The following is a 72,089-nucleotide window of genomic DNA, read 5'->3' as shown; positions in this document are numbered from 1 at the left end:
GTTTTCGTGTTACCTTTGGACGTCCAATGCGGATGCTGTCTGGACCATGGACCCCTGGGCGGGTTATGCAGAGCAATGACAAAGCCAGATCTTGGACGGTGGTTAGGAGTCTTAAACAAATAAATATCAACAATTTTATTGTTATTGCTATAGTTTATAGCGTTATAAAAGCGCGGTTGGGCTGTTTATTGATGAAGATGCTTGATTTGGGCCGGGATCGCTCGGTTCGGTCCCAAGCATCGACACGCTTTAGCTGCTGCAACTTCTCGTTGCTTTCGCTTCCGAAAGGAACGAGTTTTTTTTTGTCTCTTTGCTTGGTGGTCCGAAAGGGAAACACCCGCCTTAGTACCTTTGGTAGCACAACAGTTTGGTCTGGTTTGAGGTCGACCAAGTGGTGACATTTTGGACCAAAACATTTAGCTCAAGAAGTTTTGCTGCAGTTCCTCAATATCATTCGATTCGGTTGTGATCGGTTTCGGTGATGTAAAGTAAAAACTGAATATTACGCTATATTACCACAAATCCTCTTACAAACGTATAACGCAATATCGTATAAGAAGACATCATAGGTATTACTGTTTGAATTCCCCAAGTAAACCACACCATGGACCTCAGGAGTAGTCAGGACAAAAAAAAACTAAGCAAAACAAAACAAAAAAAAAACACACACACACACTCTGCTGGATGTAAATAGAAGACCTCCGCAGGGCGATGATCATCGTCGTTGACCATCTTATGTGGTTGAGAAAATAAACACCGTGCAGTGCCGATCGACTACGAAAGCGCCCTCAAAAACAACAACAACAACAACACTTCGAATGCTGCAGGGCACACATGTATTCTGATCCATCTCCTGCTCCATGTTTTCCCCAGGCCGTTCCTGTTGCTAGAAGGGCACTCCCGTTTGTTGCCCATCTCGAGAACACCCTGAACGGTAGGTGCCGGTAGGTGTAACCCACAATCATTAGCGGCAGCAGCAGCAGCAGCATAACCGATCGGAATGGAATGATCAAAGTTGTGCAGAGAGCAAACTGCAACGACGATAGACGCGTCTAGTCGCGCGGGGCACACGGGGAAAGAAAATATTTACTGAAAAAACCTTGGCGTAAACCGGGCGTCGAATAATTCGAAAGGTGTTAATTAGACGAAAAATGTGTATATTCACACCTTTGCCGAACAGTTTGTTGTTGTGACTGGTGCCTTCCACATCCGCGCGCGTCCGCTGCTGTCCCGCCGTGGTCGGTTGCCGGTTGTTTTGGGGCACCACAGTTCCCACATGGGCGGTGGGCCTGGGAGTTCTGTTCAGAAGATGCGCACCATCAACAGCACCACCCAGCGTAACGGGTGGGCGCGTGAGAAATGCAAAGAAGTGAGAGTTTGTTGACATGCGGACAGCATATTCCCTGCGATGGGCGGCTACTCGCTAGCGTCCGTCGGAGGGTTTTTTTTTTTGGGGGGAGGAAGGAGAAAAAAAACGCAAAGGCATGCACTTTGCATCGCATAAACGCGTCTGCAGGTTCCTGTAAAGATAACATTGGAGGACTTGATGACGGGGGATATAAAGAGAGCGATCGTTACGAAACACAGAATTTATTCCGTTGGTGAGTTAATGCTGGGTGCAGCTTTTTGTCCGACAACTGAGTTGTTTTTCAGCTCTCAAGTTAAACCGTTTAGCTGTATGAGCGACCTGCACGACATCTAAGAGATGTGTTTCTGACATAAGAAATGTTGATCAGTTAGTAATGGTTAACATATTACATTTCCATTGTTTTACATTTATGCCTTTAAAGTTGACTCAAAGTTTGAAGCCAGAAAGACACTTCGGAAAAAAAGTCTTCAAAGTGCTTGAAAGTTTATCAAATATCTCTATGTCTTTACGAATTTGAATACTTTCAGGAAGATTTGTTTAATATCTTACACTCTGTGAAGTGTTTCACATTTTTCTAGAAACTTCGTACGTGAAGTGTTTGATTCGTCTTGAGTAACATTAACATCTATGGATAGTCTTAAGGATATGGATGTTCCTCTGAGTGCCGTCCTGCACTTGCAACATTCAAGTCCACTGATACAAATTAGTTAATCTTCATGGACATGAAGCTTGACCCTTCATATCGTTCCATATTCTAAGGCTGGTTACTATATTATCAATATCTTTCTAAATATCTGCAAGTACATGACTGACTATGAATATAAAATATTCAATTCCATTATTAGATTCTAAAGCTGATTCAATGAAGTCTGAGAATTCCATGAAGTAATAGTTCCTTCTTGTGTGTTTATTAAATTATTCTTAACTTGTAGAAACTATCAATAGATTGGAACGGTATAGTATGTAATTCTACATTCTTAAAACAACAAAAAAAAAACATAAGAGTGGTGACACAACTCACCTTCTGACGACATTTGATCCTATGATCTCATAAGAGCATCATCACCGCACTGCATGTCCCCAGATTCGACAACAGTGCCGAAATGGTTGTGCATTATTTTTAGGCATCCTGCGTGGTTAGTTGAAAATCGACCAATCATTGGATGATTCACTTTGCCCCAACTCCCGCTGAGGGCATGTGTGTACCACCCGTGCAATGCGATGGCGTTTTGCAATAGTGGGTGAGTGTGTGGTTCCGAAAAAGGTAAGGCTGTTTAGAAAGTAAAATCCAACTGCGCACGCCAAAGTCGTCGAATTGATCGGTGCTGTTTTTGGGAAGCGCTGGATTTGTTGTTGTTTCCATTAGATGATCGGTGCGAGATGAACAATTATTGGAGCATATTTACCGAGTCAATAAAGTAACGGCATTACGCCTCATCTGCCCCTCGGGTGTTACCTTGGCAGTATCGATGATTCATATTGAACATTACTTTACCTGCTGGGTGGGAAGCACAAGAATAGGAATTGGTGTCAATTTCGCTCAGTAAAGGGAAAGTTTCTTTCGAGCATAATTGTACATAGTGCTCTCTACTTTATATTTGTTTAATTTCCTTTTTGTTTCAAAGGTCCAAGAAGCGATTTTTGTAATAATAGTTTTACGAAACTTATATCATTTAAAAGATCTATTTCACCGACACAAACATCAATTTCAAACAAATCCTTCTGTCAAACTCTTCAACACACCACCGAAAGTCTAAGTCTAGCAGTACGCCACTTCTGCGGTACGTCATTTCGATTCTTTAAATGTTGCTGCCCCTGCACCGTTCAGCTTACGGAGCATGTCGTTCGAATCAAGATCGCTATATTTTATCGGACCGGGTCGACAATTCTAAGCCTTCCATCATTTATCATTTCAACTTAACTTTTTGTCTTCTCGGTGACATGCCCTACCAGGGCGATATCCCGTAGTGTGTGGTATGATTGTACCCCAACATTCTCCAGTAGATTAGAGCATTTGTGGACATTTATAGAAATTTCTCCCGTTCACCGCACACACAGACAAAAAAGCTATTTAAACACCCGTGGAATGACAGGTATTAATCTAGGATGGGCTTTTTTTTCTGTTGTTTGTTTCTTGTGTGTTAAGTCTTGCTGCGTTTTTGTTAGCTTACACGGGGTCCATGTTTGGTTTATCTTGTTTCAAACCTGTCCGAGAGTGCACGGGTTATGGTGAAATATTTCTTATTTGTTTGTTAGGTTTACTTTTTTTTTTTGTTTTATTTTATGCTTGCTATAGTTTTTAATTCGGCTACCAGCCCGTCTTGCTTATATCTATAGGTAAATGAGGCTAGCATACAATTCGCAGCATACTTCATGACATGCAAATATTTTTTTATAAAGTAATTAAATTACTCCAAATACTACTCCAAATTTCACATTCTGCAGATGGATTGGACAGATGATCATACAGAAGCTTGCACCTGTGTGATCACTTCATTGTTCATGCGTGTGTTGATCTTCAACATTTCCATACAGCCGCATAGTGTAGCAGCGTTAATTTATGGACGGAAATGGCGTTCGCCGTTTCCGGTTCATTGCTAGTGTCATTACTATAGCACTCATGAGTTAAATTGCACCGACTGCGGCGTCTTGGGCCTTGGGGGCAAAGATGAAGCCCCAAATCCGCTGTGACTGTGCGCGGATGTCGGGTTGGGTGGAGGGTTTACTGTTTGCTGCCGTTGTTTGTAGCTGCCAAGGTTTAACGCCATCCTCTTTAGCCACACGATCCGCAGCACAATTAAATCATGCAGTTACGCTCACTTTGCTCGTGTGCCGTGTGCCATCGCACACCAACATCTGTGTCACGCGCTCATTCATGACGAAAAGAAGAATGGTGAAAGACGCTGCCGAAAGTGGCAGCATTACCAGTCTGGAGGACAGGTCCGACGTGCAATTGATGTTAATTCACGGCGACCGGCGCTAAATTGTCGGCACTGGTCTCGTTTACTAAGAAAGCAACAACCAAAAAAAGACTCACACAACACTCCTGTCCTCGTTGGAGTCGAACGCATTATGCACAAACCGGGCCCGGCGCGTGGTGTACGGGCGCACGCGCAACCCGCCGTCGACCGCAACCAGACCATGCACCATGCACGTGCGGAACCGTCTGGCACTTTGGCGGAAATTGTGGCTTAAGCGGAGAATCTCAACAATGTTCCACTACCCAGGCACCACACCGGATCGGCTGCAGCACCGTCCCACCACCACCGGTCGGGTTTGCGGTCCGCGTTCGGTATGGGGCGGATGCAGCGACCGCGACTGCAGCGGGGCATTTAGGGGAGAAGATGCGAAAAATGCAGACGACACAGCTGAGAGCTGATCCAGATCTTCCAACAGCGCGCGTTGTGCGGGAATGCAACATTGTTGGATTTGTTTTGGGTGTTTTTTAGCTGCTCGTCGAGGTCACAGAACTGAAATGCTTTTCCACCCGAAGTGAGGCGGTACATTTCCTTTCATGAATGTGACGTCTCACCTCTTGCACTGTCGACGAGCACAGCACACTGCTGGATTGCTGCTTATCTGTAGACGTTTGGGAATTAATCTTATGTTGTGTCCTTTACGCACTGAAATATCTGTTCCATTCTAGAGACGCACGCTTCTGAAGCAGATTTCTATTTCCCGCTGGATGTTGGTATGTGGTGTTTTTCTCCAGAACTTTGCATCTGAGGCAATGTCTTAGTTCTGGATGAAAGTCACTTCCCGACACAGACGAGTGCTCACTTGTTACGGAAAGAGGAACCATTGCCAAAACGTATGGAATGTGCGCGAGTAACAGCTTGTGATTTTCTTTACTTACTTTTCAAATTTCCTGCTACGAAAACTTTAACTCTACACCTTAATCCGACTCCTACTCGCACTCCTTAGTTGTCCATACCATCAACAACTACAATTTTCCCATTTTAATTTTAAGAACATACTTCCTCCACGATAATAGAACTTTTCCCGTGACGAGCCGCCAGTGCCAAACGTGTGCGACTATTAATGGCTCGAAGTTCAAAGTCAACTGACAAGCCATTTCCTGCGTCGGATGTAAGCAAACTTTCACTTGTTGGAGTTTCGGAGGCAGGCACGTGTCCCTGTCCCCAAATGTCTGGAATAAAAGTGTAAAAATGCAGGGAGGAAGAATAAAAAAAAAACCCTGAATTAAAAACGTGCGCGGAAAACGACATGAAGGGGCTGCTGCTTCAACGCGCTGTTTTATAAGTTTTCCGTCGCTAGCGAACCCACGGCGTGTCCCCAACGGTCCTTGAGCGGGATCGGCCGCCAGTGACGTCACCGGGTTACAAAATTTCCCATTTACCAGACGATTTGTCAGATTTGTTTGGACCTTTTTTTTCGCCTGTGCAATGTTGCTACTCTTGCCTTGGGCAGCAAATACCGAGCGCTATTCCAGACGCGTCTCCAGACGGTATCCACGTACGTCACCAAAAAAATGCAGCGGAAGGGAAAGCTGTACGATGGAGCCGACAAATCAGACGACATATCCGGATGTGTGAAATTTATTTCGGTCGCGTCGTATTTACGGAGCCAGCCGATGGAACGTTCCGAGCTGAGTGATGGTTTTTTTTTGGGTTCCGTCTGTGTCTGTTGGTCTCCAAACTTTTGGGTGATGGCAATGTGGCAACATAATGTGCGATCGAGATTGCAGAAGGGTCTGTATCAGCTGTAGTCTGTTTGGTTGTATTTTTGAAGCAAAATTCATTTTATAATGTAATAAAATCTAGATTTCACTCGGAAATGATTATGTAGAGTGTAAAAAATAGTCCGGCGGATAAGCCAGTCATGAATTGCTGCTGAAGCAAAGGTGTACAACATTATTGTTAGTGTATGACAAGACTCATTATTGTTCGTAACATGAAGATTTTTTTTTTAAATTGCACAATGTTGAATTACTTCTGTTTTAAATAAGGAAACTATAAAAAAGATCCCTGTTTGGTTTTAACATTTACAATGGGACCGATCTCTCTAATTTAACACAATTTGCTCACACAAAAAAATCACCCCCTGCAAATGAATTAATAATGTAAGCTTTTCCCTCACGTTGGTGCCAGATGTACTTCAAATAATTAATATTATTACGAGGTGTTAAATGATTCCTTAAACCGCTCATTATTAGTCGTGTGAATCGGAAACGTGCCAGAAGACAGAAGGCGGACCATTTCTGCAAAATTAATTATTCATAAGCTCTATACAGCAGCACTGGCAAGTTGTTTTAGGCGGACCGTTTTTCCGATGTTGTTGCTATTTTTTTCGATTCCGATACCACTGTTATCGTGCATCTTAGATATGTTCTTAAAAAAACAAAACATATGGTACCTGGTAAATGAATGAATAATTAATAGACACATTATGATTGTGGAACGCTGATTAGTGGATAATGTTTGTACTGTTTTGATCATATCATCTTCATATCATTTTTTTTATTTATCATAGTGTTGTATGATTATTCTATCAATTTCAATAATAAGACATTTGATTAGCAAAAAAGGCTGTTCACCTGTTTGAACAAACCCTTAATTCTTATAAAACTCATAGAAACCGCTGTTGAATGATGTCTACGAGTTATAGATTTATTTTCTTCGCTAAATTAGGAAACTGTATCGACAAGGAGTTACTAGACTTAGGTACTTTTGGTAAGAAATTGCATAAAAAATAGGTATCTATGGTATACTTAGATTCCATTGCAAGTTCATCATTGTACGAAAATATTGTTCTCACAATAAACTGTCTTATGTTCCAGCGACTTGTCTATCATCCCAGCTTAGCTTCTTGTAACTCTCAATGCTGAAGGTTCTAGCCCCAACGGGAAGTCCGCGATCGGAAACAGGGAATATTAAAACATACTTTTATTGCCCCTGCACGATTATGCTTCTTGTTTTGGGTGTTGCTTCGCTTGGACTTTTAATGAGTGTCTTCTCCGCTTCTACGAACCAATGAACGAATTGTACCGTAGCATGAAAGCATATCCGAACCGTCGCGTTATTCACTGCAGTTTCAATAAACTTTATATACGTTTCCGGTCTAGTTAGCACCCAAGAAAAGCTGATTCCATCGGTTGGTTCGGTTTGCATAAAACGACGCTGTGAACATGAAACATTCTTTTCGCGAGACGAAGCAGAACGTTCATGACCGTGAAATAAAACAAAAAAACGTTTTCAAGAGCAGAAGTTGTGTACAATGTCCGGCAATATTACGAGGCGATCTAAAAATTTGATTACCGTAGAAGAGAGGTACGCTACTGCTTTTGTTAGCTCATTTTTAATATATCGTTGCCACAGCTTATTGATTATAACTCAATTACAAGTTCGTAATGACTAAACATTCATTAGCGTCATTTATTGAACGATTAGGTCTAAGGTAATTGTTTTTATTTTGCATATCTTTGAAAGAAATCTATCTACTACGTAAACTAGCCTTAAACTATCAAATTTTGACTAGTTAAGGTCCGTTAAGTTATCTGAGATGCCAACCAAAAGTGTGCAATTAATTGAATTTCATAGACTCTCTGGAAATGATGTCCTTTTCATTACTTAAAGTCTTTTTCATATATATTTTCAAAATATCGCTGAGATCTTCAAATAACTGTTGGAAGATATCCCGATGTTGTTGTACAGCATTATTGTCTCAAGGTGCCATATTAAACAGACACTACGCTGCATTACTGCAAACTATAGCATTTAGTTACAATTACGCAGGTGCTAGCCGACCGTAAAACACGAGTTTTCTCGAAAAATGTGTATTCCACCGTTTAAGAACAGCTTTCGCCTCGTCGAAGCACTTGGTGTGGTGTCGGACGTAACCTGAAGCTCAGAACTTTGTCACCTGGAACCATTTGCCACGGATGATTAGGCCTTCGCTTCGAAGATCAACAAAAGCAATTATCGTAGCGTCCACTTAGGGGGTTTCATTATAGACGGGTCCGTTGTTTTGTGCATTCTCACAATTTTCACGTGTGCGGCAAGATGCTTCCAAGCCGCCACGGACGGAGTTGTCAGTTGCCCGACCGCTGCAAGCCGATTAACAGTACTGACGGAACCATCTGTCAAAATGCGTAAGCGGAAGAACGCTTTGAACCTCGATCACGCTTTGTGCGCTGTTTTGTTTGCTCTCGTCGGCCAATTATCTTTGCAGGCCACAGGGTCAGTCGAGAGGTTATGTTGACCGAGTGCTTTTGGGTCGAACTGCAGATGATGTATAAGAACTCTTGGTTTGAAGTACCCTCTTTATATAAGACTAAAGACTGATAGAATGCAAAGGTTTGGGCATTCGTCAACAGTCCAGACATAAGAATTCTTCAGAGTTTTTTTTAATTTCCAATGTATCTTACATTACTTTCTACTTACAATATTCAAATCTTTTCTTGATGTGAAAAATATTGGTTTCTGTTCCAATAAGAACTTGAATAACAACATCAGACCGGATGACATCACAAACTAGGTTGTCGAAACCCTCTAATAGTCATCGGAAAAGCCTCGGGTGTGCGAGTATGATCAATAGGAAGGGAAAAGAGTTGGATCGCTTCCAAACAGTGTTTTACAGCCTGCCATAAATCGTTTACAGCTTACGGTTCCAATGATTACGCAATCCAACCAACGGCCAATTGCCCGTTATTATTACCGAATGAAAGCAGAATTTTTACTTTCATTCACGCATCCATTGTGGGTGTGCAACCCGCACCCAAGTGGGTGGAACTCCGTTGCGAAATTATAAACCACTAGGCTGCTCCACCACCGCACGAACACTTTTAGTTTTTCACCGTTTGGAGGTGTTTATTTCCATCGAACGTGGTTTACATTCCAGCAGTCAGTGCGCGTAAAATGTTTACGTTCAATGCATCAGATATCATGTATCACTCTCAATTTTTTTTTATAGGGAAATTTTATGCAAAGGTAACAATATTTACGATTTGTGGTGCAGGTTTTTGGGGGTGCCATTATCATGAGTGCCAGAAAAGGTAGTACGAGTGTAATTATGGTTTTGTTAATTGCCAAATGGAGCCCTAAAGGGTACGATTGTGCAACGTTGCGTTAGCTTTTTAGTCTTATAAAAGTCTTATATAGAGATAGGGCAAACGAAGCGATCTTCTATGAAGAAAAGCATAGAGTTCTTATAGTTCTACCACACATGATCACGAGTTGTGGAGATTCCGCATACAAAAGCTCGAACTTACTCATCCTTGACCACGAAGAGTTACGCAAACCAAGTGTCTTAAAACCAACGACGAAGAACATGCTGTAAACTACTGAGTAAGAACGCAGGTTGGTACAACAACAAAAAACTGTAATACACTCGACTGTTTCACCAGCACCTGCCATCGAACGGTAATCGATAATTTCCCAACTTCCCCGTCCAATTTTAAGCTTATTTCACGGTACGGAGAAGCCAGCAATTAACAATGTCGATTGCGGCTGGAACCGGAGCGCCAATCAACCGTACATTTGCAGTGGAGGGTAACAGGGCGGCAGGATTGGTTTACCTTCAATTGATCTATGCTTCGATGACAGCATGACGGATGCGGTTCACTGGCGGTGGATTTAACGCTTCGCATTGTCCTGCAGCTCCGTAACGTGTTTGTGGTCACCGTGGACATTTGTAACGCATAGCGAGACAATTTTCCGCACTCCGGATAGATGTGCAAGTTGAATAACCTCGCACTCTGTAGTGCCGTGGCGGTTGGTTGTTTAATTTATACAACCGATATTTGTATTCTTTTGAAAGTTTAATAGTTTGTTGGATGAAATAGTGTGATTGCCTTTTTGGCTTGGTTGCCATTTATATTATCTGTTTGTTATTTGTTTATTTATTTCTTTTTATCAATCCCTTGGGTTTTGTCTCTCTTTGTTTTTCATTCGTTGCTTGTCGGACTCTCCATTTCACAATTCCTTCTATCAATTCATTATTGTATTTTTTAATCATTTATTGATCTACACTTATTGGTTTAAAGCTTTGCTTGCGAATTTCAAAATACGTCCTGTTCAGAATTTCAGAGTCCTAAACAAGTACATCATGAAACTATAAACTCTGTCTACTCGTGTCGATTTATTGGCAGGGATAATTAAAAAAAAAGGCTGAAACTGTTTCAATTTCGGGTGGTCCGCCGCAGAGCAAAATCCTTTGGAATAGACCATAAAACGTTATCATCGTTTACGATCTCAATCTCGCCCAGGTTACATTTCGCCAACATTCGGTCGTCCGATAATCGTGATCATTAACGTGTCTGCGGTATGGGTCCCTTATTTCGTACCGATATTTCTTCCCTGCCATGCCACGGGACCGGTAATGGGTGTCCAGTCTTCGAATCATCAAACAATCGACCGTGCCGTGGGTTCCGTTGTTCGTACAACCGTTTTGCTTCTCGGTAAAGTGTTTTCCGAAATTTTAAACGGCATATGACTTATGACTTTTTCGAGCCGCCGGCCGAGTGTCACTGCCCACACTCTCGCATGCGTTCTTAAAAAGGCGCTTGGCCCTGTTTGTCTCGGACGTCCTCGTTAGGTGGGTCCATCCGTGGCTAATTAGGTAATTAGTGGGTCGGGGAAGAAAAATCCATGGCCGGCGGGCTTGGCGTGAGTGGATTAAAGAGCAAAATGCGAAGTTTTTTTTTTGTGTGTTGCCGAAACGCCTCCGAGGGTTTGGAAAGGAACTAACGATCCTTTCAGCGTTTAAGGACCCCTTGTAGAGAAGAAGGTAATTTCAAAATGATTCCAACCTTCTTTACGTGCCGAAAGGTTTCATTTGTTTCGCTGCCGCCACAAATCAAACAAACAAGCCGTAAATCTCGGTTAGTGTGTGTGTGTGTGTTTTTTTTGTATGTTTTTGTCGTGCAAACAATAATGTTCTGAATGGTTTTAATCGTCAAGAGAAGCTATTAGCTTTGTAGGAAAAACTTTTTAATAATAGCTTTTTAGTTTTTATAGTTAAATAAAACCGACGGATTATAACTCAAACAAGATTTGCTGTTTTATTGTTGAATTAAAAATTGAGCACGAGACAAGACTAAGTTTGAAGATTTCCATTGATAGTACTTAACAATTATTATTCCCAACATTTTACAGAACAACAAGCAAAGCGCAATACGTATCATTGAGCAATGCCAAATTTTCCCAAGAAGCTTAATGTTGAATGTCGAATTAGTTGCTTCAAATCTTATTCTTTCCACGTTAAACTAAAGCCAACCCAAAAACCATTAAACGACACCTTGCGCTAACGGCACCCAAAGGAATCGGCAACTGTTTGAACATCTGTGGCCCACCTTGAATCGTTTGTTCTAAATCGATTATCGGTGAAAGAAGTCTATTAGCTGCGGCTGTAGCAAAAGCCGAGCATGACGTGTTTTCTACCTCCAGCACAGTTTCTCATTCGGTCGGTTTAAACCAGAGCTTCGTGCTGATTCATACCTTTCCCCCCATGCGTTCGCTATCGGGATGAGGACAGTGTTTCTCGGGAATGTCACACTCGCCCATTTCGGTTCCAGCAGCATTCATCAGGAAAAACATTCATTCTCACGCCCCTCGATTTCCTCGACGCACGGAAGACGGAAGATCTGCTTGATAGAGCGGCATCGGGCAAAGCAAGAGTTTAAACTTAATTGGAATTTCGGGATCGGACACAGCTAATCAGTAATTGGCGCGAAAAAATGGTCCATTCCATAGGTCGAACGAACACGGGCAACCTTTTTGGGTGGTCGTCGTGTCGAATTGATCTCCCCCCCCCCCCCCCCCCTCCCCCACCGGTTGTTGAAACAATCTCGACTAACCCGGCAAGAATTAATAATCAAATGGGGAGAGCAAAAAAAAGCATTACGACGAGAAGGAGAGACAAACAACAGAGCTGCGGGATGGAAAGAAAGCATCCAACATGTTGGAGTGATTTCATCGCCTGATTATCTCTCAATAAATGTTTCACTCTCCTACAGGCGTTGTTTTCCGTTTTCGTTTTCCTCCCAAATGTACGCAACATGTTCCTTTCATTATGCCCCACGAGTCGGGGTTTTTTTTCGCCTTCTGTTAGGCTCCATTTCTCGGCGCTGCACTCTCAAAAATCTTTGATCATCCGAGGTGGTCAGGTTATGATTTAATTTTAACCTGACCGCACCGGTAGCGTTATTAATGATCCTTCAAAGCTACAAACACCAGGAACGGATTTCTGATTATATTTCATCCGTCCGCTGCCGATACCGTAACCAATACCGTGTATTAAACACAACAAGATCACATCAGCCGGACGCTCCCACGACGAATTGTGTTGAGTGGTGACTTGGTTGTTGGATCCTTCTTGTTTTTACACCGTGTGGAGATGTTGCTTAATTTTGGAGAGAAAAAATGTACGTGATACGAAAATGTGGAAATTCTCAACAATTCATTTGATGATTGATGGAGGAGCTTGATGCATTTTAGATGCATCTTTATTTGAAATAAGTAAGTTTTTTGTAGCTACTTGAGAAATCGATCCGGTTTTGATCATATTTTCTCTATACAATGTATGATAAATACGCTGAACAACTCAATATCTTTGATTTTGTGGATTAAATTCTATAATAATAACGAGACCACCCGTAAGCACGCAAGTCGGTATGGATAAACCGAAGATACCTACCGGTATCAAAGAACAACCGACAACTGATACTATCTGGAGTTTAAAAAACCTAAAGAAAAACTGTAAAGAAAAAAAAAGGGACTAAATACACATTAGGTCACCCGTCCAGCAAAACCGTCTATAACTTTGACAGCAGGTGTTGCCCCGCACATCTACCAACGGGTGATGACTGCAGTCATTTAGCTACAAATCGAATGCATATTGGCTCGCTGCATCCCGAAACGGGACTAGAAGTGTATGATTAGGCGATTTTTCTCTTCACTCATCGCCGGCACCGCCCTGAAGCTAGGATAATTATCACCCAGCATCAGGTCATTATCACCCTAATGTTTTGGTCATTTGCCGTTTGTTGTTCAGGTAATTAGAAGGCACACCGACACCGAATAGGCCAGTTGCATGTTTTACAAATGGTAGCTTTCCACCGAGTCAATAGAATTTGATTCTTCTGCTCTATTAGCCATCCATCGATCGTTTCCTGTCTTTTGGAAATTTGGCGGCTGAAAAGACTTGATGTGAGCTGAAAAACAAACTACGGTCGACAAAGCTTACCGCGGTTGCCGAAAGGCCAATTTTTGGGTCCCATCTGTAAGTCGGTAAGGTCATTAGTTGGTCTGTCCCTGAACGAAAAGGACGAAACTCGAGGTATGGAATATAATTACAAACTACTGTAAACGTTGTATACAGCTTTAGGAATCCTTGCAAAACATCTTTAATCTGGATAAGGAGCAAACCTTTTACATCTGGGCTGGTATGAGCGTATAAAATAACTTTGGTTCTACAGTGATCATGTTGAACATATAGACTGAGAGCGGTCTAACGATCTCTTGAAAGATGAGATTGATTCGGAAAGAGTCATCTTCCAACTTCATATCTTGTGCCGACAGTTTGCAGTATGACGTTTCGCAAATCCAGTAAGCGTAAGTTCTTCTATTTCCCAAGTTAGAAATAGATATACTACTAGAAAGAAGCGTAGAAACTTTACTTTTACTTTAGGCTAAAGGACAAATCTTCAAACAACCTAATGTCACGCTAATCTCCAAGAAGATCTTCTTATATTATTGGCATTTACTACGACTTCGAGGGCCTAAATTAATCATTAATTCTTGTTGATGTTGTTAGACGCTCTTTCGTCTATTGGACTTCTTTCTCAATTATAATCCACTATAATCTAGCTTTAAAGTTTGAATTTATCGAGACATTTACAGTCATCAAATACTCCAAGATCGCACCAAGTCCAAGTTCAAGTTCCAAGATCATATAAATTTGTGTTCATCTCTAGATGGAGATGTGACTGAACTGAACTGGACTGTTGCCAGAATAGAATTACTTGTTGCAACCAAAATACAAAACCAAAGTTTAGTAAAAGTTGTTGTAGTAGAACTTTACAGAAAATTCTACAAAGTATTAGAAGGTTCAGTTAATTCTACTGTGTAGCGTGTTTGGATGATGTTTGGACAACTTTTTACGTCAATGCGACACTTTTACGCTATGTTAAATCCATCAGCAAATCTTCCTGCAACTCCGTCAAACTTTTAAATTCCTTTCCACATCCAATCACACGTACCTACATTTATTCACGTACGAAAGAGTCTCCAAAGCTTCTCTTTCCTCAGCGTAAGAACAGCGCCAGAGACGGTAGGAAAGCAAGCGATGCAAAATTGCACCAACACCAAAGCGCCGGCAAATAATCGCTCAATCTTGTTCGCTGTGGGGTCCTAAAAAGGAGACCCTCCGCGTGTCGCATTCTCTCAAGGCTGTTGCTGGTGCGAGATCTCGTTTTCTGCTGTCCGGGATTGCGTCGTTCAGCCGTTGAGTGGTCGTTCTCGTTTTGTTCTTTAAATCACTCCTGGAAACTATGTAAGATCATTAGTTTATTATAATCAGATTTATATTAACTCGCTTTATCCATGGCAAAGGAGGGTTTTGTTATGTTTTTTTTTTTTGCTGTGTATTGTTTTTATTTTTTTCGTCCCAGCTTTTTTTGTCACGGCGCTGCGTTGCAAATGTGGTTCACGGTGAACCGAACGTACCAGACCACCAGGAACCTTTTTGCATTTATTTTACCCATGCTCCGATCGGTTTGATGCTAAACCATGCGAAACAAAAACTCTCAATTTAATTTAATTGTGGGAACTTCTGGACCAGCCTTGAGGTAAGTTCTTAGGTCACCTTTTGTGTTTGCTCTTGCCGTTCGATCATGGTTAAGTTTTTCGCTTTTTGATTTTTTTTGAATGTGCTCCTTTTGTACTGTTTTCTGCATGAAAAGGCAATGAAATGTGTGAAAGGGTCGCAATGTCTCCATCATTTTTTCACGGTTCGCGCCATGTTTCACTGGCAGGACACCACGAACTAAAACACCCCAATGCAGCGCAGTTTCGTCGATTCGATCCACGTATGGGTTTTTTGAAGCTCAAGTCATCTGTAACTGAACAAGAGCAATAGGAAGATGATGTTTAGATCTTCCAAAGTTAAACAAAATGTGAAAACGGTAAAAAAAAATACGTTAATTCTGGTACGTTGACTCAAGAAAAAATAAAGAAAACGTGAAATACATTAAAAAAAATCTATCCATTGTTACTCTATTACACACCATGCCGGTGTCACTTACACACTTTGAAAGCGTGATCCTATGGTGGCCAAGGTTTTGACTTAAGAAGCGATAAATCTTCCAGCAACACTCTTACTTTCAAAATCCAGCAACCTTAACTAAGTTGGTTAAAAAAAGTGGTTAAAAAAATATAAAATCAGGGATTTTTTCACTTCAAACGAATGCAGTCACAACCAGTGCGCACGTGCAAGCTGTTGCTTTTTTTATCCTTCCGCTTCCGGAACGGTTGCAGCCGAAACGATCACTTTGATCGTGTAAAAAAAACTATTCCACTCGTCGTTAAACCACCAAAAAACAGTGTTTACTTTCTAAAGAGCATGTTGCTTTGATTGTTATGGCATATTGAGTGTATTGTTTTGATCTTCGGGTGCTTTCGTTTTCGTTACACGTTTTTTTGTTGTTGCAGTCGAGTTACTTTGAGTTTTTCCTTTCCTTTATCTACTTTAGACAATCTTGTCATCGTTTTATTTATGGTCCATTAAGTCATCTCGTTCCGGGTTTTGAGGATCGTGTTAAGAGCGTTAAGCCCACATGTTAGAAGTTGATAAACTTCCGTAAAAAGTGATGCTTCGTGTGCAGGTTGTTCGTTACGGAAGGAAAGAAAGGTAAAAAACTGGATTCGATTTTTTTGACGAAAATTGAGGAAAAAAGATGTTCCTTCTCGGTATTTGAAATTAAATTTTAGAGTGGATTATTTGTTAAAATACACCATTTATACAGCCGGTTTATCTAGAAAGAGTATAGTTTTTACTGCATACATAAGCAACAAGAATAAGTTCGAACTCAGACTTAGGATTTGAAATTCAACGCTCATTTACATCACTAGAACCGAATTGGTAAATCCAAAACCCCTAAATGATTGCTTGACCTTTAAATAGCACCGAAACCTCAATCGAAAAGCAATACATTTACTGTTGTAGTGCTTCCTTTTACGTACCGACGCCGCCATGCTTTATGCTACGATTAATGCACTAATCCCATTAATACAGGCTGGGGCCACTCGTGTTTCATTGCACGACGAACGAAGGTTCATCGAGGTCTCATCAAATTACTACCAATTAATTACGCAATCCTACATGTTGAGTGATCCTGGCCGTGCTCAGTTTCGGTGGCAACTCACTGTCTGCGTTGCCAGGCTCGTTACCTCGTCTCAGAACCCTACATGCATCCTTTCGCATGTTTGCCAGTTTTTATACGATTGTATTCCCCGAACAATGCCACACGTCGGCTGAAGCACGGTTCAAATTACAAAATTTGACTGGCCCTAAGGCAGGGCGGCTCGCGCCACAACCTACCTTCTCTATCGCACCTGCCAAGCATTCCATGGGCTTTTCTATCCCGAACAGATGCAAAGCGTTACGGATGCACTATGGATTGAACGAAGGACAGAATGTAAAGGTAAATATCCGTTTCCTCCGTACGGGTCCACGCCGTGCATCTTGTGTAGATCAAGGTCCCTGAATAACACCAACTGTACATATGTTTGATTCCACTCCTACCCACAGTGCGAAATGAGCTGACAACAATGTCGATCTTGAAGCTCTATAAACAATCGAACAAAATGTTCGTATGGCATATGGAACGTGCTCGGACCATGCACAGGAAGAGCTCGGATCGGACAGAATAGGCCATTGTCATCACCTGCGCTTCCGAATGTTCGATTCATGCGCAGCACGAACTGCACTGCTGTATGCCAAAAATCAACAGCACCCAAGCGTTTCGCTATCTCTGGCCCTCCGTGCCGTGCCAGCGCCGTAATCCAACTCCAATATCCGGAGAGACCGATCACCGGCATCGGTTGCCATCCACAGGAGCTTCCGATGAAAGGTGTCTCTGAATGCACGGTAACATGATCTGCGCCCGGCCAATGCACACGGGGACGGGATACGGGGCGGGCGTACGTGTTTTGTTCCGTGTAAGGATATGGATTTCCTTCGTTTTTTTTTGGCAGCCCGAACCTGGTGCGTGGCTCGTACTATCGATCAATTCGGCTTTGCTGTAGGTCGGAACTAATAATGAAGCATGAAAAACTGCCCGCCTTCAGTCTGGAAGGGTGCCCGGTGCATTAATGGCCGATCCGGGAAGCACCTACGTACGTGACATGTGCGTCGTTTGTGGTCTTTTCGTGCACATTTTCTCTTCCGATCCCCTTTTGCATTGTGGCGCAGCGTCTGGTGGGTGACAAATTTTAAGGAAGGGTGCATGAATTAGAGAAGTACCGAAAAAATGCGCCGGGGAGGGAAGAGTTCAGGGAATGATAGTTTATTTTATGCGTTCTTTTTTATACGTGTTGGTGTTAGTTTCGTCAGGAATCCTATATCATTTGCAATTTGCTGGCCACCGAAGCGTATGTCTGCCACATTTGTTATAGTGTTACACGCTGCGGCGAAGAGGGATCCACACCATTTCTCCCAATGAATTTGCAGTTTTCTGTTTCAATAATCCGTAATCCTTCGGTTTAGCGTAAAGCAGTAAAACTGATACTGTAACGAATAACACTGATAAGCCGAAACCAAAAGAGTGTTTGTGGTTTTTTTGTTGTCTTGGTTTAAGAGTATTTCTCAATCTAAAATAATGTAGTATAACCATTACGACTATTCTTTTTTATTTACACTAGAACTACCGGACCCGTCTTTTTGACTGGAACGCTTCATTTTCATTACATTATTTTTTGAGGTAAAACAATTCTACCGCAGCTGATGCATGACTTTTTATCCTTTTTATTTTTTTTTATAGCTGTTGCATGAGGACATCGAAATTGTTTATAAAGTGACCATAAATGCAAAACGCTTAGTAATTATAGGAGCCTCCTAGGAAAGGAGTCTAAAAAATATGAAAGTTATTAAAGTTCACACTTTTCTGTTTATCAAATAATTTTTTTTAATTTTCACTGTGCCAAATAGTATGAGACTCCTTTTCGAATGGTACGTGTGACAAAACTATATAACGTAATTATTTTCTTTCATTCCAATTCTTCACATTTTGCAGCTCATTTGGATTCCCTCGTGCTAAAGGTAAAAGTCACGCAAACTCAACTATTCTAACCCACCGGCAGACACGCAACTTTCGTTTTTTTTTTTACTCTAGTCCTCCAGTTCCTTGGCTTGCATAAGCATAAAGCAGGAGAATGTAAATGTACATCTTGTTTTTATAACACTTTTACCAGCAACGCTACTCACTATTACCCCAACCAACCCCCTAAATATTACCACTAATGAAATCCTAAATGGTAAGCAGCAGTATTGAAGATATTCCATACACGAGCACTTACCAAAGTTGGGACCTTTCGTTGGGATTTTGCCAGCCAGCCGAAGGGCTTAATTTGCCCGAGGGGGGGAAAATAATGTAAACGAGTAAGTAGTCGTTACCCTGGTGCATGTTGCTGGCGTTTGATTTCTTTGGACCCCAGTTTGGAAGTTGGAGTTTGCGGCAATGAAACCAAAGGTTTTATCGGCCGCATAATTACATTAAGTACAAATACCAGAAAAGCAAATTAGCCAAGCCGCGGGTCAACGAACTTCATACTTCTGTTATCGTGTTTTTTTGGGATAACGTTTTAAGCATTCGGGAAGGAAGTGTAATGAAATAAATTATTCAACATGACAACAAAAATGACAAAGTTTAATTGTGCTGTGCAACCTTTTGTGGATATGTTATTATGGAGCAAGTTTAATATTTAGGTTTTATTAAGTTTTCCAATATGAAACAAAGTCCATGAAACAAAAAAAAACATTTAACACTCTCAGTAAATCATGAAATGATTTGAGTAAATGCTATTGTTCGCCTAAATGATTCCCTTTTTCTCAACCTAATGCGTGATCATTTGAAACAATAGCTATCGTGAGGATGGGGTCTTTATGGTACTTCAAAATATTAATATAATAAAACTACGAGACATGATTTGCATACGTCAGAAGTCACGATTGGAATTTATTAGTGCACGAACATTACCGGAACTATCAATCGCGGGTTGGTAATTCAGAAGGCATGCATGAATCATCACCACCGAAGTTGATATTGATTTTTACGACATTTGCAGTTGGTCCATGCAATCACTCTAGCAGACAAATTGTTTGATCACGCCGCTATAATGCTGGAAATTTTGAAACTTTCAAACGATCATTGAATGGAAGAACATTCCTATTTTAATAGGTATAGTAGACAATTTTTCATCCAAATAAAAAAAAACACGACACAAAATATGAAAACAATCGAATAGCAAAAGTGACCGAAGAAAATAAGCTTTACACACACACCTGGCGTACAGGATCGTATAAGCGCACCATATGCGTTTTTTTCCCTCTCTCTCTCTTTCTCTTTGTATTTCCTGTTCGTCTTTATGATGCCGCCCAAATGTTCGTGCCGGCTGGTACAGGAAGTCAGCAAGGAATAAGGTTCGGAACATAGGGTTTGAGCTTCTGACTCGGGAAGGAAGCAATGACGGAATGTATATGTCAGAGTACCTCAGCGCAAGGCACCAACAAAAAAACACACACAGCTGGCAAGTGATGTAAGAGGAGATGGTGCATCGTGCGCGAAGGCACGCGCTAAGCGAAACACCCGATGACGATCAGGTTGCGCCGTAACGCTTCTGCTTGTTTTCAGTTGATTGTAACGCTTCTGGCCGGTTCCGACTACCGGGAAGTTGTGTGAAGATCAAGGATGATAGGACAATGTGGATATGAAATGTTGTCTTAGAAAAAGTCATATGTTTCGTTTTATAGCGTTCGTTTTCCTATAGCAAAAGATATCCTGACAAATGTTTTCTAAAATAACCGCTCCATGGATGTATGAATCTTTCTCGTGTTCTTACAAATTGATGCATTATGCATGTGAGAACGTGTTAAACCATAGATGGACAATTTTGAATAACATCCATATTGTTTTATTTATTACCATCAAGAGGTTGTGTGTGATCGAAAGATCCCAAAAAGTTTGTTTTTTAATGTGGCGAAGAATAAAGCGTGAATATCTTGATAACACTACGGCTACCAATCCGGAGGATTCCGGTAAGGATATTCGAACAAACAACACGCTGGGGCTACAGAAATATAAGCCCAAACAAAAACCCAGCGTTTGTGTGCTATAAAAGATATAGCACCCCGCATCCTTCACATGCGAGGGGATTATGGTGAGTGAGATCCAGATCCATCACGCAGATCTTCGATCCTTCGAAAAGTAGCTTTCTCCCTTACCTTTCGCTAATCTTTTCCATCGTTTGCTAACGAAATTGAAAGAGAAACTATTCATCCCAATTTCGTACCTTTTCCACCTCTTGCGTCGTCTTTCGTCCGGCAGAAATAGGGAAAAAAGATCAACGCCAAAGAGATAAGCATAACGCTACCCAGTCGAGCCTCACGTTCGCAGCTACCATCTGTTGTTGCGAAGACGCGTGCTGCGATCCTTTCACGGATCCTTACATTCATAATCAACATGAAACCTTCAATCGCGCACTGGAACGACTACCGAGTGGGTCGACACAAACTTGCGCTACCATATTGCCGGGCCTAGTTGATAAATGAATGACGTCGTGATGCATCGACTTTCTGCGGTAGCGAATGGCACCTTCTGCGGTAGCATTAGAAGCTGTTACAGCCTTCCGCTGGTCTTTTGTTCTTTTTTAGGCGGACTGCTGTACAACAAGCTGTTACATGCAGGGTGGCTGATGCCTATGACTAGTGGCTCATCAACAACGAAGGATGAGTTTTCGGAAGATATCTCTGCTTCGTCATTAATCAATGTATTTTTATGTTAACTCTCCAATATCATTTTTGATTGTTCTATGTCGTTAATAATATTGTAAGGTTGTGTTAGAGTATTATTCAATGTTTGAACATTTGATGTTACTTCTGAATCTCCTCAGTGAAGAAAGGAATTATAAAATTTTCCTCGTGCAGTTGAAGCATTTTTATGAAATTGTCTCCAAAACGTATACTAAATTTCCGTTTTATTCTCTTTAATTTGTGAATAATGTTTCATTTTTTTTATCTCCTTTATAAAGCTTTTCTATTTTCGTTGAAGAATTCCACAATTTATCAGGTGAAATTGCAAAAATGTTGTGTTATCTTACTTCTGATGTAGCTAAGTTTAGAAATAAGACATCGTAGTACATCAGTGAGATTATGTTTTTTTTATCTCCAGTTTTCCAGAGATATAAGCGATGGTATACCACAGAGATATATTCTTCTCGATCAAGGTGATCTTTGTAAGATGGGAGAAGGTACTGAAAGAAATTGATGTGGAACATGAACTATCAATATTTAGCGCAATCTGCATTACAAGAAAATAGTATGTTCAACCAGGAAGCTTGGTTTCTTCCATTACAGGGCACTGTGACAAACTATCTCAGGGCCTAATTAACTCACTACACCACTTCGTCGTTTCGATAACTTATTACTACACCTAACAATTACCAATGTGTTGCGTCCGGTTAACCTTGGCTATGTGTATTAAAGTTATTGCTAGCGTTTATTAACGCCGAAATCCTCATTTTTTCTCCAAACTTTATCCCAATAAAGGTCGTAAAGCAATGCAAATATTGTAAAATTTAGTAATATAAGAGCGATAATGATGTTTTCCTAATTTATTCTCACGTTATAGGCTGCATAACAAACTCTATAGGTAATAACGTACAGAGTTGTGAATTTTCCCCTAAACAAACAGATGTACTTGATCCTGGACGGTAGTTCTTTATGCACGAGAAAAAAAACATCATTTCTGCCGGCGGTTTCTCAAATTAGCCGCGTTTCGTTGAAAACGTGAGAAATGTCTGCTCACCTGAAATAAAATATGCAAATCGCACAACGCATCGCACTGTGCTGCGAGAATCGTCGGTCAAGAATCCTTCAGCCTTGCTCCTTGAGATCAAATCGTCACGTACCTACCTGTCCGACGGGCGTGGGAGATTTGGAGGATTTTCCCAATCGTAAAACATTTCTTTCTCCGTCGCCTGTAGCCCTCACATCGACACAACACCGATATGATTTTACGAGGGTTTCACGCCAGAAGTTTACGACAAACGACAGAAAACCTTAAATAGTTCCCACGGTTTAAAATGCGTTTTCGTGTGCGATCGTCTCGGGACATTCCCAGTTTTAAAGCGTGTTGCTTGCTTTCCCTTACAACATTGCCAGTGGGGTTCCGGCCATATCCTTCCTTGTGCGTTTTATAAACCGGCGGCAGTTCCTTGGGACGAAAGCGAATCGAAAAACCAACTTTTGCACACGAAACAACCGAAGCCAAGCTTCAAATTGACCAGACATAAATTAATTGTCTTATCCCCGGTATTAGTTACGGGTGAGAAAAACCCAGGATCTTCCGGATTTTGGAATTTGCATTGGCTGCAGTAGTTTGCAATGCAAACCTCACCGTCCACAAAACTGTCAACCGTGCAATGATGATCTCCCAGAGTGCAGCTTTTCTTCATGTTGTGGCATGCGGTCGTACGCGTTAATGTATTAATCACGTGCAATTTGAGCGTGCAACACACAATGCAAAGGCAGGAATTGTGTGGAACATTTTCAAACAAATCACCGAAATGTGTGTTCCGGGCCAAGCAAATCATTGCTTGAAGCTTTACTTTTTCCTTCTGAGCCCCTGCTAAACGGTACCGTTGTCGGCAAATAGAGAACAAATAAATAAAAATAAATTGAGACACCATTTGTGGACCGTCGTCGTTGCCTTTTGTTATAAGAAAAGCGAAAAGGAAAGGGACGATCCGGTACCGTCTCGGTGAACCCTGGCGGCGCAGCTTCCATCCGTGCCTGTGGTCCACGCACAAGCGAAAGCACATTTGCACAAATGTGTTTTGAGGGAATTAACACAAAGACGATAAAGGGACGAAGCGGGCTTCAGCAATTTTCTACCCACAAATGTAAACCAGCTAACCGAAACTAATTCCTGTTGTGCAGCAGCATTAAGGACATGATGGACACAACCAGTTAGCAGACAAAATCAGCGTGCCTCGTATTTTGCTCCGACTCAGGGCAATGATTTTAAATTTTTGTTATTTAAAAAATTGGATGAAATATTTCAACTGAAATGTTTCAGCATCATGCTTCTAATAGGTGCTGCCTTTGCCATTCCGTCAGGACATGCGCAGTCAGCACCGTTGGCGTCCTGTCATTTCGTCTATCAAAATGTGTTCCTTTCCACTGCAGAGCCCGCTTGCCCTCGGATGCGTTTTTATAGTGAAGATGTGAGATGCGGATATAAAACGACAACAAATAGCGTAAACAACGTCGTCGTAGATGCAGTTAACAATAGTGTGCTCGAAGTAGGCCTAGTGCGCGTCTAAATATATCGCCGATTGCTGTTTAGTGTGATTAAGTTGCAGTTTTGTGTGACATTATTTAACGTTCGTGCAATATTAGGACATGAAGCGTCATGAAGTATCGGTGAATCGGGACATGTTGGTCCTTTCCAGTGGTTCAAAACAAATGAGTATCAAGTTGTTTACATCCTCACGCACGTGAAACTGCTACATCATTTGTGGTTTTATGTTGTTAAATGATAGAACGTTTACCAAAGTGTTCAATCGCTAGAAAAACTTGTAAGCCATCATTTACTACCTCTCATCGCTATTCCCGACGTTCTTTGGCAGTCGTTTTAGGGGGAGAACTTTGTGTGCTGGTATAGGTGTAGGCGCGCGTGTTTCCTACAGCCGTGGGGTGGGTCGGTTCATGGTTTACCATTGTGATAAAACAGGAATGCCTAGATACGCCTCATATCGTTGTGTGCGTGCAGTGAGTCATGCCGACACAGAACGTGCGAAATTGTGATGTTTTAGCTGCCGGGGGAATAAATATGTAATGCAATTTAATCAACGGCCTACAAACGTAGAATAAAACTACCTCAGGGGTGTTGTTCCCTGCACGACCGACGCGAGTGGGTTTTTCGTTGACAAGAAGAGTTAAAAGAGTTGACGTATTTTGAAGTGAATTGGCAAGGTGTTTCAGTATATTTACTAAAGGAATTGAATTATAAGCCGACGATTGTACAAAACTATTTCATCCCATTAACGATATTTAGTGTGTGCGGAATGTTGTGTAAGGTAATTAAACTTTTATAAATCTAATTTTTAATAAACTGTAATCTTGTTATATGTATCCTATTCGTTATTTTCTTCTAATTTCTTTAAACCATTTTATCATGGCTACCTTCATTTGATACAAAAATACAAAATTTGTTTTGAAAATAACGAACTTGTTTAAATAAAAATCCACAACTTATACATGAAAACAAACCCACAGTAGGAAAAGAATTTACAGTAAATACCATCATGATAGGCCACTGCAGAATGTGTTCATGATAACAGGGTATAAAATATGCAAAGTGAGCAACATATTTATTACTCTGCATGCTATCCTATAAGCCATTCATAGCGTTCATTTATTCATGGCCAGTCAAACCCCTATCTGTGGTTATGGGGCGTTCAAATTTTCCAAGACACGAGGAAGGTTTAAGGTCCCGTGTTTCGGTTCGGCTCCCTCTAGTGAGGGAGTAGGCCCGGCTGATGGTTGTAATTTATTCATTGCAGTGCTGCTGACTGCAACAGAATGCAGCCTACCGCAATGTGCCTGCAAAGTCTAGGCAGCTTACTTGTAAAAGGCTACATTAGTGGACGGCGCTAGCATGTATTGATGTGCTATTTAGGATTGGTTGATTGATGGCCACGTGTTTGATTATCAGGGCAAAGTGTTACGTTGAAAACTATTGTTATCCATACATCGAATCGTATAAATAATATTTCGGCACTCAAAGGATGTATAAACCTTGACGATGTCTGTCAAAAGACATCAACAATTATTGCTTTCTGCGCTAATAAGCAGATCATATATAATGTGTGCTTAAATTAGAAAACTAAAATATCATTCGAGTTATCCTAATGCAACTAACTTGTCGTTTGAACTGATCAATATGGTTAATTCTGTCTTTACTTAATCCTTAAGACATCCTTCAGCAGTTGTGTTTTGGCGTCCAATATTTGTTGTTTTGATTGTGGATGAAATGAAATTATTATTCTTGGAAGCTAAACTTCACATGCTAACGAATTTAAATTCCCTTTCTCTCATAACTGATTTACAGATCGTGAGAAGCTATTTTCTCGTCAAGAAGCCTATTCTTCTAAAGCCCTGCACTGCGAACTAACTTTAAGATACCTGAATTATTCAACCTGCATGGCCGCAAGTTGGTGGCTCGACCTCTGGATGGCTAACAGCAACTTCGCTATTAAAAAGGACGGTGGATGCCGGAGATGACGACAGAGGCGATAACCGCTGCGAGCAAGAATTTGTGAGGCAGCGCTCTTGGGACATCTTCATAAACAGACCCCACAAAACGGACACATTCTATTCTAAAACGACATCTCAATAGTCATTGCCTGGTGACTCACAGCTCATCTGTTGAGTTCGATTCATCCAGTCCATGCAAACCAGCACGCCATGTGGTCCGGTTATGATAGGGGCAGTGGCAAGCTTGATGCTGCCAGCAACAGTCAACAAGAAACTTTGGCCGATATCGAGCACATTTCTACGATTGCCGGTTCGCTCGGCAGCATCGGGACCATCTCGCAGTCCGGCGACGGAGAACCAGTTTACGAGACGGACCACACAGACCTCAACTCGGAGTATGACGAAGTGGAGCTGCGCCGGGAACTTATGAAGGATGTGAGTATACAGACGGAGGAAGAGAGACTCTTTCCTTGGGGGATCCTTGTGGGATGCAAACGCGTTGGTGTTCTCCCGTGTATGCATTTTGGGGAACATTCTCCGCTATTCAGATTGTTAACTGACGGTTCGATCTGTAATTCTTGTATTTCCACAGAAATGGCGTCAATTATTCGATGCGGTAAGAATGACCACGACCCACCACAAACACGACCGATCCCTCCTCATCGCGTGCTCGTGTGCAACTGTCCAATGTCCAATTGCATTCCTCTCGTTTGCAGTTCGATCCCGAAGGATTTGGCGAAATTCCTGTGGACGACTTTGTCGCAGCACTGAAATCACCAGAATTTCTCGCCAACGTGCCGCCCAATAAACGTGACATACTGTACGATCGCGCCCTGAAAGCCAAGACCTCCAAGGTGGAGGCGATCTCTTTTCAAGATTTTGTCAACGTGGTAAGTGGAGAATGTTGTCTTTTTGTCATTGGTTTTAATACTGGAGTCATTTTTACTGAGTTCTTGGGTCTGAATAAGAGGTTCCTCCTTCGTAGTTCATCTAAAACAAATTAATTAACGCTATAGAATTGTTGGAATACTGAGTGTTTCGATCAAAGAGCTAACCTTTCTTGTTTGATTACACTGTTTAATGTCATTCTGACTTCATTGTGTCTCATTCGCCTCTCCCCACTATCTGAACAGTTCAGATCCCGACCGACCGCGTAGCGCCATCAATAACCCATTAATGGAGTGTCACTGTGCCGTTCGTTCTACAGCTGATTTGTTTGTTCTAGCGCTTAATGCACAGTCAGCGACCTCTGGGGCAATCAAATAACTACACAACCATAAAATCCTCTCAACATCCATGCATCCCAAAAACAAAGCCAAGGGTGACCGTGGCTGAACATTATGACGTTCGCTTCGTGTTCGATATGTCACCCTCGTTTACAAGCCTTTGACGGTTCGGATGGAGAAGTTGCGTTCTGTATCGTTAGATAGTTTATCTGGAAAATTACAACGCCGCCATCATCATTATCATTATTACCCTTCCCCCATTTGACGGTACCGCCACAGCCATTTGATCGTTTTCATCAGGCAGGGAAGAAAAATCCAGCCCGCCCTGCTGCTCGGATCAATATCATTAGCTTTTTTTGGGACACTTTAGTTCGAGAACAACCTTGCCGTCGGAATAAAGACGCAACGGGAAGAGTAATATGATTGCCTAAGGTCTGGATGGGATAAAGGATAGGTTGGGGATGGTTTTGAAATAAATTAGACATAATCAGTCTGTGACCTGCGAGTGACATTCTGGGTTTTTTCCTGCGCTGTTTGTTTTTCGGTGATTACCACCTTACCTTCTTCAGCTCATCACGTCTCCGGTCACGACCTGGGCGGTAGGTGTGATCAGGATGTGTGATCTTTTATAAAATGTTCGTTGAGGACGAAACAAAATCCCACCCTGCGAGGTCTCTTGCCATTTTCTGGCCGATGTGACAACGAGCTGTTATTGGAAGGTCCATCGCTGATTTGTGTTGCTTTAAATGAATCCGGAAATGCAGTCGGTACCTTTAATGCTAGAGCAACATGCACTACCGCGCTGTCAGTTATTGAACTGTTTTCTAAGAAATTCTTCATCTTCAATTAAGGGCGGACTGCTGGCAACAGGAACAGTGCGTCGATCAGCATAGGACACATTTCGGGGTGGTTTGTTTGTGTCAATTTCGCTTATTTGTACAGTAAACATTGAAGAGAAAGGGCAGCAAAAGGATACGAGCAAGCGGGAGCAAAGACTGGCCAAAAAATTACGACAGCAGTTAGAGCAAACGCCAACCAGGACTGTGACGTGTCTGGAGACCCCTAGACCTAACACCGTGACAGCTCAGGTAGCGCTAGGACACACCTTTCCCATTCCCAACCCAAGTTGTTGTGTGAGGAAAGCATTGTGAACAAATGCAATCGAATGGACGGAAAATTGAGATAATAAATCTGAGAGACTGGTCACCGGTACCGACCAAATGACCGGCCGTAGTTGTCAAGCACATTCCGTAAGAATGATCAGCGATAAACGGGATCGACTCCTCTGCGGGAACGGTAATGGACCGGCAGTGTCGGCCGGGTTCAAAGGATGGATAGGAAGGTACTGCAGTTTATACAGAACGGTTGACAGATTGTAGGCTATTTTTAATTGGACTTTGGCCTTTTTCTCTTTTCTGCTAACCTTCCATGTGTTACGTTTCGTACAAATGTTGTCTCTATTTCTCATCGGATCTTGCCTGTGACAAAAGTCCCGCTGACGCAACTAACAGATCGACAACCGTCAAACTTCACACCAAATTGGAGCAACTAGCTGATGAAATACGATCCTTGACGGACATTTTATGAAAAAAATATGGCTCAAACACACACACACATAAGTTAGACAAGAATTTAGAACCAGCTGCTCTTTACTAGAATAAGGCATCGACGAAAAGAAAGCAGCAGCAAAACTGAGAGAAAGATACATTGGTTAACGTACTCTACATACAAGCTCAGAATGCACGAAAACATAGTGATAATGGAGTGATCAATTGTAAATTTTCAACTTTCTCGATCTGATCTTTAAAGATCACACCGAATGAATATTATTATCCTGAACTAATTGTGATGTGTGGTCGGTATGGCAATTAGACGCGTTAGCATTGCTGGAGCAGCTGGTTTTAAAGCAAGCATAATTTTCTCAAGCGTTTCGTTGGTTTGAAGTTCACGTTTTCATGTAATAATGTTATGCAATGTATTTTTAAAATTTAAATACTTCTCATACATTCTAGGCTCGACGGCAAATTTTACTATTAAAAGTAAAAATGTCTTCCATACGCGAAAGCAAAACTGAACTACCGTTGCGCCTTTAAAACTACCGGTAACAGCAGCTTTCTTCGACTGGCCCCGACCAGAATCCCCGGGTCAGGCTTGCCTGCTGTCGCGGTTCGGGAACCTTTGGCCTCCCGGCATCCGGCTTGTCAGCGCCAATTCGCTTTGTCGAAAAATCATGAACAGCACTGCCCCGAATGCTACCTTTTTAATTGTTCCGGTGCTACCGATCTTAAAACTATCGATCGGATCCTTGGGTCGCGGATACGCCAGCCACCACCGTAGCAGGCATGGTGTGTGCCACTTTCTGCGTTGCTCGCTGCAACAGTTGCTGCGGATGGATAATCTATCCGATAGACTGCGAAGGCAGCAGCCCTGCTGGGTCATTGTGTGGCAAAACGATCGTGCGAGAGGATCAGGGTCGGGTCACTTTTATTGTGGTACCCAAAATCCGCGGTGCACATATATGCCATATGGTGCTAGCGAGCGTGTGTCTGTCGTGTGCCAAAAAATCATCCCGATCCGGAACATGTGGTAGGTGTAGATTTTGTCTCGATTGGAGTGTTTTCTTTTCCTTCTCCCGACGCTACTTTGTTCTTCGGTTTGTCATTTTCAATTTCGCTTCTTGAAATAATTGCTAAACCTTGTGGAATGTATTCACTTCACTTTTTGAGAAATTGTTTTGAATTCTTCAATATAAAAAAATATATTATTTAGTAATATTTGAATAAATTTTGTGTGTGCTCTTACTCAGCTCAGTATTTACGAGTTAAAAATGACAATTCTTTAAAGGATTCACACATTTACGTCCAAACATTTGCATAACAGCAACCAAACAAAAGCCGATGGTGAGAACAAGCATAATCGCTACTCGCTTTAAAGGTAAAATTGAAAAATATTTTTTAAAAATACCAAATCACGGAAGAACATTAACAGCAATACACTATCGTTATGATTGCCTACAATATTCAATCCATTTATACCTTGCCTCAAATCTTCATAACTCTACCGAATAGTTGGTGTTTGTGATTTCTATAAGTGGCAAATATATAATTGTAGTTTGTTTTTAGAAAACACCAATTGTTTACCGACCCACAGCTTCCTTCTTCGCCTCTCGGACGAAACGGTTTCGGACGCAAGATACACGAAACACAATGAATAATTACACGGATGCAAAAGGATGCGGCAAGAATGATTGAACCGTGAAAAGAGCCCGCCGTCGCCAAGCCGATGTGCAATATGAACTGGTTATGCTCACCGTGGCCCACCATCCTGCAGCGCATTACCCCCCCAAAAACCTAGCCGTGAAACTTCTGCAAACAGTCCGGAACGTGTGCCTGGACATAATTCCATGTTTCCAACGCGTCGGTGCGGCGCATAAGACGCCTGTCTTTCGGGCCGTCATAAGTCGATGTTATGTGCGCCTGCTGGTGGCCGATGTGTTTCCGACCGGCCAACTGCTGCTGGTCCTGCCTGGTTGTAACCCGATCTGCACAAAACCCGGCGCACGTGTCTGCCGTAACAGTTGGGCCGTGCCCGAGAGGACGCTTTGCGGGCTTCAGGATCTAGCGCACGTATTTAATATTGCATCCTGGTTCGGGTGATTTTCACTGCGCCAGCATTTGTGCAGAAGTGGAACTCCCGACTGAGCAGTTAATGCTTCCGTTTTTACTTGAGAAACAGTTTTTAACACATTTGCCGTGTCCGCCGGAGTGGAAAGATGTTCGGGACGAGAAGGAAAAGAGAAAATATTACATCCAGCTGCAGAACGTACTGTAGCGCTTTTACATACTGCGTACACTTGCAAATGAATTTGTATGTTGGGCGCATTAGTAAGAGAAGTGTTGCTTCTTCGCCTTAAGTGCTGTAGGCTTTTTGTCATTTTTTCAGTCAGTGAGCGTTCTGAAAAAAAAAAAAAGTCTTTCAATCACTGAAAAGGTTGACACTAGACGCAATAGTTGTTAACAATATTGGTCGAAAATTAGGCCCAAGCGGGAGGAAATGAAACGTCTCATTAAAATTTATCCTAACAGCCCGACACTTACCAACAAACACCGATACCGCGGTGCAATCCTACATCTTCGCTCCCATTTTCATCCTTTAAAAAACATCCTCAACGCTTCATACTTACAAATTGAGCCTGCTAGCAAACGAACCAGCATTTACCAGAAAAACCCGCCACTCGATGTCGAACCAAACTATCTGTGGGTCGATCATTGGGCGAGGATATCAAGCGATCTCGAATACCCTTCCCGAAGAAGGTGCTACAATGGACAGGTTTCGGATGACATCCCGAGACGGTGGCAGCGAATCAGAGCTTCAAGTTTCATCCAGCTTATTAGGACTACTAAGATGGGTGGAATCGGAAACTTTCCTTTCGGATCCCCCTCGATCTTAATCTAGGTCAAACAGTTCTGGTATTTAATGCTACCAGCTGGTCAAGTAATGTTTGCTTTTACCCTTTTTTGTGTACTTGCTTGTGTTTCTTTTTTTGCTTCACTTCTTTTAGAATTTGGATAGAAAAGATGACGTGTCTTACGTAATATTTTTTTGTTTATTGTTTAATTATTTGTTCAATTAAACAATTAGTATTTGAACTTTTCTCTCCATTTTATGAATTTAAGATGTTATTTTCCAAGTTAAATTCTACGTTACGTTATTGATTGAACTATTTTTTAACATGATTTTATGTTTTTATATTCGAATATCTAAGGAATTCTCGCATACTTTCTTAAAGACAATATCCGTAAAGCAGCGCCTAGGCAGTTGTTATGTCAATCAAGGAAAAAGATGATTGATATTCTTTACAACCTTGACCCAGAAATAGTGAAACCTCGGAGCAGATCGATTTCTCGCCATGCGTTCGGAATCTATTCTGACGAAGTATATAAAATTGTCGAAGGGAAAACATGATGTCCGTTCCTTCCGTCAGACGGGATTCAGATTCTGCACTAGACGACGACCCGGCATCCCCGTAGTAGTCGCCTTTGCATACGCCACGGCCTCGAAATCCTCGTCGCCAAACACAATAAAACAACGAAATTTTATGGCAACGTCGACGTAGCCGACAGCTCATAAAAGCCAAATGACAGCAACGGGCTGGTCGAGGGTTGAAGGCCGCTATTTAGGGTCGAGGGCCGCTATTTAGGGTTGAACAGCATGTGTGAGAGAATATAGCCCGTGTTTTGGATATTGTCAACCTACTAAATTCAAATTCTTACTTACTAGTGGAAAATGGTCTTATTGAATGCTAAAATCATATCAAATTGATATATTCGACGATATTTACAATTTATTTGATTTAGTTGAATATTAAACCTGTAAATGGCAAAAGAATTACACAACGGAGCAAAGCATGCTCCTATCATGCAAGTTTACTAAACAGCTTATGTTTAGCTTTTTAAAGGTTTACCATCTCGACGCCGCTTCGCGTAAAATATGAACCAGAAAGAAAACATATGTGCTTTACCTTTTCATGCCGCGTGGTGAAAGTCCGTAAAAAAAAAGGTTCTAAATGTTCTAAAGTGTGGTCCTTGTGTCGGCGTCATCCGCCGCACATAAAAAGTGGGATACAACTGGCGTGTGCTGCCGAAACGATATGCAATAAAAATTAATTATTTCGCTTTATTAGTTTCCTTTTTTTCGGAGCTCTCAAACCCACTTAACAGCGTTTGACGGATTAGAGACGGTTGCGGGTGGGTAGACTTGGGTTCGGGGATTCGAAGCTGTTCGGATATTCCCTATTGCCCCTTGAAATGGTTTCTCAAACATGCCGTGCTAATTTTTTATGTTGGATGTTATTTCAAAAATGGCTTAATTTAACTTATGATTAAGTTATTAATGTTATGCTTAAGAAAAACTGATATTTCAGATAATTTACTTTAAATGCATAGAAAAGACAACTAAAAACTTCAACAATACATCAATCGTATTGTAAATAGAATCAAAACAGCAACTAAGACTTCGTCAGAATGGAATAGAAAACCCTTTCGGATGCAACCTGTAGCGATCCTTTCGATACGGAACAAATCATCAATCGGAGACACCGCCATCGATAATTGTCATTACACGCACAGAGGGCGTAAGAAATCGGTTCGGTTCCCAACTCCCACTTCAAAGGAGTTTTTGTTTCCCACAGAAAGCAAGACGGTTTTGCCGCGTTGCAGTGCCTTCCGTGTCGCTTTTCGCTTCCCCTTTTGTGCAGTGCCGAAGCCGCTAATGTCGGATGCGTGAGCGTTTTGTGGTATGCCAAAGCTTCCATCGACGGAAGTTTGGGCCAGAACGGAGCGAAAACAGCCACATATACATAATGAAAGCACATAGGAAGTCAGGCAGCAGACAGTTCGCTGGTTCGCTGGACAAAAGCAAAACAAGCAGCACCCCCTAAAAACGACCGCTGACGTTGGTGAAAGGTTGCTCCTTGCTAAGCAGCAGATTGACCATTGGTCGAATAAAATAATCGTTCCCAAATGGTCGACGCTGGTCGACGTAGCACCCTTCTGCGCGTAGGTAATGGTTTCTCTCGGCGAATGAGCGATAATTTCTGTCGGCGGCATTCCCGAAACTCATCATACATCATCATCATCATTGGCAACGAATTTTCAAGATTGATTGGGAAGCCGAAATCAATCAGTGCAAGGTAAACACACTTATATGATTTTGGGATGCGGATCATGTGGTGTGCTGTACGATCGAGCCACACCGGAACAATACACGGGATGGGGGACTCGGGGGAAAAGAAAAAAAAACACACACACACACACACACAGTACGATACCGCGGCATCACAACAAAAACCAGAACAACCAGAAGTGAAGATGAAAAACTGGCGCACCAACTCTCGCGCTCCAGAAGTGTGGGAAAATGTCAGTTCCTCATTCCACCCGGAATGAAGCGGAAGACGGAATTCCTTTCCGATCACAGCTTCCGTATTTCCACACACACACACACCCACCCACCTTTTTCGGGAGGTTGGGCGCACAGCAACGGGCGGATAATAATGAACCACGGGGACGGAGCCAGGATGGGAAGACATGAACCGAAAAAAAACGCACCACGAGCATAACGCAGCTTGAAAGAAGCGTACTTTAAAGTATTTGTTGAATGAAATCAAATGATGCCGGTTCAATTAACTGTTATTACATACTTATGCCCATCATTATACATTTCGTACACCTTGCCGTGAGCCGTGCGAGTAGCAGCACCGGCCGACCCGATCTTTAGTCCCACCAGCAAAGGACACCGTTGTTGTAAAAGGCTGTAGCAATACCGATCGAATAAAAGAAAATATGTTCCACCAGCGGATCGGCACACCACGATCGATGAAGATGTGAGCTGGCTGTGAGCTGGCTAGCTGATTGATTCTGGCAAAGGAAACCCCCCCCCCCCCCCCCCACACCCCACCGCCCCCTATCGCGCATGGGGTTGGATGTAAGTTTATGATCAAAGCGCGAGCTGACTGACGCCGAACGAAAACAGCGCGAAGCAAGATAAGAACCTGTGAAGGGAACCAGTGCGCGATGTGTTTCGATTGTTCGCACAACAGCACAAAGTATGAGCGCGTGTGATTTTCTGCGTTTACAATGATGCCAATGCACACTGGTTCCACTGCTACCGAACCCGAACCCCCTTTAAAAAACCAGTGGCTAATATTGGATTTCATCAATTAATTCGAATGAATTTGGACGAATTCCTGCCGTGGTTGGCGTTGAGGATGATTGATTGAATTTCGACACTTCACCCGGCCAAAAAGGCAGTGCTCTCGACGTTCTCACCTTATTAATGCGGCTTATTAATGTCTGCACCCCTGCATCCCCTACTTTTTGGGCCCTTGGGGGTTCGATCGCGAGTGTCGGTAGGGGCATTGATTATGTTCTTGCAATGCCACCAAACAGTGCTCGTTTAAAAGTATCTCACTGACGGGACGTGCACGTTGTACGTTTTATTGGTTGGCATCATCAGGGAATGTGAATTGCTTTATGCAGGCGAAAACATATTTAAGGTTCCGGGGGATGGTTTGGCAGGGTGACAAAACGGTTCGCACATGACGGCTAAATTGAGCAGGAATTTTATGCATGACCAAACCAGTTGTTGCTGATACTATGTTGCGTATGCAAAATCACTCTTGCGACCTCTTTGGCAGTTCATTTAGCTCATAATTTTTAGTTATTTGGAATTATTTAGGAAGCTTTATCTCAAAATTAATTAAAATGAATAGCAGAGGTCCCAAATAAGGTGAACGGACGCGTGTTTTTATTGGTTACTACACAAATATTATTGAAGGTTGATGGCAAAGAACAAAGCATCAACATACGACACGATAGATAAGTGAAACAAAACAATTGTTCTTTTACTCTCTGTAATAGCTTCTTCAGATTAATAGCCATACTTGCGTTCATAACCTGTTGCGCTTTGAAAAGTCGCAATTCTCAGAGCGGCACGGCTGTTTGATCTGATTTATCTTAATAAGCGGAATGTTTTTTTACGAGCACATTGCTAGCGCCTAGCGCTGGGAATCGAAATGCATCTTATATCTGGTTTATGGGATGCAACGAAGTGTGACGAAATTTCGGGTACCGACAACATGCCTATTCATGTTGGCTTGAAGAGCCACTGCTGCCAATGAAAATGTGCTCAAAGTTACAATCATAAAACCAAAAATTATGATTTCCAAGAAATAATTAATTGAATCTTAAACCTGCTATAGTAAACTGATGTCCAATGTTATGTAAATGGGTGAAGCAAAGTTTAACAAATGTTAAACGTTGTTGGAAGCATACTAAAACCAAACTGTATTATTTAAATTTAAGCAATATATGAAAATCTATACTCTGCTATAAGATAAGGTAAAATATAAAATAGTCAATGAATATCTAAAACCCTCCACGAGGATCACCTTAGGAACTACAGTATAATCTGATTAGTGATGGTCAAACATCATAATCTCTTTTGTAAGACTCAAATTGGCTGTGGAGCACAGAATAGACGAACGAATCAAACGAAGATTGTTTAATTATGTCAAATTCAAATCAGTTGGCTAATATTTTCTAGAAGCAAAGGCCAATATCGGACTTATTTCCTTCTCTTCTTCTTTATCGGCACAACAACCTTAAGAGGTCTATAGGCCTGCCATTTATGGCTTACTTTGATTTTATTTACCCTTAGCCGGAGAGTCGGAGGATTGGTTCGGATGGGATTTTGGACCGGTACTGCTGTGTGAAGACCGGCGCCGCATCACCATCACCATCACCGAGCCGCCCCAACGTACAGCAACGTATCGTAGTGGTAGTAGTGGTAGATCTCACTTTTAGTACGTGCATCCTTTGGTCAGTTTGTTTCAACATTTGGACTACATTATCACTTAAGCATCGTTTTACTGATGGTCCTAGATGTAGACTAAAACTACGTTTAGAAATCCCAGTAACGAAGCGTTAAGTTCTCTTTGTAAACTGCCCGTAAACATCCATTTCATGTGTCGAAGGTTAACCAGCCACTGCCAGTGCTTGCCAATTATAGAGCATTTTCCTTTCCCACCGATGCTGGTGCGGTGAGTCTATTGGGAAAATTGGGAGCCCAAAAACGCTCGCTGCCGCTGCGTATTTGTGTTCGCTCGAGCCCGCAAAACAGAACCGTGCTGAGTTGTAAGCTGATTGAGACATCATCAGGGACGCCGCTATTGCTGCGTAATTGAAACTAATGGCAGCGTACTGTCGGATTCGGTCCATGTAACCGGGCCTTTAACGTCGTAACGATACGGCGGGTAGTGTAAGCACTGCCGATGGTCAATCAAATAGTGATTTTTCTACATTTAGAGCCACTTTGGGGTAAATTAATTTCTGAGATTGTTTTTCACCCTAATGGGAAAATGCTGTGCGGTTTTGAGGAGTTCCAACACGGACATTGGACACCGTGCAATGGAAGTGGAGTAGCGCAGAACCTTCAGAACTTGCAGCAATTGAGGTGGTAGATGAAAGCGTGATGTGAAACGTTTACAACCGGCATTACTTTGTAGCAGCCGAAGTATCGCAAACCGTCGTAAAGCGACCTCGCAATATGCGCCTTAAAATTGCTTTGTTTCAGAGTGCTTACACAACCGTGTCTTGCGCAAAAAGTTACAACTTTTGAAGCGTTTCCCGTGTAATGTTTTTACATATTATAGGTTTGGACGTTGTCCCGCAAATTGGGCGGGTAATTGAGATACTTAAATTTCGTAAGGATGAAATGGTTCCTTAATGCACTGTTAAACAACGCACAAAACGTAGACAACAAACTCTCAACCAGAGCTAATGAGCTCCGGCAATAGCAACACAGACACACAAAACAAATGGCTCAAGCGGCTTAATTCAACCGAGAAATCGAGATTATCCTGTTACATCCTGTGGGAAACAAAAGCGTGAGATTTGGTAAAAACTCTAGCAAAGCCTTCGTACGCTCTTTAGCAGTACTAACCCCAAAACTTCTGGTTACAAAAAGCCCCTTTTCTCGCACTTGCTTTCAGCTTTCCGTTTCCACTTCAAACAAATATTTGTGATAATTAATCGCATTAGAAGATGGAGTTGGCGAGGAGCCTTCGCCTTCGTTTTCGTGTCTTTATTTCGGCCCTCGGTTACTTACTGGCTGGTTTGTTATATTGTTTTGTGTTTGGAACATTCAAACAAATGTTTTGAGTTGGGACTCGTACTTTTACCGTAAATCATACAATTATCTCGTTTGCGTTCGTCTGCTTTCTTTGTCGCACTTTAAACAAAGAAAAAAAAAGATGCCATCTCATCTTGTTTGGCTCGGCATGAGAACCGCAAAATGGAAACGAACACCCCCGTAAGAAGTGCGGCTGACGGTTGGCCGGTAAGGTGTCTTCACATGTCTTCCTCCGAAAGGCTGATTGCCTCCTTTTGGGTAGAATTTCTTCAAAAGCACGTACCGATGGTGTCGGAAAAAGATCCCTTCGGAAATGGGACGAGAATTGACCGTGATCTACAAACAAAACAATGCAATGCGAAAGGGTAGCCTAATCCTTGTTGTTGTCATCACGTCCGGAAACAACGCGAAGCTCAAAACCGGCATAAGCGGAATGTTTCCCAGCACGGCGGGGCTTTTGGCTTTTTGGTAGACGTTTTTTTTGTGTATTTTTTATGAAATTGGAAAAATAGTATATTATGGTATGAAAGACGTCATGCAACAATCAACATTTTTTGGGTGTTAATATTAGAAAGTATACTGGTTTGCTTCACGATCAGAGATCACTGTCGAAAAATTAACATAAATCGTCTTTTATTCAATATTGGGCAAGTGTCAAAAAATTACCCATTTTTGTGGTTTTCCATTTTTTTAATTAAATCACTTCATTGAAGTTGCTATAAAGTTGCTATAAATTGGAAAAGTTATGCCAAAAAAATTGAACTATTTTCTTCATACCTTGCGCAGAAAATTAACCTAAAATAGGTCCCAATAATAGCACCATGACTCCGATCATCAAGTCATCTCTCATGTCAGGGAGTAATCTTCCTGTTCCTGTTCGTACGTGCTTTGGGATAAGTAGCTAATTAGAGTCGTTCTTTTAGCAAAACACAAAAAAAACCGATCGCAAAAGCAACTTTACTTAAGTGAGAGAAAAAAAGTCTAAAGCGACGCAATAAAGCAAACACATCTTCCAGAAGAAGACGAAAAAAAGCCTGATGAAACAAAAACATTGCCACCCATGCGAAAAAAAACCCCTACATAAACAGCATGGTTTCCCAACCGAAGCGGAACTATGCAACAACTATGCACAGTTGCTGTGACAGTGCGAACCGAATCGCCTCGGCCCCCGGGTCAGCAGGTCAGGTAAATCCAATTGCCGAACGTGTTTCGTTTGAGGTTACGGCTCATTTCATTGTGTTGACATGTACGCAGTCTGATCATTCGAATTGGGCACGTTTTTGTCAGATCGATCGGAACGTTTTATGGGGTTTGATGTTATATTCCTGGAATGTTGGATTCTCTCTCTCTCGCGCTTGAAATAGGATTCGACCTTATAATGGACGTGAAGTAAACCATTTATACAAATCTGTTGAAATATTTTTACTATATGAACATGAAGTTTAAAAACCCAAAAAGAAATACATTTTAATGTCATCCATCAATAAGAACCGAGCGTTTAATAGTTAAAAAAAAATCTAAATTAAGTCAAACATTATCAAAATTAGATGAGCACAGTGCTAAGAATATTGCTGCAAAGTATGTACAGGAAGTCCCCGAGATAAACGCGACCCGAGATAAAAATTGAGGTATAACATTGAAAAAAGAATATTAATAATGACTTCTAATGCAATGAAAAATTGTATAATTTAATTTTTGTACTGTTTCCTTTGCAAAAGTCGACTGAAATGATGAATGTGCCAGAAAAAGCGATGATCAAAGAAACAAGTCCACTTTATAACTTTCAAGCATGAAAGATTCTGCTCCCGGAAAAAAATGTTTTTTTAACTAATAAGTATGATACAAACTTGACTTGGGTAAAGAAATTTTATTATAAACATGATCAACAGTGCAATAAAGCATATTTTATGGTAGTAGTGCATCTGCAAAAGCTAATTTATTAAATTCGATCGTACAAGTAAAGTTGATCGTTGAAAGTAAAGTGTCTACCGTTTAATGGATGAACCACCGATCACGCAATCCCCACAAGTAGCGTGTAGTGGGTGGAGTTATGTTGCGTTTTTTTTATGCTGCCCAAATCGCTCCTTCGCGTTATGTTGGGCTTAAGATTAACGGAATGTAAGAAGAAGCCAGCGGAAAGAAATTTACAAAACGCCGTCGTAACGCAACAAAATTCCAAGCGCAAACATTTTGTTGCATGAAAATTCCCCACCATCATGCTATAAAATGAACACGCTCGTCCTCTCTCTCTCTCTACCACACACACTCTCTTTCTCTTACGCGCGCGCTCTATGCGAATGAACCACTCTCTGCAGCTGCGTGAACTGAGCCGGCATTTCTCTCTCTCTCTCGTCCAAACGATTCTCGCTCTCGCGCCGGTATCGAACAGACCGGACACCTTCACTTCATGCTTCGCGTAACCGAACTCGTCAGTTTTTTTCCAGACATCGAAGGAAGTGCGTGCACAGCGACAGCGTAAACGGCACGCTTCAACGCTCAACTCACAGTCTCTGTGCCCTGTTTTCGCCCGCGTGTGTGTCATTACACTAGCCAGCGAGCTATCTTTGCAACCGTGTCTGCCCTGTGGTCCTGTGGTCGACAAACTGCAAGTCGAAAAAGAAAAGAAAAACAACCGCGTACATATTACAGAAAAAAAAACAGAAGTTTCGATCTCGAAAAACTCGTGTCTGCACTCAACCCTCGCCTCGGAAGCAAAAGAAGAAAAGGAATAAATACCACTACACCGCGAGCCGTTCGATCGTTTTGATAGAGAAAGTGTAAAGGTGTGTGTGGTTGTTTTTTTTTTCGGTGCGGTTTTACTGTTCTGTTCTTTTGCATCAAAAACACGTGGTCGTCGTGTGTCCCGATACCCCCCCCCGGGAACGACCTCGCCAAACGGAATATACTGCGGACGGAGCGTGTCCTTTGTTGGGGAGTGACAAACCCAGAAAGGTGTTTGAAGCTTTCAAACAGAAATTCCCAGTAAAGAAGGAGGCCGGTTTTACTGCGAAGTGTGTGACGGGCCTCTCGGTCCGAAAATACGGCCGCAAAGTCAGAAAGTGTGCGGCGGTAGTGACAAAGCGCAAATCCACACAATTGCAAGGATTTGGGCCGATTTAGTGGAATGTGCTGTTGTTTTGTGCAAACCGTATCCGATCGACAGCGAGAGCGGAGTGAATAATTGGAGCACATGGGTGCAGCGAAGAGGAGTGACGCGAATCAATAGCAGGTAAAATTAAAAATACCTGACCCCCACCACCACCACCACCGCCACTATCTCCATCCCCGGAGCCCACGTCTCGTGGTGCAGTGTGTGGAGTTGTTGTTTTTCGTGTTCAGTGCCGTTTCAACGTGCGGTGTATTTTGCCCGCTTTTGTGTCGTCTTCTCTGCGTCTTCTCGTCCCCGATGATGTGTGTGGCTTGAGTAGCTAAGTTCGGTCTGGTTTGTGCCTCCTGCGCGAGTGTGTTTGTTGGGTGTGTATGGATGTGTGTTAAATGTTGTGTGCATTGTCCTTTCGTGGCCAAGAATACGCGAGTGTGTCGTGTCGATCGGCTTCTCGCCAACTGCTGCTGCACACACTCATCTACTACCGCTGGGTACTCCGTGTGACGTATGCGTGTGTGTGTGTGTGTGTATGTCCGTCCGTCTGGCCGTGCATGTGGAAGGAAGTAATTTAACCGTTGGCGGGGCAACATAGCAACATAACGGCGTAACATAGCAACGTTACGCACACACGGCCTTCAAAGGAAAAGTGTGTATGTTGAGTGTGTGTGTTCGCGCGCACATTCGCCCGTTTCCCGGTGATCGCCGTTGTTCTCTGTGATGCGCATTTGTTAATTTTACATTGGCATTGCCAATTTGTAATGCAAGTGCCCGTCTCACGCTGAGATAGCAGTGGTGTGGCAGGAAGGAAAAGTTCCACGTGCTTTGTGAGATAGAAGCGTGTTCGTAGTGCACGTGAGGAATCTATCGTGTTATGCTCTCACCATCGTCGACTACTTCGATGGTTATTAGCTAAGCTGATTGCTATACGAAAGTGTGCCTCTCACCCCCCCTCTCCGTACGAACATCCCCAACGTTCAGTGACAATGTTAGGTAAGTTGTGTGCTATTCGAAGGTCTGCCAGGAAGTGATGAGTTTGTGGGTGGTATCATCCGGAGATATGTTGAGTAGGGAGTAGACTGCAATGATTCTTCCGATTTAATGGGATTTTCCTGGATATTCGGATGTCTATGTCCCTGACTGTCGTCGTCGTCGTCTGGTTGGGTGTGATGGCCGTGTTCTGTCTGGTCCGTCTCCATCCGTCTGGAAAGTTTCATTTATTTTCTTCTGCCAAACTAATTCCACGCAATTGTGCGAGGGTGGAAAAAAGATTAAGCAAAGGGGGCAGAATTGATAAGTACATCCGGAAGGATATTTGCACGAAGCCGGCCCTCAAGGTTTTGTGTACGTGCGTGTGCGTGTTTGTGTGGCCGACGAGTATTTATGCGCTGTGCACGCGAGAACCGTTGGGAAAACGACGGAGTTGTGTAGTGAATTGCTGCTCCTGCCACTCTAAACCGTTTGGCCACAAGGGAGTGGAAATTTATTACATCTCTCTTGACCGTATTCAGACTGAAATATGGCCAAGAAAAAAACATGCTATGGCGTGTGGGTTGGGGGTTGTACGATATTGGTGGATTTAGGGGGGGGGGGGGGGGGGGGGGGTGGGGGGCGGAAGTCAAGCGAAGGTCTCCTTGCCACCCCCCCGCTTGCTTCTTCTGTCTGAATACTTTGGAGAATCCTTCAAGGGTTGGGAAAATTGATGATAGGGAAGTTTGTGCGGTGGTGTGCACTGTCAAGCATTATTTTCTTCCCGTTGGAGTTTGGAGCTGGCCATGTCCTGTGTGCACGTTTTGCGATGATGGTGCCAAATTGTTGTGTAATTTTGCCCACGGAACGCTCCCTCTCTCTCTCTCTCTCTTTCGCTTCAACCACATAATAAAATAGATGACGTGCAGTTGCTGTATTTTTCACAACAAAGTTTTAAGTTTGGAACTATTCCGTGGAAATGATTGCAAACATTTTCCACCCGTACCGCGCAACTTTCTCTCCCAAACCAAGTGCACGAGCCTGTTGGTTGTTTTTCCACCAACTTGCCATATAAAAACACTGTGTCTTTTTTCTTGTGGTTTCGTAATCGTCGTGGGATTGTTTGGGATGGGCAATGGAAACGAAATTGTCTCAAGTTCCTTCCCACCTTTTTTTTTGTGATTGTTGCGAATAAAGTATTGTTAAGCTCGGTGTCTGTTTTTCGGTCGCTTCCTTCTGTCTGTCGGTTTGAATTATATTTCCGAATCAAGTGGAACCGAATTTACAACAACACAACAAAAAGTTCACAACCCATCATCATCATCATCACGTTTCTTCAACATATCTCTCCCGCGGCCGCTGCGATCAGGGTAGAGGCAACTTTTGTCACAACTTTCGCTTCATTTGTACCACGATGGGTATTAAAACAAACTATCGTCTAGCCGTGGAAATTCACAACTGCCGTGAGAAATTGTTGCAATGTTGTTTTTAGGGAAGGACGGAAATAAGTATTTATTGTTCAAAATACCATTTTAAAATTTCCATCAACAGCAGCAAACAAATATCGCTAGATTTAAGTGTAGTAAAATGCAGCCATTGGGTTTTGGGGTTGACAAATTACTTTTAAATTTCGTTATGTTGTCGAGGCATGTTTGTTTCGAAATAATTTTTTTTTTTATTTGAAACTCTTCGTTTCGAAGGAAAAATTAAAAAAATCAACCCACTCACATACACACACGCACACATGTCTTGTCCAAAGCTGGGAAAGCGCCGCCACACGCACATGGGTTTTCTCCCACACGTTTCTTCCGGTTCCGGTTCGCTGCACAATGCACAGGGAAGTGCACAGAGATAATACGTATAGTTGTGTCTGTGTGTCTGTGTGGTCCAAGGTAGATAGCGGGAAGGGGAGGGCTTCTACATATTTACGCGGTAGAGGTGAAGGTTTCATTTAATTGCATCGCATTACTGTCCATAACCCCTATGGGAAAGAGAAGGGACCAGCTGCAGCAATTTCTCAGCGAGTATTGTGTATATTTATCCGTTCCAAGTGATTTTTTTTTTCGTTATATGTGCCGGTAATTTCTCACGCAGAGTGATTCTATTTTAGACGCGTTTTAACTTTACCTCCGTTTGATCTAATACACTGGAAGGTCTTGGATCGAATCTTAACTAGTTCAATCTTCCCGGTAGCAAGGATTTGAATATCTGTCTGCGCTAAAATATGACCCACATAGACATCTCGGTAGTTTTATGACAATGATAGAACAAAAAAACCATCGTTTAAACGTCAAAAATTGACATCCGAGGTCGGTTTTGATCGTTGTTCCCAAAAAAAGGGCAATATCTTATGGACATGTCTGCAAAAAACCTGAAATTTGATCGATACATCCACATTTATATGACGGATTTTGGAGTCTTTTAGTTGATTGTTTCATGTTTGCAAAATCAATAATTTTTTTTTACAAATATTCTTCTCGTATGACGTATACATGTCCATAATTACGCCACAAGATCCACTACCTTATGCAGTGAATAGGGAATTTCGTAGTGATGTCACACAGCTTTTTGTCACCATTCCAGCAGAGTAAAATTCCACTCACAACTCGCGTGACGTCTCCGCCGGACACGTCACACGCTCTCCAGTGTGGCGATAAATCTGCAGTTCGTAAGCGAAAGTGTTTCGGTTAAGCGAATTGAACAGGTCCATAATGCTGTTGGTTCCCTTTTCTCCACGGTTTGCCGGATGCCGGACTACGGCGACATGGGGTCGACCTTCAGATTCACGCACGTGCACAATCCCGAGACACATATATGACTCACGATCGCGCGCGAGCGATTCAACACTTTTTTTTTTTGCTGTGGTTGGATCCCCGGACTCTCGGGGAATTCCGTCGTTCTTGACCTAGTGCAACACAGCAGCAGCCAGCGCCGCATTGGAGATCAGCGTGAAGAAATTTCATGCAAAGATCGTTGAAAGCACATTTTTGTGCGGCTGCTTTGTATGTGTGTTTCTGTGTGTGGCGAACGCTGCTAAACGTATGAACCCAACGAAACGCTTGAAGCTCTCGCTCGCAAACGGTTACTTTTAATTTCTATCCTCCCGTTTCTCACTCGCCGCGCACTGTGGGATGCTCTTTGATAATGATCATCTTTTACACACACCGGGAGGTTGTTTTTTTGATCCTCGGTTTTATACCTACGCCGTTTGCTCTTGTGGGGGGGTTGCTTGCCCTTTTCTCGATCGGTGGTGGGGCTTGATATTCGATAGGCTTTTTGGTGGGCTTGTCGGGCTCTCCTCCCGCCGCCCAGGAGCTAATAGGTCGAGATCATCGTCGAGATCATCATAAAAGGATGAGAAACAGAAAAAAAAGGGTAGGATTACAATTAAAGCCCATCGCGAGAGAAGGTGGTCGAAGGCTGTGCTCGCGTGCGTGCCCGCGCGGTCGTCTACGATCTCGCGTCCGTGGCGTGGGTAGAGCCTCCGCTTAGTTAGGAAACTGTCGAAGAACGGCGCCCCGCGTGGTCAGTGAGGGGAGTGATGATGCAGAAGGGAGGCGAATTTTCACGCCCATTTTCTTCACCCTTTTCGAGAACCGCCTCGGTCCGCGATCAATCTCTCGCGCCCCTCAAATGGGTGTGTGTGTGCCTGTAGCGCCTGTTTTGCTACTCAATCCCAATCACTCAATCATGATGATCACACGATCGCGTTATAGGCGGCGTTGTATAGAAAGCAAGCGCGCGCGTGGCCTAATACTCTTGGGGGGAGGACGCTCTCTTGGACGCTTGATTTTATGAATGAACTAGTCGGTACTTTGCAACCGTTTTGTGGTCTGGGCTGGCCCACGTGGGCAGTTCGCGCCGTTGTTGTGGCCTTGGCGTTTCGTGCAGTAGACATCTGTCTGCCGGAACAACTCCACCGCACCGCGCAATGACTCAAGTGTAAAGTGGTGTGGGTCACTCTCCTTCAGTTTGCCCGGAGAACCCTTAATACCTGCGGAACCCAGGAAGTTTCCATATTAAGCTTGGGTGGTTGTTTGATTTAAACGCCAAATTAAGCAGCAAGCCCGCTGTTTAGCTGGCCCCAGTTTGCGTCCACTTAATGGGTGCCATTATTCATTCCACACTCCGGCACTGGTGGGTACTTTTTACGTCAGCAACAATTTCCACCCGCGCTTCCACTCCGCACCGGCGTTAATTTGATTTTCACCCGTTTGACACTGTCTGTTTGTTTGCAAATCATGTTTATAAATACTGTTGATCAAAAATATTTGAAAATGAGATTTTATTTCACATGGAAGTACTTTGGAGTTCTGATTGCTCCGTAACAAATCAAATCTCTCTAAGGTAGTTATCTCTCAAAGATAGCAATTCTTCCTTCAGATGAACATTTTTGACAGTCCTTCTATTTTCAATACATTTTATGTCTCTCAAAGCTGCCAAGGCCCCCCTAATATCACTTTGTCTAAGCTGTACATGATGTTAGTACACCAATGTTTCTCTAAGATGACCGTGTTTTGGTGTTTGCCAATGACAGCTCGCCTAACTCGTTTACAGAGTATGGTTGAAGACTTTTGCCATAAATAAATAGTATACCATCTAAGTGTTTTTTTTTGTTTCCCAAAGCTGCAAGTCTCTCTAAGATATCGGTCTCTTCAACTTGCAGGTTACAGAGTCTTCACTGTACGTCAACAGTATCAACATTCTCTTTTTTACGCTGGAAAGTTGAAAAGATCTCGTACCTACTATTTTTGGTTTTGATCGATAGAGGGAAGTTCCCATGCACAATGTTTTGATTTAGCATTCTTGCGCACTACTCTTAATTCTAAGTATCAAGAATTGATATTGGTACACTACTTCCTAGATATATAGCCTAAGTCTCAGGATACTAGATCTGGAACTACGTCCCAAAATTCGAAGAATGGTAACGGCCACTTACAAATTTCAAGAATTGCGGGCATCTTTGTTGGTTTTTTAGTTTTGAGTCTTCGAACTGAATGAATGAATCTGAATCTCTATTCTAAAGAGTTATGCATCATCCACGATTAGATTCTTGATTTGAATGACTCCTCACTAAAGATTCATATGAATGACTCTCCTCAAATGATTCATTTACTACAACACTAATGTAAAGTGATACATACTCAAGGCACATGCGGCAATATTCATAGACATATAATTTATCTCATCAGCCGAAAAACGGTTTAAAGATAATGATATGTGAATTAGTCATATTTAATAGTACATCAGTGCGGAAATTGAAGTAATCTTCTAGCGTTGGTTATATGTCTAGGAAGAAGCTCCTCTATAACACTGAGTGCCCTTGAAGAAGAATAGGCAAGAGTTTCAACTACGTTGTGCTCTGATTAATACACCTTTCTTTTTGGTTGTCTGTATTGGTGGTCGCATTTACGTTTCCAAAGTTCATAAACCAAACCAAAAAAAAACGACATCATTTCCACCCTTGCGAGATAGAGAGAGAGAGGAAGATATAGTGGTAGAGAAGTGTGGAAAACCGTAACCGGGCAAAAGTAAATAATGTTTTTGTTTTATATTCCTCATTAACGAAAAAAAAACACACACGCACACACACATAGCCAGAAACAACAACACGCAATGCACAAATTCCCGTTTGGGGCGCACGCTTCGTGTGCTTTCGCGCGCGCGTTGATTGATGCGCTTGGTTGCGGATGCACCTGTGTGTCGTGGAGAGATTGTTTTGTTTTGTATTTTTTTTTGTTTACCTTTACTTTTGCCGAATGAAGTATTGGAACATGGAGGCTTTTTTTTTTCGGGGGTGTTTTTCGGCCTCTGTCCCTCGGTTGTCTGGTCTGGCATTAAAATGGGTTTTATTTCGTTGCCTTTTTTAGTGGCAACAGTCACAAAACTGTTGCGGTTGTGTGTCGTACTGGAAACGCTAAGTAGACACGATACATTTTTCGATTGTAATAATTTCCCGTGCCGTAACTGCGTTTCAAGTGTGTGTGCTACTATTTACACGCAGTGGCATGAAAAGTACTGCGGAACGACACCTATTGTGTGATTTCGCATTGTACATTTGTCAGTTTTCTTTTTTGTTCTCCTCTACATTCGCTTCTTCTCCCGCTGCATATCGTGATAAACGTGTTGCATTCCATTACAGTTTTATCTCCCCCCGGGTATATACGGTTTTGTTGCGCTTGTTGGAAAATAATGCCCAAGCTTATGATCGCTAGTTTTCATCACACCAGATCTCTCGAGTCTCGCGCGCGCCGCGTTGTTGGTGGGATGCACTCCATTTACTGCGCGGCCACTTGCATTCTTTTGTGAGCGATGCATTTTGCTTCCACCTTTTTTTTTTTTGGTTGCGTGTTACGCTTTAGTTCCCATCAAATCCGGGCGTTTTGGGGAAGTGTGTGCGGCGGCGCCGTAGCTTTGGGGGTAATCACGTTTCATTACGATTAACATTTTTAATTTATGCTGCCACAACCGATGATTATGATGACCCCCAGAGCATTGCAACTGGTCAACCGATGGAGGTGGGTGGGGAGGGTAGTTAATTGCTTGCATCTTGCAGTGCATTTGCGCATGAGAATGTGTTCAATCTCGTCCCATTGCTATCCACCACCTCAACATGCTGCGATTTATTACGAATTGCAGCAGACACCTCCCAAAAGCTTCAATGTGGGTGGAGGTGTGTGTGCGCTTGTCGTCAATGTTCTCAACCGGGCCAGGCCCGGTGAGGCGTCTGCAAAGTTCACCGGAGATGTCATTGTAGGTTGAAGTGTTGTGTTGTGGCCTACCTTTTCCGGTGCGAGTTTTGGCGAACCGTCTGAGCATGTGGAGAGAAACACCAGGCGCCGTGGGGACAAGAAATTGAAGCAAACAAAAAAAAAAACCACCAGAGAAGTGCTTTTGTGAGTAGGAGATCGCAACATGACGCTGTGCGTTCATTGTCGTACTGTACGAATGATCAAAGATCGAAACGAAACGATTCTTCACTCGTCGTCCCCCACGACGGTCTGGTATAATATGGGGGTCGAGAAAGAGGAACCACTTTATAATAATGTGTGGGCCTATTCGTTGCTTTGGCATGGATGAATCATCCAACACGGGGACATGTTTTCCCATTTGTTTTCTTGGAAAATTGTTACCTTTTCCATGTGAGGTGTGCAACTAAAGCGCATATTTATTAAGGTGAGTATTTCGTTTTTTCTCCGACTTGATGAGGAAAAAACCTTTTACAATTGTGACTTTATTAATGTTATTATTATGTTTAAACTGTCGTTTAAAGTTTGCTGCCTTGTGCGTAAAATTGTTACACGCGTGGTAACAGCGTTCTCAAAACAAATGCCGAACGATGTGTAGTGTACTGATGGGAAAAAAATGTTACTCACATAACATTCAGTCGTTTTCCAATTAATTTAACTAATTTCCCACCATGGGTTGTTTTTATTTGGATTAAACGGGAATTAAATCATAAAAATTATGTCACCGTTTCTTTGTACCACATTTAAAAACTGGGCCACACCAAGCGGTCGTCCATTTCCCCCGTTAATCTTGGGCATGGGCAATTGGGACAGTTTTTCACTCAGCCATCATTAGCTTCATTCTTGTGTGGTGGTGTGCGATATGACCAGTAGTGAGCAGGAAAAAAGAGGGAAACAAGCTAATGACACACAACAGTTAAAGATGTGCTAATCAGTATCCAAATGCTGTCTTTCCCAGCTCATTTCTGTTTGTGTTCTAAGTGATAGCTGAACGAAATTAGCTTTATTCCATAGCCAATCGATTGTTAAAATAATTTTTGAATACAATTCCCACCCATTTCCCACCCCTACGGTATAAAGACGAAGGAGAATCTTGAAGCAAAGTAAAGGAAGGATCAGGCATAGGCATTTTTGCCTTACAATTTTTGATAATACGTTAAATATGTCGTCGAAATAACACTCCCAATTTGAAGTTTTTCTTTGTCGTTGTGCTCTATTTATGCCTCATACATTTCGGGTGTAAAATGTTCTGAATGGTTGTTTAAGATATTTAACGATTAAAAAACGGGCACAGCATGTACCTTTAATGGAGGTGAAAGGAAAAATGTAGCTAAGTAAAATTAATACCATCAGTTATCCCTTAATGTCTCTGCGGTAGTATCCCCCCCATGCACGGTTAATCCTGAGAAAAAGCGATTAAATGAAGGTGTATTGTTACACTTCGGTGGCCTCCCTCCCAGATGATGCCCTTCAGACAATGAATTCAAGGAGAAACTGGAACGCACACGAAGTCGGCGGCACCGGTGGCTGTTCTCGCTGTTTGGAGGCGTTGATGGAATATATTATTTCTTCTAGGTGGTGAGAGAATAATTCTAGGTTGCTTTCGGTGGTGTCCTTCGTGTTTCTACTGTTAACCTTCCCAGTCGTTTGCAGCATAATATTAGGTTTTATTATATTACAAATAAAGCTCCTACTCCTTCAAGTAGTGTAGCGCATTGCGTTCCTAATCGGAAGCGGGTCAACAGACCCGCAGATGGGAAGGAAAGGAAGACCCAACAGAGTTTGCTCTGTGAGATGTTAAAAAATGCAATACACTACACACCTGTCTGTCAGAGACCATTCTTCAACATTGGCATTCACGGTTGTTATTATCCGCAAGTGTGCGTTGCCGTGCGTTTCGATAAGTTAGGTCGCGCACGTGTGATGATAATGTATCAAATTATGCTGAAGTGGCACCGCCGTCTCGCCCGGGATACGTTTGACAGTCGAACGTGATCGAACGTAGACAAGCGACAAAATGATATGCTACAGGGGACCGGGCCAACAATTGCACCTGGTTCAAATTATCAACACGGTTCGAGTTTGTGTTGCGTTGTCCCCCGTGAAGTTTATGTATAATTATCTGTTTTTCTTTTTATTTTGTTACACTGAGCATGTCTTATTTTTGCTGTCGGTCCTCTCTCTGCACACAGGCTTTTCACACAGCAGACCAGGCTTTGCCCCGATGTTTCGATAATTGGTCGTAATTTGTGACCACCAAAACTCCACGAGCAGCGCCCCGCTTCGGCAAATCGAAGGCGCACCGAATCCGGAAGTTTGAAGTTCTGTTACGTTTTGGGAATCTCTTGATAAAGGTGAGCCGCGCGTTGTTTGATCTAGATAAGCGGAAGGCGCTCGGCTGGGTTAAATGGGAATTTCCTGTTCTACATTCCCGGAGGTTGTAGAAATGTAGGTTGTACGAATTTCTCACCTTTTCGTACCCGCCTTCGAAGTTGCGCGCATGACAGATGTGAGAAGTTGTCAGCTTTTCTGTTCTGTGGGTTGTCCAAAATTTCTCGGAGGAATTTGATAATTTCCTCAATTTGTCAAATGATGCTTTGCAGTGCGAGTTCCCGATGACAAAAGGCTGCTCCGAGCGAGTGATCTGTCGATCTTTTCCATCTGTTTTTCGACTCAAAATCGGAAATGATCGCGGAGGCTTGAGATACTTGGAATATGACCCTAACTCCATGAGTGTCTTAGCATTCGGTTTAGTATATCGAAGGTCGCGTGGATTAGATTTCAACAAAAAAGCATGTAATAGTATGCTTTAAAGCCAAAAATAAAGTATAAAAACCGTAAAAAGATGTTTAAAATAGGACAGAAAGATGGCATGACGCTGATTCACTGTAACAAGTGCAGAGAGACGCCTATTGCTAATTGATTAAATCCTTAAGTTTACGAAGCATTTAACTCTACCAGGTCATCCTTCTGGTTCGGATCGAGAAGACGGCACGCCCTGGTAGACACGCGGGAGCAGCTGAATGAGAGAATTATTATGTGCGGAAAATCTCTCCGCTTACGTTTGATAGCTCCAATTATAGGCTTTGTTTATCTCGCCCCGTAGGTTGAGGTAGTTAATAATAGCCGGTAAAGAAAATAAACTATTCCAGCGGTGGCGTGAAGAGGGGGCATGGTGCGCGCGGTGCACATTTCCTGGCACACTCTGTAAGCAAAGGCAAATGTGAGTCTGTGTCTGCATGAGGAAGGTGCACGCTCTCACTGCAACAGAAGTAGCAGGTATTAATGGAAGCGCGTAAGTGCATACCTTTTTACCCCAACATTGCTGATCAGCTGAATTGTGACTATATCTGTGTGGTTGGTCAAGCCACAGATGCTGTGCTGTCTTTCGAACCCGTCGAGGGATGTGTGAGCGAAGTCTAACTCACCCTCTCTCCCCCTGATCATTAATCAGACCTAGACGGCGGCGTGCGCGCGTCGTGTGTGCTGTGTGTAGGTGTGAGATGATATGAACCATGTAAATATTGTAGACACATGTGTGGATTTGATCTTTCAATTGGTTATTTATTTTGGCCATTTTTATGGGGATATACACCGCGCCAACGGATCGCGGGGGGATGGTGGAAGATAGACGGTTTATTCTTTATATGCCTACAGTACTTCTTTCGCTTTCTTCCACTGACAATGACACAACATTGGATTTTATAAATTTGTTAGTCATTACGAAGAATTGCAGACATTACTAAATCCTAAATGCTTATTCTAACCACAAGGCTACAAGATTAAATATGCACCAACTTCTTTATTCCAAAATTTCGTCATTTCTTCAATGTGTTTTCGTGTTCAATTTTACGCAATCCACCATTATTGCAGCTACTGCACGGGGGCGTCCCCCCTCTATGTGTGGGTACGGAAGGAAAGATAACCCAATTTGCAATTAATTTCAAGAATTCCTTTTTTGGGCTGCCTTCGCACTAAAATACAACATCACCTGCGAAAGAAAGAAGGAAGGATGGGGGATGGCACGATTAGAGAGAACATGTTGCGGGTGTCGCTCGCTCCAACCGGCCCCACAACACCCTGCGGCATGTAGATACGCGCGATTTCTTTGCTTCCGATCGCATTTGCAGACACAGTGTACAGCGCGGACACGATATCACGGACGCGCGTTGGCCCCCGCCGCATGTACGTTTTGTGAGTAAGAACGAAACTCACAATGCGGAAAGATCATAAAAAAAAATATTTAAATTCAACATTACCGAAAGGAGAAACAGAGAATGCAGGAGCTCTGTGGAGACAGTGTCCAGCCGCCATCGAACTCGGTGGTTGATCTTTCGCCTGTGCAAAGGAGATGGGTGGATGTGTGGTGTGTGGTGTAAATAACCGAAAGCATTCTCGAGTTCGCAGCGTATGTAAACCAACTCTTACTCTTGCGTGTTTCTAAAGGCGCCGCTACTGCTGCATTTTTCCTTCTTTGTTTTCCTGCCGGCTTTACTCATTTCACCGTACACACTTCATTTTGGGTTCGAATGTTGCACGGCCTTACTCTCTACCCAACGCGCGCGAAGGACGACGCCGCCTTGTTACCCATCAGCTGTCAAATGTGCATGATATTAAAGGGATTCGGAGCCTTATTTTTACCCACTGCCGCCTACAGACTTTCTGAATTTTTTGTCCTTTCTTTTTGCCCCCCTCCCCCCATCCTTTTGGACATGGACGCGGGAGTGTCGTCTCCTCACACATATATCGCCCCCGTTGAAATGCAGTTTCTCATCAAAACTACTCTCCCCCCTGGTCGTCCTGTTTTGAGTGCTTTGAATTATTACTGTTTGATAATAGTGGGTCGTTGGCTTTTCGCTTGCCTTTGCGACGACGCTTGGTGTTTCGTGCGGTGAGTGGTATAGTGGAGACGTTTAGGAAGACTTGTCACTATTCGGTAATAGAGGGAACATTATTTGTCTGCTGACGAAAGACGACGGCGGAAGAGGTTTATGTGCTGATGGAAGAGCAAAGGAGAGTGGGAACATCGTTGGCCCATTGCGCGCTAATGACCGTTTTGCATGCACAGGACCTGAAGAGACAATTTGGAAGGAAGCGAGGAACACGTGGACATGGCGGAAAATGTGGGATATCCACATTCCTATCCACCCCGCTCGTGAAAGTTGTGGCATAAATGGATGTGAAGAAAAAGGAAATTAAAAGGGGGACAGTACGTGTGTCATTTGATTGATTTTAATGAAATGACTCAATGCAGACTTAATTTCAGAAGACTTAGAATTTGGTCTAAGTGAAACAACTCAAATTATAGCATTGATATTATTGAAGTTCTCATTAATTTACTACCATCATATCCTTGCAGCATTGCTTAAACACTTTATTAAGCCTTTGTCCCAATGTAGTAAAGGTGCTAGTGTGCGTGTGTTTTTCAGACCGCTTTGAAACAGCGAGTTGTAGCGATGTAAGGAATGCGGTCCTCTTGTGCGCCATCAATCATTATCTCGCGATGATCGTGTGTTCTCCCCGGCTACCGGATCAGCATCGGGGCCCGCGCGGTGGTACACACCCGAACCAGAGCGGTTGAGTGCGATCTGTAGTTATTTCTTGTTCGTGTCCTCCCCACTGCATATCGTTCCGTTTTTGCTCCTGTGTTCATTGGAGGCGTACAACCAACCTTTAAAATAGCAAGTGGTCAATATTGCCATAATTTTCTTGTTCGTACATCGTCATCATGAAGGCAATATCGTAAATTGCATGTTAGGAAGATATGTTCATCGCTAACGTTTTGGAAGTGTTCCGGACCTGCTCTTGGATGGTGACCGTTTTAAAGGAAAAGAGTATTCCGGCACTTCATTTATGGATATAAATATGAAGACTATTCTTCTATTTGGTGAATGTTTGATAAACTCCGGGCAGGTTGTTATTAATGAATAGTGATTAGATATGCTGCAAGAATTCTGCAGAGGAGTAACTTTAGAACTCCGTGAAACTTCCTTAGTATTTCTCCGGAACTTCGCTAGAATTCCGTTAAAATTCTGCATCAATTTTCTGAGATTTTCTTGTAGATATCGCTAGAATTTCGTCAGAATCCAGCCTCAGTACAAACGGACGCCAGAAGGTAGTCTATTGCAAAGTACATAAACTTTGGAACATTAATTTAAAGAACACCTACATATCTTCAATGGGTGGAAAGAGCTTCTATACCTCTACAAAAAAAAATTCTACAAATCTTCGTTTGTGTGGAGGAAGAAAGTAAGAAAACGATCCCAAATGCCAAATTGTGTATCACGAAGTGTGCGACTCCGGTCGCGTAAATCTCAACCACTAGGCAGAATAACAATGGCAGAACGGATTATTTTCTTCCTGAGTCCCTCTCTCTCTCTCTTGCGACAGGTTGGGTGAGTGCGGCAGTGGTTCGAAATAAACTAAAATAATCTAGTAAATCGCACTTTTTTTTTAGAGCAAGCGCGTCTACCGGGAGGGGTTGTTGTAGTTCCCCCGTTGTCCAAATGGAATCGAAAAACTTGTTTAGGGGATTGACATTTAGGGTGATGATGTCACGGGCCCGCGTCGTTCGTCGTGACCGGTGATCTTTGTCTCGTTTCTTAACACGCACCGTGTAATTTTTGGTTTTGCGAAGATGTTGTTGGATGTGTGTTTTCAATGTGCATGGGCGCCGCAAATTGCAAGGTGTGTACCCGCCGCCCGGCTAGAATTTATAGAGAGAGTCGCGTTCTTTTTGGGGTCAATAAACGCGCACCGGCAGCAGTACTACTTCCCCCCGGGGGTAAACGATTATGATCAGTCTCGTGTGTCGTGTGGCTTGTGGGGGGAAACGTAACGCTACGCAAAAGCATTATCTCATTCATCATTTTACTTAGCTTTAGCATTTTTTCTTATGACATATGAGTGTGCCAGTGTGTATGTTGTTGGTGTGTGGGAGCATATTTTTCCCGCCGATGACGATTGTTTTTCCCATTCTGCCACTGTTATGGATATCATCCTGTGTTTTTATAGTTCGTTTATCCTCAGCCATTCGCCGCCAGCGCGGACAAAAATGACACAGTTATTTGTGGAGAAATTCTTGATCCCTGTAGTCTGTTTTTGTTGTGGCTATCATCCCCTGTGACAATAAGAGCACAACAACAGAGGTTAATATTTTAATTGCTTTAATTTATACTTTCTCTAAAATTGTGTGAAATCTTGTGCGCCTGTGTACTCTGGGGGTTTACTCCGCTACTAGTAAAGCTGCTTCGTTTCCAAGTGTTTTGTCCATTGTGGGATGAAAGTGGTGAGAAAAGTGAGGGCACGAGATATGATAAGGAGAAAAAAAAAACAAGGCCAATGGTGTGCTAAACGACGATCTTACTCGCCGATGTTTGTGCGTCCTACTACACGTGGGAAATAGAAAATTTTCTATGCGTGCGCACACCCGGGAGAGACGCCGCGGATGTTTGTGTTTCTCCAGACAATCAATCTAATCAGCGATTGTATTCCTTCTTCTTTCCGTCTTCTTTTCCATCGCAGATGAGCGGCAAGCGTTCACGTAGCTTCAAGTGTGCAGTACATCATCGCGATCGTGAGGTTTGTTCCGAGAACGATTTTCATCTGATATTTGAGGATCCACCACTATTCCGCAGGTAAGCGAAAGGGAGAAAATGCACGTACCATCCACCAACACCACCACCACCGCAAAAAACAGCATCTTTTGAAGCACATAAGGATCGAGCACAAACTTGGGTGTGGGTGGTGTTTTTTTTGCCTGATCGTTGGATTGAATCGAATCATCGTAATGCGTCGTTGTGAACGAGCGCTTGGTGACACACACACACACACACACACTTATGCTAATTCGAACAAAAAGCTTTGATTTAATTTTATATTTTCCTTTTTTTCTTTCTCCCCGTTGTTCTCTCTACCTTACAGAATGGTGCACGTAATTGCAATGGAAGTGCTCCCCGAGGAGCGGGATCGGAAATATTATGCAGACAATTATTCATGCTGTCCGCCTCCGTTATTTGTGATACTAGTTACAATCGTCGAGGTATGTATCATTTCTTTCCCTACCAATGCATTCCAGCAGGCAGGTTTGGGAGAACGCAGCAGAACATGGAGCGGGAGAGCGAGGGGGGGGGGTGGTGCACATATATGCGATTAGGGGGGAAGAAACGATTACAAGATCGCAGATCTCCACATTCTTCTGCTATGTTCGAGTGTCGCGCAATAGCAACATTAAGTCAATGTTTTTGTATTCATTTAAAAAATCACTGCCTTCAAAATGGGTTCGTCGCTTAGTAACTCGATGCAATCTTTTGTTTGTTTATTTTTATAGTGTAGAGAGTGTGCATTAATATAGATACGGAACGGGTTTCTTTTGGTAAATTTGATACTGCTGATGAATTAAACCCTGTTTTAAAAATTCAAATTGTCAAAAATATTCCTTCTCTTTGCAAGAATTACTTCAACCGCACCTTATTTGCTGTCAGTTGTGTGTTACCGGTGTTTGTTTTTCTCACGTTCCAGTTGTGTAGGCACAGCTCACAGTGCTCTTTACTGTCGAACGCAATGGGATTTCATCGTACGGCTTAAATTAGCATCACACAATTAACAATCGGTTCCATTCATCGTTGCATCTCTTCCCCCATGTTTGATTTTTGATGGTGTCAAACCACTTTGTCGGAAGTGTTTTACTGTATTAAAAATAATTCGACCTACTGCTGTAGTATTTATTGCCTTGTGCATAGTTGTCGATAAATCTATAAACATTCTGGCCGTCTTGCTTATTAAAATCTTATGCATGTTTTATGTCACTCTCTGGTATATATGCTGTATGACGCGTGCCTTCCGCTCATGAGCAGGCATACTGTTTGGAAAACGACAACCGGATGTTGTCACTCTTTCCTGTCGTTTTTGTTTCCATTCCCTTTTGTTCCGACGGTACCATTCATCATCGGATGGCGCTGTTGAAGCATGCTGATCGAAATCCTATAAAGGTTTTAGTGCATAGCGGGCGAGCGAGCGCGCGCGCGCGAGACCACGTTCAAATTCCGACAGTTCGTTTTTATTATTTTCGTTGCAAAGCAAGTAATGCACCGGAACGCGGATGGAAAATAAGAAAAAAGAGAAGCGGACCTGACCTGCTCTTTCTCTTCACACATATGGCACATGATGAAAACCATAAATCTGTGCAGTCGGTGTCGGTCTTGGGGTGGATCCTTTTTTTTCTCTTGCTGGTATTCTTAGAAACTAGCTTAAAATGATCATAATGGAAGCTATACACATACAAAAGTTGTGATCAGACACATAAAACTCACCTGTCAGCTGTGTGTGCGTCCAGAGAAAGGCGATCCGGAGCTGACTGAACCTCCGAAAGGTTCGGTGCGTTTTGGATTGTATGACGAATAAAACTACTTCCGTTTTTTGCTGCTTCCGCACACACGCCTCTTTCCGATCTCCACCATTGTTCCGAATGTGTGGTTGGGTTTCGGTCGGTTTTGGACCATAATTGCAGCTGCTTTATCTGTCCCGGGCGGTGTACACCGTATGCATTTTTTGTTCTTCGCTCTGTTAAGTGTAAAGGAAAAAGGTGTAAAATGCACCCCGTTAATCCGGGACCAGAGAGAAGCGTCGGGGGGAAATAAGTACGAAGCGGAAAGGATAAGTGCTGAATCGTGATATACCAATCATAATTCCAGCAAAACACACTAGCAGCAGGAAGCCGCCGAGATTCGCTCGATTGTTGCGTTCCGCGTGGAGTTCGGGCTTGTTGTTGGATGGTGGTGCAGCCCGCGGTTGAAGATGCACCTGCGCCTCAAGTAATGAAGGCTCCAGCGCACGCGACCCAATGTAGTACAGCTTTGTGTTTTTATTCCGCACGACGGGAATGAGGAGAGACGGTCAATTGTTGATCATGAGCAAGTAAAGTTCTCTTCGCAACGTTGATCCGCCTCATGATCGCCACAGAGTGATCTTGAAGATGTTGAGGATGTAGAGGATTGGTTGTTGTGTGCCAACGGTATGGCACGTGTTTTCAAGCATGTTTTCTGCTTTGCTGCAGGATATTTCATGCCGCTCTTAACGCTGCGAGCAGATAATCTAATTGATTCCTGCTAACGGAGCAAGTGTGAATTGCTACAAGTGGATAATTGTGGTTTATTATTATTTCCAATAGCTCTAATAAGGAGAGTTTCAGATATATTAAGACTTTATTGCAATTAATATAGAAGGTTTGAATATATTTTACGAATCACTTTTCTTTTCCGCTTGAGTGACAGTTGGGTTTTGTTTTAAACACCCAATGACCAATACATCCCGCCAAAGTTATCCATCCTGCCTATCTAACCTGACATGGATAAGTTTTTTTTTTATTCAAAATTCAAACACACATCTGCTGTTCTGTTCCCTTTTTTTATGGCGCGTCCACGGGCATATCCTGTGTTCCGGATGTAACATGCGAAGAATTCAGGATGCACAATAAAGCGCACGGATGAACTGGTGAACGTAACTCGGAAATTCATTGAAAAAGCGATCACGTATAGCCCGCAATGAAGCGAGAGAAGACCACCCCTTATGCGCTGTCGTTTGCTTACCTACAGCGTGTTGTTTTCGTTTCCTTTATTCTTACCAGTTTGTGCATGGTCAAAGAATCCTGACAAATTTCTATTTTATTGTGAAAATAGGAAACATTTTACTTATAATTCATTGCAACAAGGTGACAACATAAAATATTCTTCTTTATTAATTGAAGATTTGTATTAATTCTATGCTATTAAAAGCTAAAAAATGCTGCTTTTGTACGAAAATAAGCTCCACCGAAACCGTTCCGAGTGACCGCCCTTCGTGCAGGGAGCCATGTTTTGAAATGTTATTAATGATTTTTACAGTGCATGATCACGATCGCCGCCTCCCACCAGTGACCACCGGAACAAATAGATACGGAACGTTGCGGCTTCCCTTCACGGAAAACTGCGCGCGGAAAGGTTTATTTGGGATAGAAAAGAGATAATTAAAAATCTCCTAGTGTTTAGCCCTCCGTTCTAGGTCAGATTTGGTGTGTCGGTTCCATAGCAGTTCCAAGCACTTGGGAAAGGGGCAACACCGCTAACTTCGACCAATATTTCCACGCGGAGGTCTCGAGATATTAATTAATTTTAATTAGATATTTAAGAGGAACCGGCTGAAATTGGGTTTGTTCTTGATCGAGTTATCAATTTAATTAAATTACCCATGAAGGTATTTGAAAAAGAGGGCCACATCACGTGTACCGAGTAGGTAAGAATCATGTTGTTGCACGACTGTTGCTACTACCGGTACCATAAAACAAGGGCCTCTTATAATTGAAAAAAAAAAAACCCGGACGATTATTGCATGGAACATATAAAATCTTCAAATATGGTTTTGTTTTTCTTGTAGGAGACATAATACTGTTTTTTTTCGGAACACGAAACCTTTCCGATTTTCTCACTGCCCTTTGAGGGGTGTTCAGTAGCCGGTGACAACGAACTGAGAGGACACGGCGAGGAGTTGCGGACCCCATAACAAATGGTTCAGCAAACCAACCTGTCCGTCTGTCCAATATTCCATTCCGCGGGTGTGGTGGAAAGAAGCTCGTCGTACGGTCGTGTGATTTTCCGTCCAGGTCCGGTAACGGTAGAGAGCAGAACCCCCTCCTCCCCCAACGACCACCCACCACCGGCCCTGGTGGTGTGGATGGATTAAGAACAATAATTTTACCACGCTTTCGGAAGTCTCGGAAGTCGCGAGAGACGAAGTGAAGCAGAGCAAGCGCGGCTTATGTGTGTGATGCGGGGGCGCAGACAATTAGTTCCGTGCGGATTGAAATCATCATCAACCGTTGCGATCGCGCGCACCTTTTTTTCGGGGCGGTGAAGTTGGGATGGGAAACCGAAGACGATCGAGGATGGGAACTCCAAAATCTTCTCTCCCCCCCAGCTGTAAAAGAGATTGCGCGCCTTCTTTACTTAGTTTTATAGAGCATGAGGCAGAGCTCCGAGAGAAGAGCTGTGTGTGTGCGGTGTGTTAGTCGACGAGTACATTAGGCTTTAGGCTGTTAAGCGTACGGTACTGTGTTTGCTTCAATTGTTTTTTCGGGGAGAATTCGGAAGTTTCGGCACGGCACAGCTCACGCGGTTCGTTCCACGTTCCTCTTCAGCGCCGCATTTATATTGCCGGATCGGGCACTTGTTCTGGGCGATATGATATACCCAGGAGGTGCTGCTGGCTGGGATTATGGTAGTAGACAGATCAATAATGCTTGCGCCTCTGTGAAGCACTTCCAGTGTTGCAGGGGGTGGGCCACTTAATGTTCTCAATGCCCCCCCCTCCGAAACCGAAACCGAACGCGTCGAATGTTGAACAAATTATTGCAATTATTCTCCGTAATACATACTATTAGCGGGGATAATTGCTGTTTGCTATCGGAATTGAGGCAAGCTTAAGCGAAGCAGGAATGTGCTGTGGAGAAGGTGGTCAATTTAGTTAGCATTATGTATTTGATGCTCCAATGAATAGTGCACACAGTACATAGTGTATATTTTTCACCAATAGCTCTTGGAATGTAAAACATCTTAACAAGATGACACGTGGTAATGAATCCACCTTGACCCGGGGGAATTCGTTATTATCCGGATGCCGCAATAAAACTACGAACGACGGACAATAAAACGTATCGCCTTATTGAAAGTCAATGTCAATTAAACGAGCAGTTTTGATCAATTGTGAGCAATTCTACCATATCCGTTTGTTGGTGATTGTTCTTAGATAAATGTGAGCATCGTCAGCAGACAGAGACCTTTTCTGACTAAAAAAGAAGCCGTTCGAAGTTTACTTGAAATCTTAGAAAATGTAAAATTTTTACCATGATAGCAATTGTGACCTATTCCTTCCCTTCCTAACGGGCATCTGGAATTGGGAGTTGGTTCCAGAGTTTATTTTTAAACCCTTTTATACACGTCTGATGTTGAGCGATGCTTGCAGTTTCCCGTGAAACATTCTGCCTCAGTTGTTCCTCTTTTCGCAATCGATTCGATCGATGCGTAATTTCGCACCATTGTTTATCCGAAATGCAGCAGTTTATGCAATCCCAAATTTAGCTCACTCACTGCTGCTCACCAAACATATTGCACCGGATCCGGAAACATGCGTCAACACAAGCGATGGGGGGGCGTTGGTGGGCATGGAAAATGTTTTCAACACGCATACACACTCGTTTTTTCATCTATTTTGCCACCTTTACTATATTGAACACCGTTTTTGAGATGCAAATTCAAACAGCATTGCTAACATATGTGCCAACCCCTGTTTACTTCTTTCACTTTCAGCTCGGGTTCTTCATCTATCACTCAGTAACGCTAGGTCCGGCGGATCCGGCGGGTCCGGTTCCGATCGATTCGATGTTCATTTATCGACCAGACAAACGACAGGAAGTGTGGCGATTTCTATTCTACATGGTCCTGCATGCAGGGTAAGTTGTGCTGCCGCTCTTTATATTTATGCTTTTGACAAGTTTGAGAAGTTTGACGAGTTGCACTGGCATTTTTCCGGAGGAGCTCTGATGGTCGTGTGATTCGGAATTCAGTTTAGAACATCAAACATTGTGGTTCGAATCTTATTTGGATCGTCCCTCGTCAATTTCTTAAACATTTTTAAATATATTTACATCACTAATGTTCAAATTTCACTTTCTTCTCTCCCAAAACAACAGATGGTTCCATCTAGGCTTCAATCTAATCATACAACTCCTCGTTGGGCTACCATTAGAGATGGTACACGGATCAGCAAGGATAGGTTGTGTTTATCTAGCGGGTGTACTGGCCGGTTCGTTAGGTAAGTTAAACAATTTCGCACAGTACCTTGGTGATTCACATGGCATTTTGTCTAACATTCGAATTTGTTCTTCTCTTCCCTTGTCATGCCAGGTACTAGCGTATTCGACCCGGAAGTATATCTCGTAGGAGCGAGTGGGGGCGTGTACGCCCTGCTCGCTGCTCACTTAGCCAATGTAATGCTAAATTACCGCAATATGCAGTATGGCATTCTACGGTTACTAGCAATATTTCTATTCGGTACGTATGATTAGAATGCGATGCGTTTACATTACGGGTGTTTGAGTTCAGGTTGTCAATTTGCAAGCATTTCTGAATTCTTTTCAAGAGGGACTACAATATGTAGAGATAGAAGTGGGATCTGTCCAACACTTCCCAGGGTTTTTTTCAGTATGTTTTATTCGACATAACGGATGTGATCCAAAACGATCCTGAAAGTGTTGAGAACTTCACGTTTATACCCACAAATTGCAGTTAAAATATCAGAAAAAGCTGTATCTTTATCACTAGAACTCGAAATCTTTTGTAAAATCGTTTTGTTATAATTATTTCTCCAGTGTGCACTCATTTCTTTGTCACTAATATGTTTTTATTTTCACTTTTTTATCTTTATTTGCTTATCTTTACTGTAGCGTCCTGTGATGTAGGGTTCGCCATCTATTCCCGATATTCGGTGGAACCGGCCAGTGGGGCACCTTCGGTATCGTACGTGGCGCACCTAACGGGAGCCCTCGCCGGGCTCACGATCGGGCTGCTGGTGCTGAAAAACTTCGAGCAAAAGTTGCACGAACAGCTTCTATGGTGGGTGGCGCTCGGTGTGTATGCCGCCTGTACCATCTTCGCCATCGTGTTCAACCTGCTCAACACGGTAACGGTCCAGAGGCTCGAGGAGGAAAGTGAAGAGGTATTCAAACAGCATCTATTCACCAACTTCGGCTTCTAGTGTGCGTGTGTTGGTGGAGCAAAAACGCAAAAAAAAACGTCTTGGACCTCTTCCGCTCGAAGGACGATTGCGAGAGGATTCCATTCCTTCCATATCCAAGTGTCACGTGGATCGGGCACTGGATAGAAACACACAACCACACAACCCGAACGTGCGTTCTAAACGCCACCTACCGTTCCCACCTGTGCTTCTCATCGTCGTAAAACGAGAATATTGTCCACGGTCGATGACAACTCTGCAGGATTGTCGAAATTCCAACAAGCCCCTCCAAATGCTGCCTCCTCTCACAGGGGGTGGAGATGATAGAGGAGGAGTGATGAGACTTTAGAGTGTATAAGTATGTAACCTACAAAACAAAAACGTCCAAAGAGTCCACTTGTGCGTGTGAAGTTGCTGAGAAACGAAACATAAGGGGGGAACCTTGTATCTCCCTATTGCCTTTAACGAGAATGGACCACAAGATGTGTGGTTGATGGTCAAAAACACACGGGTATCTCATAGCTCTTACACACACACACATACATGTCGTACACACACACACATGTACTATCTCTCCGGCATTACTCGGACAACACTGGAAAACGCAACACCTCAGCGAAGAAAAACCACACTGCAAATGAGAAGGAAGGAAGTTGCGCGTACTAAATGTGATTGTACATAGACTTTATATTTTAATTGATAAATCCGCGCCAGCCAACGGGAGGACGAATCATCACATACACTCAACCCACTGACGAGACATCCCTTACCGCTGGCAGCAATGTGTTAACATTTTGGGGAGCAGAAAAGCGCGCGACCACTGACCCGCGTGCGATCGGAGAATGAAAGGATAATGATTTGTTCTCACACAAATCTCCTGATCGTGAAATTCAAACTACTATAAAACATACCAGTATACCAAAGACTGCGCAGGGGGAGCAGGGAACGAAGAAAAGGAGTCGGATTCACCGTCCAACGTGGTTCTTCCGTTCATTAGCCTCCCTGTTTTTCGTACTCCCAGACACCACAAGTTGCTGCTGACGACCCTCGGGGGGAGTGTTTGTTCTTTCGCACCATTTCCATCCGCCAATCAATCAGCGAGCAATATAGAAGTTTTATGTATGTTCGCGCGTGCATCATCATTTTGAGTTCCTTTTTTGTTCCCCCACTGTAACAACCACTAACTGCCAAACGAAATGCAAAGCTGGGGAATGGAGAGAGAGAAAGATGGTCGATTACCCGGAGGGAAGCGACCTCAAAGAAGGTGATGGATGTGATGGGGACTGCGATATGCAACTACCGTAAGTGCGCGACGGTAAGGTGCACATCAACACATACACAATCAGCCGCCGAGCCTCCATCCGTGACCATGATATGAAGGAGAGGGGCAAACAACATACATCACTGCCGAAAAGAGCGAACCATTCGAGATCGCGCGCAGCCTTCACCTGTAGTTTGTGTTAGATAGGTTAGCCAGAAAGCCAAATGTAAGAGAAACTAATACCATAAATGCTTGGTCGGGATAATTGAAGGTATTGTAAGGAAGCGCGTAAACTCCGGCGCATATGGCTGGACGCCCGGAGGGGCCACCTTAAATTCTAGAACTCCCTGTGGAAAAAAAAACACCACTGCTTAACCGCAACACGCGAGGGCGGAACGTGTGTTGCGCGTGTCACGTGAACATTATTTATTACGAAATAAAAATGGACTCTTTTAAGAGGCTGCGCTGGCTTTGCTAACGCTCCACTAGTAAGCGGATGGTTAATAACCGTCGCCCGAGTTCAGTTGCGTGAGTGAGTTTTGAGTGGTGCTGGAAAATGTGTGACCAAATCGTGACAATTCTTTTGTTGGCCGTCGTCCTATAAAGCCGGAGGAACTAAAGACTAATCCGCAGAGAGAAAGAGACATAAAGAGTGTGGGACAGAATGATTTAGCGAAAGAAGCGAGAAGCGGTTGTGTTAGGCAAATGAAAAACGAGAACCGAAACGAAACGATAAGATAATATTCAATAATACGGCAAAAAATCACCAAGTCTAGTCAAATCTCTACGGAAATATTCTAATTATTGTATTGTATTCTAATTATTATTATTATTATTATATTATTATTATTACTATAATTAAATTACACTAACTTAACGTGGCTCTTTTTGCTTTTCCTTAGACGAAAAGGGAGCGATGAATAGAAGAAGAAAAACAACAGCAAACAAACAGCCTATGGTATAGGAAGGGAAGAAAGAAGAAAACGCAAGCAAATAAATCAAAACAAACGTTATTATCATCGCAAATCAGATTGCGCCGTCCACCCTCTCTTACCCCGACAAACACACCATTTCCATTCTTACCCCGTGAAGCGGAATGAAAACAATTCAAAAGAAATTCTCATCCGTTTTTTTTATAACAAAACAAAAAAAGCTGAAGTGATGTGGAAGTGGATCGATGGCATTTGATCGTTGAAGAACGCTGATAGAGAAGCGAACACAACAGGGCAATTAAAGAACGATCCATTCACTCCCCCGTGTTTTTTTTTTTTTTTTTGTTGTAAACTGTGAACACACAGAAGCAAAAAGACGAGAACATTTCACCACTACCGAACATAACCGATTCATGTCATTACTTAACGAAGAACAAAAGAACAGAACAGATGGAGGAAAAAGTTGCGCTGTATAAAAAAGAGAAGATTAAAAAAGTTGGTGAGTAAAATAGTTTATTTATTGGACGTTGTATATTCGGTTCGGTTTTTTTCGTCCCTCCTTCCTTGAGTCTCACCCATTACACTTTCCCTTTTTGTTATGCGGTTTTTTTTAATGTTTTTGTTTTTACACACATCAGAAGCACGGGGGTGTAATGTGGTAGAAAAAGGAAGCCAAGCTTCCCCAGAATTGCAGGCGCCACCACTACACCATTACATCACATTGTGTGTTCAAATTTCGTTCACGACACAGATATTCACGATCTCACTAATTGAATGAAGCCCGCAAAAATCGATATCGTTTACAAACGAACACTTTCAACATGAAGCGACAGGGGCAAAGAGAGGGCGAGAAGGGATGATCATGACGCCAAGTAGAACAATAGAACCGGAATTACAAATAGCACCAACATAATATGATGCAGCTAGTTTAGGTTTTTTCCTTCTCTGTTTTATTTTCAAAGGACACACACCAAAGATTACTGTTTGAAGAAGGAATGTGTAGAAGAGAGAGAGAGAGAGTGAGAGTGAGTGAGCGGAAAGCGAATTATGTTACTAACTATTTGCTACTACGAAACAGGGGACTTCATAGGAATTTATTTATTTTTCATACATAAAATTTGCTTTTTCCTTCAAAAATTGTCCCAACAAACGAATAGTATTGAAATTACATTTTGATTAGTTTTTCTTTGTTTTCCTTCTGTCCTTTTGTTGCTGCCCCCTACACCCAACTGATCGGTGATCTGGAAGGAAACTCCCGTCCACAAAGTTATTAGAACCTTACCGCACACACAGCAAATGTTCAAAAATTCATCACAACATCCCTCCAAGACAACCAAAATGGCCTTCGCACTCAAGAAACAAAGAACACACCAAAATCAATTCATTCACTACAAATGCTACTACTACCAGTACTACTACTACTATTACTACTACACTACTACTACTTCTCCTACTGCTGCTATCCCATTATCGACCTCTTCAATAAACCAATTTTGTGAATGGGATTTGTCGACTAATGATAATAAATATACCTTTTCGTAATAAATAGAGTCTGTTTGTTGTTGTTGTGAACAACCTCCACACACATACTCACGCGCATGATAATGAGAGTGAGAGTCGTTTCAAATTAGTCACAAAAACAGCGTTCGATTGTAAGCAACATCAAATGAACCTTATACCAATGGAAGTATGGTGCATAGAGAAGACGTGTTTTTTTTTTCAAGAAAATAATAAACAAAAAGCAAATTCATTGTAAAAAGTTGAAATTACTATTTTATGTTTTTTTTTTGCCACTCCGCGAAACTCCCGAACTATATCACAGCATTCTACGTACTTACTTATCAGACACTACAACTACTTCGCGATCTTGGCTTGCTGTCGAAGTCCTCTAAACCGCTCAAGGTCGCTGTCGTCAGCCAATTCATAATCTCAAACTTTATGACGGACGCATCAACGTCATCCCTCTATCTCGATATCGACACTACCATGCATTTTTTGTTCATGTGGACGACTTAAAACGATTTTACGAGCTGGGTCGTCCGGTGTCATTCTCCTCACATGACCAGCCCCCGGGAGCCTGGCGAGTCTAATCCGCTGTATTTGTGTAGTGTCAGTGTATTCGTCGTACAGATCGTAGAGCTCGTTATTGTAGCGGCTCCTCCATTCTCCTTTCACATGTATAGGGGACTATAAATCCTTCAGAGGATCTTCCTCTCGAGCATGTCTAAGAGGTTCTCGTCAGTGTCAATGACTTCGGAAGTGCACTCACCTATCTGTACGTCCAGATTCTACTGTAAGAAAATTCCGGAATTGAATTAAGTGTTCCGGAATATTCCTACAATCTGTTGAGCAGTGTCTGTTCTAGCTGATTACTAGCAAGAAACTGCGGAGGCTTTCGAATTGACAAGCTTCTTGAGGAAAATGAGTGACTGAGGTAGTTGGAGACAAAGTCTCGATGCTCGTGGCTCTCCAGTTTAATAATAATGGAGAGCAACAATAAGCTTCATAGCAATTGAAGGGATATAACAATGTATTTTCCAAAAAAAACATTCCATTTACAAACAAAGCTAGACAACAAATCTCACACAATGTATGTCAGCAAGATGACGCACTTTGTTTCCGGTCGGCAGTTGCAAAAAAAACCCCCCCTGAGGATGTGGATTTTTTCAATAAACCGTTTCGCCGCGGTGTCGATTTAAATATTTTGCTCATAATCTCTGCGCACACGGTTAGTCGTGTTTTCTGCGGTACCGCAACGGCCACCCTATTATTGGTAACTATTTTGGGAAGCACGCCTACACAACGGCAGGTTCCCGGCCATTAGAAGCAATGTCACGTACGGAAAGATTTTGCAGTTGCTGCAGACGCATACAAAACAGGTCTTGCATATGGTAGTGTTGTAGGTCCCAAACTACGCCATGCAAGCGGGAAGGCCCAACGGTAAGCGGGGTGGGTGTTCGGCGATTGAAAGCTTCGTTCGTAATGGCTTCCTGTCTAGGAGATAGCATAGATGTATGCTTATTATTTCCATGGTTGCAAAAACCACCGTACATGATCATACTCCGTTCCGTGTGCACAACTTGCCGTGTGGTTTGCTGCATTGATCGCGAGTGTTTGAGGTGTTGGTTGGCCAGTTTTTGTGGCAAATGTATTTATTGGAAATGTATCTATAATTGTTGAACCTTTTTTTGTACTAATCGTAGTCCAAAGCTGTTGAGATGTTGAGAGATATCTGGAAAAGATGGACTGATCAAGGATAAATGTTTGACCAAAGCCCTCCGGAAGTGCAGTGTTCGATTCCTGAGTTATGTCCATCAGAAATCCTTCAAAAAGAGCATCTTCACCAATAGTTTTGAATGGCAAAAGATCATCCAAGGCTCGAGAACGTGTCAAATATATTTCATAATTTCTAATGTTGTTGAAACAATACACGCACAACTTCACAGCATTATTCCTTACCCAGGTTTTGGTCCTGTTTGAGGCATATTATTGTACCTCCCTCGGAATCCCCGTATCTAACTATTTGATTAATTTCATTTTCGGTAAATAACATTGCCCATTTTTGATCGGTACCGTGGCGGCACCGACCGACAGCTTCGAAACCCTCGAAATCTAAATGGCATACATTATTATTACGGGTGGGTGGCGAGTTAACCAAAAAAAAAAAACCTCCGACCCGAAAGGTTGATTACTTTCTAATTTGCCTAATTATCTGTGCATTAAGCAACATTCTTTCCAAACAAACAGCTGTTGGGTGGAGAAGAAGACGCAGCAGAAGAGAGAGAAAAAAACAGACATACATACATTAACTAATCGCAATGGACAGGACGATACGATGATATGTTTCTAAACAAATATCCGATATTCCAAAATCACCAGAACGATACGAAACTTGCAGCCCAACAGAGCCGAGCCGATTGCTGCACCACTGACAGGTGGTTTGGCTTAAGACGGTTGCGCTGCTGGACGCATTAACCGGATCGCTGTGCTTATCGGGTGGAGGTACCGTTCAAATTTGACTGGCTCTACCTACACCCGTACCTGGCGCCGTCCGTACCAGCCGTTCGGTGGTCGGTTTATGATGGCGCCTCTTTGTTGCTTTGCCTCTCTGGCCACTGTTCTGCTGCTCGCAACTGCGCGCAAAACCCACCCAAAATGGGAAAAAACGACAGATGAGTTTAATGAGTTGCTTTCTGCAACACAGCGGCGGCCCCCGGGCCACGGTCGTACCTGTGTCGGATAGCTCAAATCCGATAGCAAACAGCAATTATCCCCGCTAATAGTATGTATTACGGAGAATAATTGCAATAATTTGTTCAACATTCGACGCGTTCGGTTTCGGTTTCGGAGGGGGGGGGGGGGCTTTGAGAACATTAAGTGGCCCACCCCCTGCAACACTGGAAGTGCTTCACAGAGGCGCAAGCATTATTGATCTGTCTACTACCATAATCCCAGCCAGCAGCACCTCCTGGGCGAAGCATATCGCCCAGAACAAGTGCCCGATCCGGCAATATAAATGCGGCGCTTAAGAGGAACGTGGAACGAACCGCGTGAGCTGTGCCGTGCCGAAACTTCCGAATTCTCCCCGTAAAAACAATTGAAGCAAACACAGTACCGTACGCTTAACAGCCTAAAGCCTAATGTACTCGTCGACTAACACACCGCACACACACAGCTTTTCTCTCGGAGCTCTGCCCCATGCTCTATAAAACTAAGTAAAGAAGGCGCGCAATCTCTTTTACAGCTGGGGAGGGATAAGATTTTGGAGTTCCCATCCTCGATCGTCTTCGGTTTCCCGTCCCAACCTCACCGCCCCGAAAAAAAAGGTGCGCGCGATCGCAACGGTTGATGATGATTTCAATCCGCACGGAACTAATTGTCTGCGCCCCCGCATCACACACATAAGCCGCGCTTGCTCTGCTTCACTTCGTCTCTCGCGACTTCCGATACTTCCGAAAGCGTGGTAAAATTATTGTTCTTAATCCATCCACACCAGCAGGGCCGGTGGTGGTTGTTGGGGGAGGAGGGGGTTCTGCTCTCTACCGTTACCGGACCTGGACGGAAAATCACACGACCGTACGACGAGCTTCTTTCCACCCCGCCCGCGGAATGGAATATTGGACAGACGGACAGGTTGGTTTGCTGAACCATTTGTTATGGGGTCCGCAATTCCTCGGCGTGTCTCCAACAAGTGCGTCGTCCACTGGCTCACCCCGTAATAGAAGCCAACAGTGAGAAAATTGGAAAAGCTTTCTGAAGACCCAAAATATATTGGAGACATCAGGGGCGCCACGGCTATAGAAGGGGCCGGGTTGATTGTCAATGCTCTTTCCAGCGATGTGCCTTCAATTATTTGCGTCCCATCATTAGCTCGGTAATAAGCTCCAAACTCCACCGTGTAGGAATCAACGGTCGTCGCTTTGCACTAACATTCCAGATCATATAATAAGCAATTAAATATGGTTAATATACCCAACCATAACCCGCCATAATGTGGAGCAAACTGTATCATAACAATAGCAACTTTTAATTACTCTCGCTTTTACCTCTCGTTCTTCAAAATGAAGCTCCGATCGTCGTAATGGGGAGGACTCTCGGCATACTAATAAACGATACTGCAGATAAACACGTGGAGATCTAAGCCACAGCAACGTGGTTAGGTTGTGAGCAGTAAAATAATTTTAATACCTCTCTGTATACTTCCTTATGTTGCTTGTCTCAAGTCGCAACTGTAGCTGATGAGGACCACAATGTCACAATGTCCATTAAAGTGGTAAAATGATCCACGCTTGAACCCCAAAAGAATCTCGAAAACGATGTGTATACTTCCAAATCTATATGATCGTGTTCGTCCAGAAGATCTATATCCTATCGATCTGTTCCAAGGTATGTTTAACCATGGTAATTTAACAATTATGACCCACAAGGATCTCATTTCTTCAGGAAGTATCATCGGAGATTCTCAAGATGATCTGGAAGACGAGGAGGCAAATGGTAAATCTCTCCGCTTTCCTTTACAAAATAAAATCAATGCCAAAGCTTTCCGACATGATGCTTATGTCAGTTGAGGTAGCTTCGCACAGATTTGAACTCTTTTTGACCGAGTACACCCGGGATAAAGTGTCTGTTGCACGGTTTGGAGAAGGAAATGTCTCCCAATCAATGTAAATTGTATGTAATGTATTATAAGCAATACGACCAGTCCGGCTTTATTAAAATTAAAAATGATCCATAAGGAGTTCTCATCAACCTTTTGGACACTTTTTAGTTCAAGTTGAAAAGAATGCAAAAAAGGGCTGAAACTTTACGACCTGGAACTCTGCAACTCTGTGCTCGGCGTGCCTACGAGCTGAACTATGTAACATGATCGACTTAGATACATTCTCTTGGGAAATTCTATATGGATGTCAGAAATACTATTCTCTAATTTTTTAGAGGTATAATTTAGCATATTACGGACATATTATGGCATTAATTAGGTGTGAATCAATCCGTCAATTTCTAAAACCGCTGAAGGAATTATAAAACATTAC

At 42.8% G+C, this 72,089-nt stretch overlaps 1 protein-coding gene across 1 annotated transcript; it reads left to right on the top strand.

Moving 5' to 3' along the window:
- The first annotated feature begins 26,074 nt into the window (after positions 1-26,074).
- LOC128715948 (protein rhomboid) lies at positions 26,075-63,384 on the top strand. The gene is made up of 9 exons (XM_053810872.1): positions 26,075-26,299; positions 26,457-26,480; positions 26,581-26,754; positions 56,125-56,237; positions 56,524-56,641; positions 61,938-62,080; positions 62,321-62,442; positions 62,535-62,681; positions 63,074-63,384. Exons 1-9 carry the CDS (start codon positions 26,075-26,077, stop codon positions 63,382-63,384), a joined length of 1,377 nt encoding a protein of 458 aa, XP_053666847.1.
- Positions 63,385-72,089: the final 8,705 nt, after the last annotated feature.

This window comes from Anopheles marshallii, chromosome 3, assembly GCF_943734725.1.
Source record: "Anopheles marshallii chromosome 3, idAnoMarsDA_429_01, whole genome shotgun sequence".
NCBI lineage: Eukaryota > Metazoa > Arthropoda > Insecta > Diptera > Culicidae > Anopheles > Anopheles marshallii.
Note: the sequence above shows the minus strand (reverse complement) of the source record. Positions and strands in the feature narration are given on the sequence as shown.

Coding starts and splice junctions, on each gene's coding strand:
- LOC128715948 (XM_053810872.1), top strand. CDS start 26,075: ATGTGGTCCGGTTATGATAGGGGCAGTGGCAAGCTTGATGCTGCCAGC. Junction 56,238..56,523: donor GATCCACCACTATTCCGCAG/GTAAGCGAAAGG, acceptor TCTACCTTACAG/AATGGTGCACGTAATTGCAA. Junction 62,443..62,534: donor TGTACTGGCCGGTTCGTTAG/GTAAGTTAAACA, acceptor TTGTCATGCCAG/GTACTAGCGTATTCGACCCG.